At 39.7% G+C, this 56,092-nt stretch overlaps 2 protein-coding genes and 1 long non-coding RNA gene across 3 annotated transcripts; 2 read left to right on the top strand and 1 right to left on the bottom strand.

Annotated features, from left to right (window-relative positions):
- Nucleotides 1-1,648: 1,648 nt before the first annotated feature.
- Nucleotides 1,649-39,835, bottom strand: LOC133607989 (uncharacterized). Its single transcript, XR_009815473.2, has 5 exons — nt 39,794-39,835; nt 33,188-33,414; nt 32,461-32,592; nt 29,666-29,814; nt 1,649-3,262 (listed from the first exon to the last, which is right to left on the bottom strand). It is a non-coding gene; the product is annotated as an uncharacterized lncRNA (long non-coding RNA).
- Nucleotides 8,265-38,093, top strand: nherf4b (NHERF family PDZ scaffold protein 4b). Its single transcript, XM_061963093.1, has 10 exons — nt 8,265-8,365; nt 14,723-14,750; nt 14,947-15,005; nt 15,066-15,271; nt 17,067-17,265; nt 19,233-19,369; nt 29,433-29,637; nt 29,714-29,910; nt 33,208-33,501; nt 37,734-38,093. Exons 1-10 carry the CDS (start codon nt 8,353-8,355, stop codon nt 37,761-37,763), a joined length of 1,368 nt encoding a protein of 455 aa, XP_061819077.1. The 5' UTR covers nt 8,265-8,352; the 3' UTR covers nt 37,764-38,093.
- LOC133607987 (polyubiquitin-A-like) lies at nt 39,517-46,924 on the top strand. Its single transcript, XM_061963092.1, has 2 exons — nt 39,517-39,596; nt 43,169-46,924. Exon 2 carries the CDS (start codon nt 43,177-43,179, stop codon nt 46,852-46,854), a length of 3,678 nt encoding a protein of 1,225 aa, XP_061819076.1. The 5' UTR covers nt 39,517-39,596; nt 43,169-43,176; the 3' UTR covers nt 46,855-46,924.
- Nucleotides 46,925-56,092: the final 9,168 nt, after the last annotated feature.

The raw sequence follows: 56,092 nt of genomic DNA, 5'->3' as shown, positions 1-56,092 counted from the left end.
TTTATAAAAAATACAAATTGGGTTGTTACCTGTTGCTGATGTATTTTTATTTTGAAGCGGACTGTGGGTACAGGATGGGGCAGGGAAAAACCAGACGTGTTACAAGGAACTGACGTTAAGAAAATAAAGACTTACATTGTATAACAAGCATTGCAGTCTGTATGAACCCACATACAAACCCTGTTTCCATATGAGTTGGGAAATTGTGTTAGATGTAAATATAAACGGAATACAATGATTTGCAAATCATTTTCAACCCATATTCAGTTGAATATGCTACAAAGACAACATATTTGATGTTCAAACTGATTAACATTTTTTTTTTTTTGCAAATAATCATTAACTTTAGAATTTGATGCCAGCAACACATGACAAAGAAGTTGGGAAAGGTGGCAATAAATACTGATAAAGTTGAGGAATGCTCATCAAACACTTATTTGGAACATCCCACAGGTGAACAGGCAAATTGGGAACAGGTGGGTGCCATGATTGGGTATAAAAGTAGATTCCATGAAATGCTCAGTCATTCACAAACAAGGATGGGGCGAGGGTCACCACTTTGTCAACAAATGCGTGAGCAAATTGTTGAACAGTTTAAGAAAAACCTTTCTCAACCAGCTATTACAAGGAATTTAGGGATTTCACCATCTACGGTCCGTAATATCATCAAAGGGTTCAGAGAAGCTGGAGAAATCACTGCACGTAAGCAGCGAAGCCTGTGACCTTCGATCCCTCAGGGTGTACTGCATCAACAAGCGACATCAGTGTGTAAAGGATATCACCACATGGGCTCAGGAACACTTCAGAAACCCACTGTCAGTAACTACAGTTGGTCGCTACATCTGTAAGTGCAAGTTAAAACTCTCCTATGCAAGGCAAAAACCGTCTATCAACAACACCCAGAAACGCCGTCGGCTTCGCTGGGCCTGAGCTCATTTAAGATGGACTGATACAAAGTGGAAAAGTGTTCTCTGGTCTGACGAGTCCACATTTCAAATTGTTTTTGGAAACTGTGGACGTCGTGTCCTCCGGACCAAAGAGGAAAAGAACCATCCGGATTGTTATAGGCGCAGAGTTGAAAAGCCAGCATGTGTGATGGCATGGGGGTGTATTAGTGCCCAAGACATGGGTAACTTACACATCTGTGAAGGCGCCATTAATGCTGAAAGGTACATACAGGTTTTGGAGCAACATATGTTGCCATCCAAGCAACGTTACCGTGGACACCCCTGCTTATTTCAGCAAGACAATACCAAGCCACGTTTTACATCAACGTGGCTTCATAGTAAAAGAATGCGGGTACTAGACTGGCCTGCCTGTAGTCCAGACCTGTCTCCCATTGAAAATGTGTGGCGCATTATGAAGCCTAAAATACCACAACGTAGACCCCCGGACTGTTGAACAACTTAAGCTGTACATCAAGCAAGAATGGGAAAGAATTCCACCTGAGAAGCTTAAAAAATGTGTCTCCTCAGTTCCCAAACGTTTACTGAGTGTTGTTAAAAGGAAAGGCCATGTAACACAGTGGTGAACATGCCCTTTCCCAACTACTTTGGCACGTGTTGCAGCCATGAAATTCTAAGTTAATTATTATTTGCAAAAAAAAAATAAAGTTTATGAGTTTGAACATCAAATATCTTGTCTTTGTAGTGCATTCAATTGAATATGGGTTGAAAAGGATTTGCAAATCATTGTATTCCGTTTATATTTACATCTAACACAATTTCCCAACTCATATGGAAACGGGGTTTGTACAACACATACACGGCAGAAATGTAGCTAGTCATGTGTAAAAAGTGAATTAGGGTTCCTGCTTCACACAACTCTGATTACAGATGCACACATTTTGTACTCACACACAACCCTTAGAATCTGATTGCTTTATACATACACGCATCTGAATATGCACACACAAATATGATTATGCACACACATCTCTTTCACAGCAGAAACTTAGCAAAGTCACGTGTAAAATGACAGCCAGTCGAGGAAATACGGACATACATATTTTTTTTTTACCCACGAACATATCATAAAAGAGAGACAACTTAAAACATACCACCAGAAACACGTGAATTGGATTAGACGCACAGATATGAGATACGCATTTGCAAAAAATGTTGCTAAAATACCGGTAATACTTCCAACTTAAACTCCTGTCTCATCGATTGCAGAGCTCCACAATACATTAAAACCAATGTACTCAATGGCACTTTATACTCAATGTATTGAATTCTACTCAATGTATTTTTAAATCAATGTATTCAATGTACTTTAAAATCAGTGTACTTAAGTATTTTAAAATCTGCAGTAAGTAGAAGGAACACAAAAAATGTTGACTCAGTTTCTCCAATGAATGATCATCTAAGTTTAGTATACATACAGATTTACATATACAACTTGTATTTTTATTACATTTTACATTTTTCACTGAACTATGTAGAATGTTGCTATATATCACAATAGTGCAATACTGTATCACATCATGTAGTGTTGCCAATATTCAGCTGTAATAATAACATTGTATACAATGGTAACAATTGGAAAACAATAACAAACAATAAAAGGCGTACGGTGATTGGCTGGCAACTCATCCTTGATAGGCATTAAACCAGCTGAGATAGGCTCCATCTTAACTGTGACCACAAACAGAATTAAAAGTGATGTAAAAAGTGATCATTAAAAGTTACCTAGCCAAAGTTTTTTTAATCATGCAGTTCTTCTTCAGACCCCAAACTAGTTGAGAGTGGATCAGCAGTGCCCCCGCTGCTTTGTGCTTAAACATCTTTAACGATAAAAAAATCCACTAATCCGCTGTTTCAATGCTTGTGATTAACATTGTTGACAGTGGGGATAATACTTTTTTATTAATAAATGTATTGTGTTGAAATTGGAGCGTCTCAACCAAGAGAAGAATGCGGATTTATTGTACACAACTTGATGGATTATAAAAAAACGGATGAAAAAGCAGAGATGCTGTCCCCGGCCACCTCCTGTAGTTCCACAGGGGCTCGGACTGAGGCGTTCCCAGGCCAGCTGTGAGACATAGTCCCTCCAACGTGTCCTAGGTCTGCCCCAGGTACTCCTACCGGCTGGACATGCCCGAAACACCTCACCAGGTAGGCATCCAGGAGGCATCCGTAGTAGATGCCCGAGCCATCTCAGCTGGCTCCTCTCGATGTGAAAGAGCAGCGGCTCTACTCTGAGTCTCTCCTGGATGACCGAGCTCCTCAGCCTCTCTCTGAGGGTGATGCCAGACATCCTGCGGAAGAAACTAATTTATAAATAAAATAGAAATCCTGTCAATAAAGATAATGAACAGGACCGGTGACAAAGGGCACCCTCTACAGAGGGTATGTCTGTAGGATTAAGGAGATCCTCAAAGTATTCCTTCCACTGCCCAACTATATCCTCAGTAATAGTCAGCAGGTTTCCACCCCCACTATACACAGTGTGGACAGGGCACTGCTTCCCACTCCTGAGGCGTCGGATGGTTTGCCAGAATCTCTTTGAGGCCGACTGAAATCCCCAAACTCCTCCCATGCCCAAGTTTTTGCTTCCGCCACCGCCAAAACCGTGGCTCGCTTGGCTTATCGGTACCTGTCAGCTTCTTTGGGAGTCCCACAAGCGAGTCATGCTCGGTAGAAAAACCTTCTTCAGCCTGACGGCCCCCTTTACATCTGGTGTCCACCATCGGGTTCGGGGCTTGCCGTCATGACAGGCACCAACCACCTTGCAACCACAGCTCTGATCAGCAGCAGCAGCAATGGAGGTATGGAACACGGCCTATTCGGATTCAATGTCCCCCACCTCCCTCGGAATACAGTTGAAGCTCTGCCGGAGAAGATCTGGCGGATGGAAGCCTCCACCAAACGTTGCCAGCTAACCCTCACTAAACGTTTTTGTCCGGCTTCCTCCACCGCCACCTGATCCAACTCACCACCAGGTGGTGATCAGTTGACAGCTCAGCCCCTCTCTTCACCCGAGTGTTCAAGACATGCGGTCGTGTATCTGATGAAAAGACTACAAAGTCGATCATCGACCTGCGACCTAGCGTGTTCTGGTGCCATGTGCACTTGTGGGCACACTGATGTTTGAACATGGTGTTTCTAATGGACAAACTGTGGCTAGCACAGAAGTCCAATAACAGAATACCACTATGATTCAGACCGGGGAGGCCGTTCCTCCCAATCCCCTCCAGGTTTCGCTGTCTTTGCCAACTTGGGCGTTGAAGTCACCCAGTAGAACGACGAAGTCCCCAGGGGGGACGCCCTGCAGCACTCCCTCTAGGGTCCCCAAGAAGGCCAAGTACTCCGAACTGCCATTTGGCGCATACGTGCAAACCACAGTCAGAACCCGTGTCCTGGTGCCATGTGCACTTGTGGGCACACTGATGTTTGAACATGGTGTTTGTTATGGACAAACTGTGGCTAGCACAGAAGTCCAATAACAGAACACCACTATGATTCAGATCGGGGAGGCCGTTCCTCCCAATCCCCTCCAGGTTTCACTGTCTTTGCCAACTTGGGCGTTGAAGTCACCCAGTAGAACGACGAAGTCCCCAGGGGTGACGCCCTGCAGCACTCCCTCTAGGGTGCCCAAGAAGGCCGGGTACTCCGAACTGCCATTTGGCGCATAAGTGCAAACCACAGTCAGAACCCGTCCCCGGACCTGAAGGCGCATGGAAATAACCCTCTCGTTCACCTGGGATGACTTCAGCACACAGGCGCCAAGCCAGGGAGCATAATAAGCCCACACCTGTTTGCTGCCTATTCCCCGCGGCAACTCCAGCATAAAGCAAAGTCAAACCCCTCCCAAAGAGTTTGGTTCCAGTGAGTTGAGGTGAGCCCGACTGTATCTCTCGACCTCAAGCACAAGCTCAGGCTCCTTCCCCAAAGGTCTGTGACATTCCATGTCCCGAAAACCAGATTTGGCAACAGAGGACCGGTTTGCCGAGGCATTTGCCTTCGACTGCTACCTAGTCCACATAGCACCGGACTCTCATGGGTACCCCTGCAGGTGGTGGGTCTGCTGGGGGGGTGATTCCACGTCTCTCTTTCGGGCTGTGCCCGGCCGGACTCCGTGCCAGCAGGTGCTCATTGACAAGCCCCTGCCCTGGGTGTGGCTCCAGAGTGGGGCCTGTGCAAGGTGCGGTTCCTCGATTTTCTTTCCTTCATAAGAGTCTTCTGAACCGCTTTTAGTCTGACCTATCACCTCGGACCAGTTTGCCTTGGAAACCCTACCAGGCGCATGTAGTCTGGTACATAGCTCCTTGGATCATTTGGGTACTCAAACTCCTCAACCACGTTAAGGTGGCGATTCATGTAGGAGATGGTGGTGATTCAATAATATTGTGGGATATACATTTAACAGTCCCTAACTAAGCAGGATATGAACTTTAAACCTTTTTATAAAGCACAACTATGATATACTTTACACTATTTTCATATGTGCAAGTTGAAGTCAAGTGTCAAATAAATCATAAATTATTATGCTTGGACAAACAATACAAAGTCTGACTTGCTGATGACGTTACTGATTGATTCTGTTTGGGACTTTGCTCCTTGCAAACGTGGGATTTTCTTGGAAACATAGTGCCACCTTGTGGCCTCTGCTATGAAAATTAATAACAAAACTTCAGTAGATGGTAATTTTTCAGTATATTTTCTACTGTTAAATGTGATCATATTTCTGTGATCAGCAATTAATATTAATAACAAAACGAGATGATCAGTTTACAGTATATTTTGTACTGTTGAATATGATTACATTTGTGTCATCAACAATTAAAATTAATAACACAACTACAGTAGATCATTTCACACTACACTTTGTACTGTTGAATTTGATCATATTGGTGTCAAGAAGAATGAAAAGTTCATAAAAAACGTAATAAAAAATTATTTTTGACACAGAAAATTATTTATTATTTTTTACTTTACACATTTAGGACTTAAATGGCTGATAAACAAATGCATAACTACAGTATAGAATAAAAATAAACCTACTGCGAAAACAACATATTTAAAGTTACAGTAGCTGAAAACGTTTAAACAGTATAGTATATAGTACAGTACAACTTGTATGTGTAGGTGGTATACTTTTTACACAGTATTGTATGTGGTAATATTTGTTTTATACAGTATTGCATGTGGTAATAATACCTTTTATACAATATTGTTTGTGGTATAATATTTTATACAGTATTGTATGTGGTAATTTCTTAAACAATATTGTATGTAGTGTACATTTTTATACAGTATTGTATGTGGTGATTTCTCATGGTCATTCACATTGACGTCCCACTGGGGTGAGTTTTTCCTTGCCCTTATGTGGGCTCTGTACCGAGGATGTCGTTGTGGCTTGTGCAGCCCTTTGAGACACTTGTGATTTAGGGCTATATAAATAAACATTGATTGATTGATTTCTTGTACAATATTGTATGTGGTATGAATATTTTTATACAGTATTGTATGTCCATCCATCCATCTTCTTCCGCTTATCCGAGGTCGGGTCGCGGGGGCAGCAGCCTAAGTAGGGAAGCCCAGACTACCCTCTCCCCAGCCACTTCGTCCAGCTCTTCATGGGGGATCCCGAGGCGTTCCCAGGCCAGCCGGGAGACATAGTCTTCCCAACGTGTTCTGGGTCTTCCCCGTGGCCTCCTACCGGTCGGACGTGCCCGAAACACCTCCCTAGGGAGGCGTTCGGGTGGCATCCTGACCACATGCCCGAACCATCTCATCTGGCTCCTCTCGATGTGGAGGAGCAGCGGCTTTACTTTGAGCTCCCCCCGGATGACAGAGCTTCTCACCCTATCTCTAAGGGAGATCCCCGCCACCCGGCGTAGGAAGCTCATTTCGGCCGCTTGTACCCGTGATCTTGTCCTTTCGGTCATAACCCAAAGCTTATGACCATAGGTGAGGATGGGAATGTAGATGGACCGGTAAATTGAGAGCTTTGCCTTACGGCTCAGCTCCTTCTTCACCACAACGGAACGATACAGCGTCCGCATTACTGAAGACGCCGCACCGATCCGCCTGTCGATCTCACGATCCACTCTTCCCTCACTCGTGAGCAAGACTTCGAGGTACTTCAACTCCTCCACTTGGGGCATGATCTCCTCCCCAACCCGGAGATGGCACTCCACCCTTTTCCGGGCGAGAACCATGGACTCGGACTCGGACTCGAAGGTGCTGATTCCCATCCCAGTCGCTTCACACTCGGCTGCGAACCGATCCAGTGAGAGCCTAAGATCGTAGCCAGATGAAGCCATCAGGACCACATCATCTGCAAAAAGCAGAGACCGAATCCTGCAGTCACCAAACCAGATCCACTCAACGCCCTGACTGCGCCTATAAATTCTGTCCATAAAAGTTATGAACATAATCGGTGACAAAGGGCAGCCTTGGCGGAGTCCAACCCTCACTGGAAACGGGTCCGACTTACTGCCGGCAATGCGGACCAAGCTCTGACACTGATCATACAGGGAGTGGACCACCACAATCAGACAGTCCGTTACCCCATTCCCGGTGTACACGGTCGAATGCCTTCTCCAAGTCCACAAAGCACATTTAGACTGGTTGGGCAAACTCCCATGCACCCTCACGGACTGCCGAGAGTATAGAGCTGGTCCAAAGTTCCACGACCAGGACGAAAACCACACTGTTCCTCCTGAATCCGAGGTTTGACTATCCGGCGTAGCCTCCTCTCCAGTACACCTGAATAGACTTTACCGGGAAGGCTTACAGTATTGTATGTGTGTGGTAATATTTTTTTTTTTTTATCTAGTATTGTATTTGGTATATTTTTTTTTATAAAGTGTTGAATGGGGTAGTATTATAATAATATATGAGGTATAACATTTGATACATTTTGTGTCGGGGTTAATAACATTATCCTTATCTTTTTTTACTGGAAAATAAACAAATATAGTCTTATTCTTACTTGTGTAATCTTATCAGAATTGTACAAGGTCATACAGTACATATTATACGTGCAGTTATTTCTCACTTGGAAACATGAAGTTCAGATGTTCAGTGAGATCCTTATCTTTGTTTTAATATATGTTTGAATATGATGTAAGAGTATTCTGTGTTTTTCCTGTCATATCCGCACCTTGTATAGTATCTCCTTCATTGCCATGACGACGCAGATAAAATGAAATACAAGTTATTTGTAGTTAAACTTTGCCTTGTACTGTTATTCTGGGGAGGAGCCACTCTCTCATCACATTGCGTGTCCTTTACTCCCTTTAGTACATCTTTCACTGTGTACTACTACAACTATTTCTCCTCCTTCTCTTCTTCCTCCTCCTCCTCCTGCTGCTACTATTCCTACCACAACTACAGCAGCATGCCAGATACAGGTAGTACATTTCACTTATTTTATCATTGCTTTGATCTGCAAATCTAATACTATTATTTACCATTAGTGTGTATTATTTGTACGTTGTAGTTTCAGTTTTACTTACAAAGTACACTTTGATATACGCTGTAAGAAACACCGTAGAAAATGCCAGGTAGTGTGTTGTCTACTATTAACGGAATGTCTTTCTGTGTTGACTAATGTATTGTAAACAGAAGGAAAAGCGATTATTGATCCATTAAAGCACTTCAATTGTAAGAAGTTCTTCACATCCACATTTTTATGATGTACATGCTGTTACTGGAACAGCATGCACGGTAGACATTGATAAGAGATTACGGGACAACGATGACAAGGCATGTCTATCAGGCTGAGTTTGTTTGAAGCGTCTACAGTTACTATTTGAGTAATGATTGCCATTAGCAAAGGTTGAACATTTGTTTTTGTGTCCAAAAGACTTCTTCACTTGTAGATTTTAGGTGCATGATTGGGGCCGCCGCTCTCTATTGTATAAAAATGTCAATTATTATGAAATTTTACTGAAAACTTGGTCCTAGCCCATTCTTGCTCTATCACTAATTACAATAAAATGGCCAATGTCCCCAGACATGCCCACTGTCCCTTGTGGCACGCAGCGCTACTGCTGGTCCTGTAAGGACTTCCTACTGTGTCAGGAAGGTTTGCAAATGTATGTTGTAATTATGTTTGTTATTTTGCACAAAAAATATTATTGAACCATTAATATACCATGAATTAATTTTAGTTTAAAATATGCCACAAATTAAATTCAAGTTTGTTTATGGGTACCAAAAAATCTAAATACAATTCTGCTTAGGACCCCAATTTAACTAACAATGTCTACTAAGTGAAAATCATTACAAATTATTCGAAACCTGATTGTGTTCTTTGAAAGATGGAACTGGAGAGAGCGGGAGTCAGATTTATGGAGGGTCAAATAGGAAACATATATATATATATATATATATATATATATATATATATATATATATATATATATATATATATATATATATATATATATATATATATATATATATATATATATATATATATATATATATATATATATACATATACTTTAAATAATTACTTAAATGTATCATTAAATAATTTGCATTGGGAATTAAATATATACAATTATTTTTAATGTAAAATTAAAATAACTTTTCATGATTTAATTAATTATTTTATGATTATTTTTTTCTTCTAACATGTCCTGTGCAGCCACTCAGGCAAGTCATATTATTGATTAAGATGCCCATATCTGCTGTACAGATTTGCTTTAGAAAAGAGAAGTGTGGATATTTCTCTTGTTGCCTTATTTCAATCAATCAATCAATGTTTATTTATATAGCCCTAAATCACAAACGTATTTGTATTTGACTTTATTAAATGTTTAGATGTATTGGTGTTTCACGCAGCCAGACCGGAGCAGTAGGGGATAGAAAAAAGAGAAGAAGAAAAACAAGACAGGAGGGAATTGTAGGGACAAAAGGTGGACAAAACAGAGAGGGACAACAACAACAACAAAACAACAACAACAAAACAACAAAACTACATCTTCAAAACGATGTATAAAAAAGAGGACAGACAAAAAATTGTGGGAACAAGATAGGGACAAGACAGAGAGAGATAACAGCAAAATTAAAACAACAAAGGTATATCAGCAAATACGATATATACAAATATGATACCAGTAATTATAAAGAAAAATACATTACAGAAGATACTAACACAGTAATGACGATTAACATTTTTTCATTACAATTAAAATAATAATAATACCAATAGAAGTAACAATATTAATAATGAACTGCAATTACCTCTTACGTCTATTATCAATATTACGATCGCTTCAAACACAACAATACATAAATGTAATGAACAATTTGATAACAAAAGAAAGGAGAGAAGAGTGGAGGAAGAAAAAGGAGCGGACTATATTAACCTTTTAGACATTTATGGTAAAGATAGGTCAAGCTTTAGCAATGTGCCGTGCTTTATGTGATGTGGGTGTGTATTTTTGTATACTTGTATTTAAAAATGTGTTTGCTGAAGCGTGATTGTATGCAGGGCTCGAATCTAACCACGACAACTGCGGCAAAAGCCGCGACCGCCCTCGTCATTTGCCGTAAGCCCTAAAAAATTGACCAACATTGACGGCAAGAACATGCCGTTACCGCCCTTGACATTTTACTTGTTAATGGACGAGGGATGTAACGGTAAACGGTATACTGATAATTCGTGAGGAAATTCCCGATGGTTAGTAATATCATCTAATTTTTTAATTACCGAAACCCCGTCATTTATTAATGCATTTTTGGCAAGACGAAGTCAGGCGCATGCGCACTAGCATTGTTTGGCTTGACAATCATGGCGGACTAACAACACAGACTTTGCTGCTGAGATTTCCCCTCGGAGTAAACGGAGCCAAGCGCTTGGTTTAACGTCATTTTCCCTCGCTTCTCGGCGTGCGTTGAAGAGCGCACTGCTGTGTTTAGATGGAGACAGGTGTGGACAATATTGGAGACAGATGCACTTGTCACCACACTAAAAGTATACAGCAGAGAAAACTATTTGAGTTTGCTTTTATTTTCTCAATACAGCGTCCATCAGCTGCTGTGACTGAGAGTTATTGACGTGTGTTGCGATGTGTTGTGAACGTTGTCACAACTTGTTTATAAAGTCTTTACTTTGTTGACTGGGTTGTTCACTCGTCCTTTATTTAACTGCACACTGTATCAGTGATCAAATAACATCAATACTAGCTAAAATGTTTTGCCATCTCATCGAATTGAACGCTGGCTGTGAAGATTGTGTATTTGATAGCAGAGGTGCCACTCCTCCTTTATTTTTGTTGGCCAAACTTTTGCACTGAACCACTAGGAGGCGTTGGAGAAGAACAAAGCTTGTTTATCAGACTTCATCTTCATTAGCCAAACTGCTTTGAGTTTTATATTGATATCAAAAAGAAAACATCATGTTGTTTTACATTAAATGTGTTTTTTTAATGTCACAAAGGTATTACTTTAAAAACCATTCATGTGACATAGCGTGTTGTTAATGTGTTATTGTGTATAGTTAATTCCTATACGACATATTTCTGCTTACTGGATCTATCCCGATACAGCATCTACATGTACATAACTTAAAAAATAAATAAATTACAAAACAAATACCTACCTCTATCAAAATGTAAAAACAGAGGTAAAGGCATCATGTAATGACAAAAAGCTGAAAAGTTGATATTAACAATGAATTTAAATAAAAAAAAACAGTTACATACACTTGTAAAGAACATAATGTCATGGCTATCTTAAATTTCCAATCATTTCTGCGACTCTTATTTTTTTGTGATAGAGTGATTGGAGCACATACTTGTTGGTCACAATAAACATTCATAAAGTTTGGTTCTTTTATGAATTTATTATGGGTCTACTGAAAATGTGACCACATCTGCTGGGTCAAAAGTATACATACAGCAATGTTAATATTTGGTAGCCATCCACAAGCTTCTGGATGAATTTTTGACCACTCTTCTTGACAAAAATGGGTGCAGTTCAGCTAAATTTATTGGTTTTCTGACATGGACTTGTTTCTTCAGCATTGTCCACACGTTTAAGTCAGGACTTTGGGAAGGCCATTCTAAAACCTTAATTCTAGCCTGATTTAGCCATTCCTTTACCACTTTTGACGTGTGTTTGGGGTCATTGTCCTGTTGGAACACCCAAATGCTCCCAAGACCCAACCTCCGGGCTGATGATTTTAGGTTGTCCTGAAGAATTTGGAGGAAATCCTTTTTTTTCATTGTCCTATTTACTCTCTGTAAAGCACCAGTTCCACTGGCAGCAAAACAGGCCCAGAGCATAATACTACCACCACCATACTTGACCGTAGGAATGGTGGTCCTGGGATTAAAGGCCTCACCTTTTCTCCTCCAAACATATTGCTGGATATTATGGCCAAACAGCTCAATTTTTGTTTCATCTGACCACAGAACTTTCCTCCAGAAGTTCTTATATTTGTCCATGTGATGTCAAATTGCACAAATTTTATCAAAAGGAGTGGTCAAAAATTCAACCAGAAGCTTGCCAGAAGCTTGTGGATGGCTACCAAAAGCGCCTTTTTGCAGTGAAACTTGCCAAGGAACATGTAACCAAATAGTAACATCGCTGTATATATACTTTTGACCCAGCAGATTTGGTCACATTTTCAGTAGACCCATAATAAATTCATAAAACAACCAAACTTCATGAATGTTTTTTGTGACCAACAAGTATGTGCTACAATCACTATATCACAAAAAAATAAATTGCAGAAATATTTGGAAACTCAAGACAGCCATGACATTATGTTCTTTACAAGTGTATGTAAACTTTTGCCCACAACTGTATGTATGTATGTATGTAAGAATGCCTATATGTATGTGTATATGTGCGTATTCGGGGTGTAAAAAAAATAGATTTTCCAATGAATTGCGATGCTTATTTGTAACGATTCTTAATCGGCCCCAAAAATATATTTTTTTACAATTATAATAATAATGATATAAAAAAACTTATAAATTATATATATATAGAAACTATGTATATATATATATATATATATATATATATATATATATATATATATATATATATATATAGTTTCTTTAATCTGTCCTGTCCAGCCACTCAGGCAAATCATATTGTTGATGTAGGTGCCCATATTTGCTGTACAGATTTGCTTTAGACAAGAGGAAAGTACTTTTCTTGTTGCCTTATTTGTATTTGACTTTATTAAATGTTTGGGTAGTTTTATTAAACAAAACCCATCCATTCATCAATTTTTGCTACCGCTTGTCCGTATCGAAACCAGTTCTTTTAAGTAATATAGAAATTGATCAGAGCTGTTTATTTTATGGAGGAACAAAATGAATTATAGAACTGGCATCCAATGTTATTAAAAAGTATAGATTTTGAATCGAGAGTTATTTTCAATCGAGAATCACTTCTGAATCAAATCGTTACCCCCCAGAATTAAATCAAATCAAATTGTGCGATGCCCAAAGATTCACAGCACTTGTATTTATCTGCTATACCCCAAGTGGAGGAGTTCAAGTACCTCGGAGTCTTGTTCACGAGTGAGGGAAGAGTGGATCGTGAGATTGACAGGCGGATCGGTGCGGTGTCTTCAGTAATGCGGACGCTGTATCAATCCGTTGTGGTGAAGAAGGAGCTGAGCCGGAAGGCAAAGCTCTCAATTTACCGGTCGATCTACGTTCCCATCCTCACCTATGGTCATGAGCTTTGGGTTATGACCGAAAGGACAAGATCACGGGTACAAGCGGCCGAAATGAGTTTCCTCCGCCGGGTGGCGGGGCTCTCCCTTAGAGATAGGGTGAGAAGCTGTCATCCGGGGGGAGCTCAAAGTAAAGCCGCTGCTCCTCCGCATCGAGAGGAGCCAGATGAGGTGGTTCGGGCATCTGGTCAGGATGCCACCCGAGCGCCTCCCTAAGGAGGTGTTTAGGGCATGTCCGACCGGTAGGAGGCCACGAGGAAGACCCAGGACACGTTGGGAAGACTATGTCTCCCGGCTGGCCTGGGAACGCCTCGGGATCCCCCGGGAGGAGCTGGACGAGGTGGCTGGGGAGAGGGAAGTCTGGGCTTCCCTGCTTAGGCTGCTGCCCCCGCGACCCGACCTCGGATAAGCGGAAGAAGATGGATGGATGGATACTGTATATGTGTGTGCGTATTATATGTATTTAAGTTTGTATGTATAATGTGCAAATGTATGTGTGTATGTGCATATTTAAGTATGTATGTGATTATACATGTATATGTATAATTGTATGTATCTGCTTTTGCATGTATGTATGTATGTATGCTGTACTGTATGTATGTACAGTATATTTGTCTCCCAGTATGTGCGGGAGCCAAAACACAGCCACAGTCACCCGAGATGGCATGCATGAACAATATAGTAAGCCACGTCTAGAGAACTATGCTTTACAAGTGATTCCTGCCATGTTTGGAGAACAGGGTGCAGTAGAATTGATATTTTTGTGTCTAAAGTCAAACTGCGGTGAGCCTGGTTAGTGGATTATTTAATCACAAATGATTTACACGGTTCTTGGAATTCTAACCCTATCCAAGAGTGTAAGATTCAATTTTACTATGGTTGTTCATTTGAAGTTAGCGAGTACAGGTAGTACTAGCAGCAGTTGCACTCAGTAATGTAATGCTCCTCTTGAAGCCGAGTACAGTACATACTTTCACAGAGCTCTAAGTTAACAAGTGCTTGAAAACATCTGAAATGTCATTGAAAAATATTCACTTTATCTGATCTTTGTTTTTAGAACTGCTGAAAATGAAAGGTTGTACTGAGTAAGTCTTGCTTTTTTTCCGATCCTTCTTTTTCCAACTTTCTTCAAATAGAACTTGAAAGTACTGCCAGGGAAACAGATAGTACATGAATATTTTACTCTAGTCGAATTGTTTTGCTAAGCTTATTGAGCTTTTTTTATGTCATGGAACTTTACTGTACCCAAAAATAAATCAAGTGTCTATTCTTTCTGTGCAGGAAGTTTACATTTAACCCTAAAGAGGGAATCGACAACCCACTGATGGTACACACGGAAGGTAACAAGCTTCTAATGATCCAGTGGAGAAAACGCTATTACACAATCTTTTCTTTCTCAGAGTCAACCGCCAGACCTCGCCTGTGTGTGCTGAAGAAGGAGGAAGGAGAATCTTTTGGCTTTCATCTGCGCTTGGAATGGACGCAGCGTGGTCACATCATTAGAAACGTGCTTTCAGGAGGGGTGGCAGCACGTTGTGGACTACAAGATGGAGACAGGCTTCTTGAAGTCAACAACGTCTATGTTGACGACATTCCCCACCCAGAGGTAAACATTTGTTTAAATGTCAGATCATTCTCTTTTCCAGTTTAAAGGGGAACTGCACTTTTTGGGGATTTTATTGTTCACGATCATTATAAGAGACCAGAACACATGTCTTTTGTTTTTTTATGATTTTAAAGATGATAAAAAAACACCTGGAAGAGGCTGCAAATGGGAGTCACCCTTGTAGCCTTCAAAGCTCTCAAGAATAAATTAAAAACCCTCCATCAACACTGCAAGTATAAGTATATGTATATATATATATATATATATATATATATATATATATATATATATATATATATATATATATATATATATATAGTAACAGACAATATGTAATATGTACAATATTTACTGTATTTTGGTAATTTAATACATTACCGGAACTGATTTCTTCCACGCATTGATTTCCGTTCAGTGATAATAGACAATTTTTGGTCAAATGAGGATTTACAACCTTATCTTTTTGAAGCTAATTATACAGAGGATGAACTGCTGCTTATAAAAGCCAGCACAAAGAAAGGGTGAAACGTCGGAGCCGGAAGCCGAGAGACTCGAAGCTGTTGCTTCTAACTTGAAGTAATGCTATTTCGACATAAATGGAATGCTTACCCAAATAAACCGAAAAAAAAACTTCCCTGGCCACCTGGACCAAACAGACATCGAGTGAGTCACATTTTCAAGATTAATCATGATACACGCAGCACATCATGCGTATTATTACAACTACAGTACATACACAGTCTGGCTAGCTGTGTACAAAAAAAACATGAAATGTGGATTATGTGGGCTAATACTTTACAGATACTTCAATAGGATTTTTCATGTTTTTCAGTCAGTACAGATTGGTGTTCTATCGCAATGTTGTGCATTCATACTCAAACGCATTTCGTGCTTACGTAGAAGCTAGCTTGTCTCTTTTCATAGTTAGCTTTTATGACTAATAACGTAGCACGCTGATGTGTTACTACTATGCTAGATAAAGAGTTCCTCAGTGTACGCTCTTACAATAACAATGTCGCTACAGTTTGGTTATTATACAGGTTACGGGAGGTAATTGAAGTATTGTTGACGGTTTTAGAAATCATTTTCAAAGTGATTTAGAGGTCGAATAGATTGCTCCAATTAGCTGCACTGCTAGCCATCAAGAACGAGACAATTTTTACATGTTAGAATGCAAAAAACTAACAACTTGTCTTCTTGTCTCTCATGATTGTGAACAATAGGCAAAATTCCCAAACAAGTGTAGTTCCCCTTTAAAGGCTTCCATCCTACTACTGTATTTACATTACACTATGTAACTTTACAGAGTTAGTTTTTATTTGGAAAAAAAAGACTTATAAAACTATTTAATCACTGTCTGAAACGTTTCTTCTTTTAGGTCATTTCAGGTTAATTCATAATTTTTGCAAGATAGGATATTTTTACCAACTAAATTTGATGGCAATTATGAATTCAAAATGTAATTCCCTTTACACTTATTATGTTTCATCATCTCTTATTCTTTCTTTTATGGATGCACTGGCTGTACTTCTTTTGTTGCATTGTATTTGTTCTTACTTTCATTACTGCATACTATTAATGTATTGTACACACTTTATAAGTGACCAACTAGAAACACAATACTTACTGTAAAAGTAATGGTGTGTGTAAGAATAATACAGCTATGATTCTTCCTGCTCCTTTCAGACATGTTGAATAGTGTAAACATGTGACTACCGGTAGTTACTAATACCGGTACATACATTGAAAACAATAACTCATAGAGTAAATACAGTTAAGTGTGTTTGTGCATCAGGTGGCCAAGAGAATAAGGCTGAGTGGACAACAATTATGTTTGTTGGTGTTGGACGGACAAGAATATGAAAAGGCATGTGGTCATAACCTGCACCATCTTGTCAGAGCACACAAGAGCCCAGACCTCAAACCACCAAGATTGTGTCACATCGTCAAAGATCCCGCCTCAGGTCTCGGTATCAACTTCATACCTGTAGGAGGTAATACTGCATTCGTTCATGTCATTTTCCATACTTCTTATGTTTTACTACTTATATTCTAATACTTATAATCTACTACTTAAATTATACTACAAACATTGTACTTATGTTATAGTGTTTATATTTTACTACTTATAATCTACTACTTATATTCTACTTATACTATTTTACTAGTTATATTCCAGTAGTTATATTATATTACTTATATTCTACTACTTGAAGTATAACACTTATATTCTGCTAATTACATTTTACTTCTTGTATTTTATTACTTATGTTTCACTAATTATAGTCTATTACTTATATTTCAATAATTGTATTGTACTATTTATATTTTACTACATATATTCTACATCTTATAACTTACTACTTATATTATACTACTTATATTCTACTAATAATAATCGACTACTTATATTCTACTATTTATATTATACTACTTATAATCTACACGACAACCTATATTCTGTTACTTAGATTTTACTACTAATATTCTCCAATTTATATTTTGCTACAAATGGTGCAAATTGAGAATGGCCTACATAAAAACAAAAGGCTGTGGTCCACTTATACATTAAAAATGCTACAAATAATCCAGTTTACGCTAAAATAACTGAAAAATGTATCCACATCTGGGCCGCACTTCGGAGTTGGCTTATAACGGTGGTCTCCAAACTACGGCCCGCGGGCCGGATCCAGCCCGCCAGCGTCCAAAATCCAGCCCGCGGAAAGTCCCAAGTTAAAAAAATAAAACATTCAAAAAATACAATGCTTTTATTTTTTTATAAATTTTTTTTAATCTGTCCTTTGTAATTTATTTTTTACCGCTTGTTACTCTCGGTGTCTCCGAGCCGCTCACGCATATCATATTGTCTAAAAATGCATTTTCCAATCAATAACGTGACATTGAACAAGGGTCAGATATGGTGTTGATTTTTTGGGGCGAGACTTGATTCTTGAATTATTTTTAGGTATTTGAACTAAGAATGTTTAGGCCTAAATATTAATATCAGAATCCATCCAGCCATTTCCGACTGCTTGTCCGTCTTGGGGACATAGCATGTACATTTGGGTAAACCTAAAGGTCAACGAATCTTGAAACCAATCGCAGAACAGCAACAATACCTTTAACGTTTCAGAGAAAGCATGTGCCTCTTTGGTGGTAATTTATACTACAGCAGGTTATTGATCTTACATTATATTGGTCATTCACTGATAACTATCAGTATTTATAACATTAAGATAGGAGGTAAAATGTCCTACTTTATTTGACGGTCTTTGAATGCACCATAGCGAAGTTTTATACATTGTGACATCTACAGTACTTCACTTTAGTTTGGCTTTTCTCTAAGTATCGGCTCCCAAAGAAGAGTCAGCTCTCTCGGCTCACAAACAGTTCTTAATCATTTGTTACCTCATATTTTAGCCTAACTTAGTAAATACAAACAGATTGTGTGTTGGTTGGCCATTTGCATTCAGTGTTTACTAGCGTGAGGCATAACGCATAATACAGAATAATGGCAGTACTTTGACTAGTAACGCGTAATATAATTACTTACTTTTACGTGCGATACGTTTGATGTAACATGTCATGCTATTTTTGATGTGCTTCTGTCAACAAGATTATGTCAGAAGCACGGCGCTTATCTTTTTACTAGTGCAAGTAACAACTACCAGCCAAGTCCTAAAACTTTATGAAGTAGCTCTAATAACAAGTTAACACAGCTGACACAGCTGAGCTAATGCGGCTGAGCTCTCACTGAGGTCACACGTCGCTCTGCAACTGGCACCACCTTTTAAAGGCACACACTCACTGTTCCAAAAGCATTGATACGTGTTAAATATTTGAATTCAACTTGTATTTGCAGAAAAACAAACAAACAAAACACGGCAAACTAATCTACACGACCAAAAACCAGCCAGACTCTTTACAAGCTTCTGACAGGTTTGTTGGTGTTGTCTTGTAGCTGAAAAAGGTTGCTTCTCTGTGAACGTGCTTCCTGGAGGGGCAGCTGAAAAGTCTGGAGTTCAGAAGGGGGATCGCCTGCTGTGGCTAAACGGAGCAGCAGTTTCCCATCTCACACACTCTGCACTCAGCAGGATGGTAAATGTTTGACTTTATCTTCCTTTAGTATTTGGACACTAACAAAGTTTTTATAGTAAATCAAAGTATGGATTTTAACTTTATTTGGCAGTGACATAGTTTTTATAGTAAACAAATATGCTGGTGTTTGGCAGTGATATAGTTTTTATAGTAAATAAACTAGGTTGGTATTTGGCAGTGACATATATAGTTTTTATGATGTTGCTTTATTACATTACTATAATATTTTTTTAGTCACACAATGTGTTATTTATTTATAAATGGGGGTTTACTGTACATTAGTACCTCGTTACACGTGTTTAAACTGTCCGCAGTCCGTACCTCTAAAAAAAAATACTACCGATCTTTACCACAGCTACGTTCCAGTATTTAAATGCTAAAGATTGTACTCACGTGAAAGATTCCTTCAAATGGGATTCACGCTCAGGAAGACACAATTACATTTCCATACTCCTTGTTTCCCATACATAGTAGTTGCATGACTTACAGGGGGTGCATGCCTTGCCAGAACACCGCTGTAATGAACAGCTTGCTCCCAAACTGTCTATCCACAGTGTGAAGTCGTTTCTACACAAATTCAAAGTTTTTTCCAACTATATAAGGAATGGCCAAAATGCCACACACACACACACACACACACACACACACACACACACACACACACACACATACACATACACATACACATACACATACACATACACACACACACACACACTCAAGAAGCTAACTGCTAGCTTAAAAGGAAACTGCACTTTTTGGGGGGAAATTTTGCTAATGAGAGAAAAAGACAACTTTTTTTTGCATTCTAATTTGTAAAAATCGGCTTGGTATTGGTGGCTGGCAATGGAGCTAATGGAAGCAATCCATTCTGCCTCTAAATCACTTTAAAAATGCATCCAAAAAATGCCAACAGTACTTCATTTACAAACCCCGTTTCCATATGAGTTGGGAAATTGTGTTAGATGTAAATATAAACGGAATACATCCATCCATCCATCCATTTTTTACCGCGTATTCCCTTTGGAGTCGCGGGGGGCGCTGGAGCCTATCTCAGCTACAATCGGGCGGAAGGCGGTGTACACCCTGGACAAGTCGCCACCTCATCGCAGGGCCAACACAGATAGACAGACAACATTCACACTCACATTCACACACTAAGGCCAATTTAGTGTTGCCAATCAACCTATCCCCAGGTGCATGTCTTTGGAGGTGGGAGGAAGCCGGAGTACCCGGAGGGACCCCACGCAGTCACGGGGAGAACATGTATTCCGTTTATATTTACATCAAACACAATTTCCCAACTCATATGGAAACGGGGTTTGTATGTTACGTAACCTGTATAATAACTAAGCTGTTGTACGAGCAAACACTGAGGAACTCTTTTTCTAGCGTAGTAACACATAGTCTTGCAATGGCATGCTATGGCATAAGCTAACAATGGCAAGAGGTAAGCTAGCTTTTGCGTCAGCAGCCAAATCGCTTTTGAGTTTGTAATACACAACATAATGTGATAGAACACCAATCCGTACTGACTGAAAAACATGAACAATCATATTACAGTATCGGTAAAGTATAGGAACACATTTCCTGCTCAGTGGCCTAGTGGTTAGAGTGTCCGCCCTGAGATCGGAAAGTCTCTGGATACAGGAAGGCTTTTGAGGGTAAAACTCAAATGATTTAAATGGCAGCAATTAGTATAGTTTTTGCTTTTGTTTAGTTGCTGTGCACTAGACACTTTAGTGTGTTAAAAAAAATGTAGCATCTGATTTATAACAATACCAGCAAATTATATATTTAATAAAATAATATACATTTAATAATCCATTAAGCGTGTCTGTCTTCATGAATAAGCAGAATCAGGGCCGTCAGACAAGGGGGAAAGGTGATGACAATTATAAGGGCCACACAAAATGATTATGCATACACTGATATAAAACTAATATATATTCATACAAATAATGAAGTGAAGTGAAGTGAATTATATTTATATAGCGCTTTTCTCAAGTGACTCAAAGCGCTTTACATAGTGAAACCCAATATTTAAGTTACATTTTTAAACCAGTGTGGGTGGCACTGGGAGCAGGTGGGTAAAGTGTCTTGCCCAAGGACACAACGGCAGTGACTAGGATGGTGGAAGCGGGGATCGAACCGGCAACTACTGAAGTTGCTGGCAAGGCCGCTCTACCAACCGAGCTATACCGCCCCAATAATCAGAATTAAACAAAACTTCAAGCCATAAAATATTAAAATTTTAATCATTTTAATAACCTCCTTGAACCCTTTTAAAAAATGGTTTGGTCCACACTAGGGTTGCTATGATTATAAATTGCCATATAGATAATAACAATACCACACTGGTAAACGTATATGCACCTCATGATGATAAACCTTCTTTCTTTCGTGACATAGAGATCAAATTGGCAGATTATGTTGATTCTGATATTATTATGGGTGGTGGTCTAAATTTAAAAATAAATCCAAATATTGATAAAACTGGTAAGATTGTTAGACTCAGGAAATCATTTTTTTCTCTTCTGAAATTAATGCAAACTCTTAACCTAATAGATATTTGGAGAACCTTAAATCCATATGAGAAGGATTGCACTTTTTATTCAAACACACATTTTCAAGAATGTATGTTCTTTGTTCCTAGAGCAATTGTAGAAAACGTGCATGTTAAATTCACCCAATAATTATTTCTGATCATAGTCCAATTTAAATCTACGTAAGCTTTTCACCAGTGCCTTTTCAATTCAAACAATGGAAAATGTATATTTCTCTATTTGAAATTGAGGAAAATAAATTACAAATTTAAAAATGTATTTCAGATTTTATTAAAAAAATAATCAGGAATCTCTGACATCTCCACAATATGGGAAGCACTTAAAGTGCTGTGTAAGATGAGAACTTATTCGTATTGTAAGCTTTAAGAATAAAAAACAATGCGCTGAAGAAAATGAATTATTGAATGGAATCAAACACTTGTAAGACACATTGTCCAAACAATATAATCAGGAAACTTAGATCAAACTTTGCAAACAAAGAATGTACAAACCCCGTTTCCATATGAGTTGGGAAATTGTGTTAGATGTAAATATAAATGGAATACAATGATTTGCAAATCCTTTTCAACCCATATTCAATTGAATGCACTACAAAGACAAGATATTTGATGTTCAAACTCACATTTTTTTTTTTTTTTTGCAAATAATAATTAACTTAGAATTTCATGGCTGCAACACATGCCAAAGTAGTTGAGAAAGGGCATGTTCACCACTGTGTTACATGGCCTTTCCTTTTAACAACCCTCAGTAAACGTTTGGGAACTGAGGAGACACATTTTTTAAGCTTCTCAGGTGGAATTCTTTCCCATTCTTGCTTGATGTACAGCTTAAGTTGTTCAACAGTCCGGGGGTCTCCGTTGTGGTATTTTAGGCTTCATAATGCACCACACATTTTCAATGGGAGACAGGTCTGGACTACAGGCAGGCCAGTCTAGTACCCGCTCTCTTTTACGATGAAGCCACGATGATGTAACACGTGGCTTGGCATTGTCTTGCTGAAATAAGCAGGGGCATCCATGGTAACGTTGCTTGGATGGCAACATATGTTGCTCCAAAACCTATATGTACCTTTCAGCATTAATGGTGCCTTCACAGATGTGCAAGTTACCCATGTCTTGGGCACTAATACACCCCCATACCATCACAGATGCTGGTTTTTCAACTTTGCGCCTATAACAATCCGGATGGTTCTTTTCCTCTTTGGTCCGGAGGACACGACGTCCAGTTTCCAAAAACAATTTGAAATGTGGACTCGTCAGACCACAGAACACTTTTCCACTTTGTATCAGTCCATCTCAGATGAGCTCAGGCCCAGCGAAGCCGACGGAGTTTCTGGGTGTTTTTGATAAACAGTTTTCGCCTTGCATAGGAGAGTTTTAACTTGCACTTACAGATGTAGCAACCAACTGTAGTTACTGACAGTGGGTTTCTGAAGTGTTCTTGAGCCCATGTGGTGATACTTTACACACTGATGTCGCTTGTTGATGCAGTACAGCCTGAGGGATTGAAGGTCACAGGCTTAGCTGCTTACGTGCAGTGATTTCTCCAGATTCTCTGAACCCTTTGTTGATATTACGGACCGTAGATGGTGAAATACCTAAATTCCTTGCAATAGCTGGTTGAGAAAGGTTTTTCTTAAACTGTTCAACAATTTGCTCATGCATTTGTTGACAAGGTGGTGACTCTTGCCCCATCCTTGTTTGTGAATGACTGAGCATTTCATGGAATCTACTTTTATACCCAATCATGGCACCCACCTGTTCCCAATTTGCCTGTTCACCCGTGGGATGTTCCAAATAAGTGCTTGATGAGCATTCCTCAACTGTATCAGTATTTATTGCCATCTTTCCCAACTTCTTTGTCACGTGTTGCTGGCATCAAATTCTAAAGTTAATGATTATTTGCAAAAAAAAAAATGTTGATCAGTTAGAACATCAAATATGTTGTCTTTGTAGCATATTCAACTGAATATGGGTTGAAAATGATTTGCAAATCATTGTATTCCGTTTATATTTACATCTAACACAATTTCCCAACTCGTATGGAAATGGGGTTTGTAATATGATAATATAATAAAGCAGAAAGCTGAAAATAAAATGAATAGAGAAAAATGTCAGTTTCATGAATACGGCAAACAAGCTGAAAAGCTACTTGCGTTAAGATTAAAGAAGCAAATGACTAGAATTCATATATCTGATATTAAACTTTCAGATGGTAGTATTTCTGTTGAACCCAAGAAAATCAATTAAACGTTTAGAACATTTTATACTAATCTATATAAGCCTGAGAAAGATTGTAGCATAGAAGCTCTGCAGACATATTTGAACGCAATACAACTTCCCTCATTATCAGAGCATGACAAAAAAAATCACTGGAGGAACCTACACAATTAATGGAAATTCAAAAAGTTATAAATTAATTTGCAAAAAATAAATCTCCTGGCCCGGATGGCTACAACACAGAATGTTATCAAATATTCAGTGAACACTTGTCTCCTCTATTATTACAAATGTACCAATCTTCATTTAAAAATCAATAGTTTTCTCCAACCTTCAATTTTTCCCATCTCATTGATACATAAAAAGGATAAAGACCCATTGATTTCCAGTAACTAACGTCCTTTATCCCTCGCCAATATAGACAATAAAATGTTTGCAAAAATCTTAGCCACACGATTATCAAGTGTTATTGGAAAAATAATACATACTGACCAAACTGGCTTTATGGAAGGTCGACAATCTTCAGACAATACAAGGAAATTGTTTAATGTTATTTACGATGCTCAAAGTCTTCCTTATTACACAGCAATATGTCACAGCAGTATGTACTGTTGATGCGGAGAAGGCGTTCGACCGCATAAACTGGTCATTTCGGTTTTGCACATTACGTAAATTTGGATTTGGATATTATTTTATACAATGGATTAAGAGGCTTTATACAAGGCCCATGGCATCAGTCAAAACCAATAATCCTATTTCAGAACGGTTTTCATTAAAAAGAAGAGCAAAACAGGGATGTCCTGCATCTGGATCGTTATTTACTTTGATTATGGAACTTTTAGCTGCAAAAATAAAAAGTATAAATAATATTCATGGTATAAAAATTGGTTCTCAGTATAATAAGATATCGATGTATTGTGATGACATACTTCTCTACCTGTCACATGTTGACTCATCTCTTCACCATATCAATAAGGTAATCACTGAATGTGGCTGTCTATCAGGGTATGAAGTAAATTGAGAAAAATGTGAAATACTACTTACCACCTGTAAGATATTGCAAGTTCAGAACTCCAAAATAAAATGGAAAGAGGCAGAAATCATATATCTAGGACTGCATATTACATCAAACCTTTAAACAAGCAGAGATCTAAATCTTAAATATTTAAGAAATAAGATAGACTCCAAATTGGAATGCTGGTCAAGTCTCCAAATATCACTTTGGGGTCAGGAGAGCATAGTAAAAATGAGTATACTGCCAGCAGTTGATTATATATTGAAATTGATGCCTGTCCTGATTAGTAAAAGTTGGTTTAAGAAAATACATACAATGATTTCACATTTTATATGGTGTGGAAAGAAGGCGAGATGCTTATATTTAAGATTGTCTAGTCCACAAGATAAGGGAGGACTACAATTATCAAAATTTGTACATTATAATATCTCCTTTGGTTGTGAACAAGCAAGCCACTTATTTCATTCTTCTGCAGATAAGGACTGGATCAACATAGAAAAAATATGTTAATGAATTTGGACATTGATGTGGAGAGTCTATATTACATTAAAAATACCTAATGAATTGAGGCAGAGCCCAATAAAAGCCACTTTTAGCATTCCAAAACTGTGTCAGAAAATACTTGGAATCAACCCAATTACATCCTTGAATCCACCTCTTTGGTACAATCTTAATATCATTATTAATAAAAATGTGGTGAAATAGACCACATGGAAAGATAGAGGTATTACTAAACCTCATCATATTATTCATGTAAACTCCTTTAAACTGTTCAATAAATTAGTTGATCAACATAATATACCCAGAAATAATTTTTTAAATGTTATCTCTTTAAAACACGCTGTAAAGAAATGCATATTCTTTGAAAGTATGTCTTTTAATAGCCATGAACTGAAAGACGCACTTTTTAATCAAGATACAATTGAGAAATGAATTAAAAGATTTTATGGAATAATAAATGAACATCATACTAGGAATGCAAATGATGCAGGCGTTCGGAAATGGATGATCGACTTAAACATTTTAGATGAATGAGACATCTCACGGAATGATATTTGGAAAAATGCAGATAAGCCATTTAAAAGCATAAAAAATAAGCTGAGTCAATTTAAGATCTTGAATAGATTGTATTTTACATCTTCTCAGCTGTTTAAAATTGGTGCAGTACATAGCAAGTTATGTATGAAGTGTCAGGCAGCTGAGTGAACTCTTGTTCATTTATTGTGGGAATGTCAGAGAATAAAAGTTATGGTTTAAAACAACAAAATAAGCAATCCCATTCCTAAATGTAAACATCCCAATGACACTGCAAACTTGTGTTCTTTGTGATCTGCATCAATTTAGTAACATGCCATCAAAGAGTACAAATGCATTTCTATCTAAATGCATCACAACAAATAATAAGTCATATTAAAAAATGGATAGATGTTGATAGTCCAACTCATACTGACTTGTATACACAAGCTATGGAGATGATATCAGTAGAAAAAACTGCATTTAGTTTAGATAATAATGAGTCATATATTGGAATATGGGATCCATTATTTAAATGTGTTTGAACTAATAAATGAACCTAAAATATGATAATAACATTGTTCTTGTGGTAAATATTGGACACAATGTGTTGTCAAGCTTATGAGATGTGATGTAAGTGTAAGCCACTGTGACACTATTGTTCATTTTTTTATTTTTTTTTATAAATGGCTGTGATGACAATGTAAATGAGGGATTTTTAATCACTGTTATGTAGGAATTGATAATGTTGTTGATATTAATCATTTTTGCTTGACTACTTTGGATTGTTTTGTGTCATGTTTGTGTGTCCTCTCAACTACTTTGTTGATTGCTATTCTGAATGTTGCAGGGTCGGGTTTAGTTTGGAATTGTAATTGTAATATTATTGTATTACTTTGTATTACTTTGTTGGATTGATTAAAAATGTTGTATTTAAAAAAAAAAATGAAACTAATATGTGATATCAACTCACTACATGAAAAAGTGAGATATCCATACATGCATTTTCTACCGCTTGTCCCTTTCGGGGTGGCGTGGGGTGCTGAAGCCTATCTCAGCTGCACATGGGCGGAAGGCGGGGTACACCCTGGACAAGTCGCCAGCTCATCGCTGGGCCAACACCATACTTGCCAACCTTGAGACCTCCGGTTTCGGGAGGTGGGGGGGCGTGGTGGAGGGGCGTGGTTGGGGGCGTGACTAAGAGGGGAGGAGTATATTTACAGCTAGAATTCACCAAGTCAAGTATTTCATATATATATATATATATATATATATATATATATATATATATATATATATATATAGCCAAACAATAAACCCACATAAGGAACCAAGAACTCGCCCTCGATCATTCTACATTTATAACGTCATTGGGCAGGCACACCGTTTATATTGTGGGAAAGCGGACTCAGGTCCGCATGGACCTGAGTCTGCCTGAATTTCGGGAGATTTTCGGGAGATAATTTGTCCCGGGAGGTTTTCGGGAGAGGCGCTGAATTTCGGGAGTCTCCCGGGAGGGTTGGCAAGTATGGCCAACACAGATAGACAGTTACCGTATGTCGATTCTTTATGTTAGAATTTTGATGATCATGGTTAAGTTTTTTAAACCCAACATTTTCTGAGATTTTCAATTAAAGGTTTTCATAATTCAAGGTTTTCATAAGCTGTAAGCCACAATCAAATTGTGAATTTTGCCTATTGTTTAAAATCATTATGAAATACATGAGGATGAATGTTTTTTTTTTTATGCATTCTAAATATTAAACAAAAACGATAAAGTCTGCTTACAATGGAGCTTGGGAACCGCTCTATCCTGTCTAAAAAACCCTTAAAAAAACATCTAAAACACATCTATTGAGGTTTTACAATGCTGTAAGTATATATGTAATGTAGTAACGAGGACATTTATAATATCTAGGCCTGTCAAACGATTAAAATATTTAATCGCATTTTGTTCATTGTTACCTCAAAATTAATCGCGATTAATCGCAGGTAGGTATAATATTTCATCATTAATAAGTGTTTTCAGGGTGGGGACTTCATATTGCTGCATGACAATGTTTCACCTTCTTTATTAATGAATACAATGTAATATTCAGCCTGCTAATCATTTTGTAATTGAGAACTCAACCAGAACATGTTATAAAAGAATTTACACAATATTTCAGCCAGCCAGAAAAATGTCTAGGAATGAAACACGGAGACAGATGTGTGTGCACAGAGGAAATACTTGCTGGAATTGGGCCCAATGTTAGCATAAAATTGGTCATGAAAGCTAAATAGAGCGTCAGACTTTGTTTGTTTTCTTCTGGACGCTACAATACATTATATTACTTTATTTTGTTAGGTGTGGCGGCTAATATGAAGCCCGTACATTAAGGAGAAACCCTAAACATAGTTAAACCGGACAGTGGGTTTCTGAAGTGTTCCTGAGCCCATGTGGTGATATCCTTTACACACTGATGTCGCTTGTTGATGCAGTACAGCCTGAGGGATCGGAGGTCACAAGCTTAGCTGCTTACGTGCAGTGATTTCTCCAGATTCTCTGAACCCTTTGATGATATTACGGACCGTAGATGGGGAAATACCTAAATTCCTTGCAATAGCTGGTTGAGAAAGGTTTTTCTTAAACTGTTCAACAATTTGCTCATGCATTTGTTGACAAAGTGGTGACCCTCGCCCCATCCTTGTTTGTGAATGACTGAGCATTTCATGGAATCTACTTTTATACCCAATCATGGCACCCACCTTTTCCCACTTTGCCTGTTCACCTGTGGGATGTTCCAAATAAGTGTTTGATGAGCATTCCTCAACTTTATTAGTATTTATTGCCACCTTTCCCAACTTCTTTGTCACGTGTTGCTGGCATCAAATTCTAAAGTTAATGACTATTTGCAAAAAAAAAAAATGTTTATCAGTTTGAACATCAAATATGTTGTCTTTGTAGCATATTCAACTGAAAATGGGTTGAAAATTATTTGCAAATCATTGTATTCCGTTTATATTTACATTTAACACAATTTCCCAACTCATATGGAAACGGGGTTTGTAGTTTGTGAACGCTGTTTCGTGCGTGGTATTTGGATCTTAGTAGATCAGGCCCTAACTGGAATCCACAACAAAATCTTTGAAAACAAACCCACACTCAAATGTCAGTCCCTCTTTTTAAATCACAATTAGCTTCTTTGTATGTTTTGTGTCTGAAGTATGTATAAATAAACTGAAACGTGTATGTTATTTTGTTGTAGATTAAACAATGTTGCACTTCCATCACCGTCTTAGTGATGGACAGCGAGAGTGAGAAGAAGTACTCCAAGTTAAAGATGCCTATTCTTCCATGTATGGCCATTCCACATAAGCTGCCCTACAGCTCCAGAAAACTACACTTGCTTTCTGGACCCGAAGGTTACGGCTTTCTACTTCGCTTTGAGAAGGCGCCATCAGGACGCACATGTGAGGTCTTATTTCAAGTGTGCTTCACCTGAACACAGGTGTTCCATTCTTGTCTTTGTGTCTCCACCAATCACAGCTCATGTGCTGCGAAAGGTGGACGCTGGCAGCCCAGCAGAGAAGGCGGGAATGCGGGATGGCGAGGTGCTGCTGGAGGTCAACGGAGAGTCAGTGGAGTTGCTGCAACATGACGACATTGTGAAGAAAGTGAGAGAGAGTGGACAACATACCTCACTCACAACTATTACTCCTCAAGGCCAAGAGTTCTACACGCAGGTTGGTGGCTCTAGTGCTGTCAAATAATTAATTTTTGGAATCTGATTAATCACAGTTGCTACAAATGTGTGATACTTTTGTTGACAACATTGTAGGTTCCACTAGCAGTTGTTTGTTGTTGATGTATTAACGCTCTTGCTAGCGGCTGCCTCAAAAACATGTTATGCTTTTAAATGCTATTTTAGTCTTGTTGCTTCGATAAGAAAATTACTTAATGCAATATAAGCAAATTAACTTGGTTTTATCTAAAGTTAATTTTTGGACGTTATCTCAGGGCCCCCAAACGTCTCATAAAACAAAAAATAAAATTTTATTTTATTCAAAACAATAATTTGTGTATTTTGTCTTAATTTGTGATGTCATACATTCAAATGCTTAATCAGTCATGATAGTTTTAATCTAGGGATGGGTACCAAATTTGCTGCTTTCATAGGTACCGACTGAATTCCATCGGTACTATCCGGTATAGACTCATGTAAAATAAAACAATGGCATGTCGATACCTTGGTCGCACGTGACATCACGTCCGATTGCAGACTCGTCACGTCCGGTTGCAGACTATACACCGGCTCAAGGACACAATCACTAAAGCAGCACTCGGACTCAGCCAAACTCCTTCTAATGTTGCAATTTTCAACACCAACAAAGCCAGTAGGCTTGGTAGAAAACGCTCAAACGTAAGAAAAACTCCACTCTTCCAGAATGGGCTAGCTTGATGCTAATTCACATTAGCGATTTTTCATGCCGATTTCAACACCTCCACATTTTGGAACGAAAGCCTACAACTAAGATGAATGTTACAATCAAACAGCTGGTGTGTAATAAGCACAATACGAGCAGTATAAACACGTTGTTGGCCGCAACATAACACATTCAGCTTCGTGGAAAAATCTACTTCCTAGTTAGACAACATACCATAGAAAGCCTAAACAGTACTGCCATTTAAAGTCTTGGCAGTGCAACTGCATTGCAAACAAGAATTAAATGTATTAAGAAAACAAGACAACAACTGGACAGCACATATATCATATTCAGCTAATTTTTAAATGTTATATTAAAATTTTTTTATTTCATCATCAATTATATACATATATATATATATATATATATATATATATATATATATATATACATATACATATACGACAATTGTAACATCTTTATGTCAGTGATTCAAAAAACAATGAACAGTTTTATGAAAAACATTAAACAGAAACTGAAGAAAATAAACCACCTTGCCTAGCTGAATAGTAGAATATGGTCACTGATGAAACAGCGGGATCATGCACTTAAAATATTCCTCAAGACGAAATCAACGCACAATACACATAAGTTCACCTCACTAAGGAATAAAGTGACTGGATAATTCAAAACAGCAAAGGCAAATGTTTTAAGGCAATGTTAAAATTTGGACAAACATAAAGAAACTATCAGGAAATTATACTTAAATAAGAACATTAGAGGGTTGCAAATAAATGGCAGGAGCCCTAAACGTATACTATACTAACATTTGGCCACTAACTCATCATGTCCACAAATCCAACCTACAATGCCTACAGCTACTCCTTTTTCATTATGAATGAAGTTTCTCAGTTAGATGGAAATAGATTTATATGTGGGTTGAAGAACTCAAAAGTCTAGGAGACATTTTATATGGACACAATGTTTCTCAAAACTTATCACTTATTGCTCCAATCACCAGCATCATTAACAAATCTATAATTGAAGATACATTTCCAAACTCATGGAAATCTGCAGTTATTACTCCAATCTTTAAATCTTGAGTCCCTGCAACAATCAATAATTACAGACCGAAAAGCATTCTCCCTGCAGTATCCAACGTACGGTAGCTGAAAAACTGGTGGCAGAGCAGGTCATTAAACATTTGAATAATAGTCAATACAACTTAAACCCCATGCCGTTTGGCTTCAGAGAAAAAAATTCTATTGAGACGGCAATTTGTTTCTTTATGGACAATTTAAAGTCTAAAATTGATAGCATTGGTGTTATAGGAGTTAAAGAGTTGTTCTTGACTTGAAGAGGTGTTTGATGCTGTGAATCATCAAATTGTATTAACTAATTTGTCGGTAACTACATTGCAATGGATGGAATCATATATTTTGCAGAGGATACAGTTTGTTAGAGTACACAATATTACATCTGAAACTTCTGACAATACTCCTGGTGTACCTGTCATGATCCGTGGTCCGGATCATGTTTTGTTTAGTTATGTTTGGTTAGTTTTGGACTCCTTTAGTTATTGCTTGTGCACCTGTGAGTTTGTTTCGTCACCATGGTTACTTAATATTTTCACCTGCCGCTTGTGTTCCCGACTCGCACCTGTTTTCCATCACTGACACTATTTAAGCCTGCCTTTCTGTTCACTCGTCCTGTGCTCCTTGTTTGCGGTAAGCTACAATCACGTTGGTTTGTTTTCATGTTCCTGAGTCCTGTGCTAAGTTTAGCCTTAGCTTCCCGTGCGTTCGGCACACTTTTCTTTTGCTTGTTTTTCTGTTTGCCTATGATTTATGTAATTAAATCATCTCTTACCTTCACGTCTTTGTCCGGAGTGTCCGTGTTGTGCACTGAAGGAACGATCCCGCATGAATATGCAACCCCCACGTGACAGTACCTCAAGGTTCGGTTTTGGGACCGTTGTTGTACAGTCTGTACATTATTGATCTGCCAAAAAACTGTCCATTAACGTAACTTTCGAGATGTAAACTGCCAAGCTGCACATGATCTATCAGCTGCTATGTCCAAAGTGTCAAACTGGTTGAACCTCACACATCAGCATCTTAATGTGTCAAAAACTGTTGGCATGTTTTTTTAAATGAAAGCAATTGCTGACATAACTCCTGTTGTGTATAGAACAAAGCTTGAAGTTGTACATGAGTTTAAATAGCTAGGAATTACCATTCATTCACAGCTATGTTTTTTTCCTAATATTTTCGTGATCGACCGATGGGGTACCGAAGAGCAACTGGCCACACCTGGGTTGGACAGTTGCGTTGCGTTTGAGTTCTGCTGAGAAACAATTCGATTGGCAGAATGTCTATGATTGGCCAAAATGTGTGGGGAAATTGTGGGGATTGGTCCATATTAAGAGACCACACACATATTTTGCAGGAATTGGTTGAGTTTGCATGAATTGGCCCCAACATGATGAAATCCTGGAGGTACTGTTTGGTCCACACAGACGGTGTGCTGACATAAACTGGAATTAAATAACTGTATACTTTGAATGTGTGTGATGTATTGAAGCAGTGCTTCTTACCACTTGTGCTGTGGTTGCAGTTGGGTCTATCACCTCTCCTCTTCTGTGAGAATTACGTTCTTGAGATGGATGGCAGTGAAGGAGTCCAAGCAGCACAAGTTGACCAACAAGAGGATTCCGGTCTTTTGGGATTTGGTTGTGTCCCACTACCTCCTGGCGAAGAAGTAGGACCGCATGTGGGTCAGGTAGTCCTAGAGGAGCAGAACCTGGAAGATGGCATCCTTCTGCTGAAGAATGCACAACACAATCTTTCCCCAAGAGTCATGGAGAAAATAGACTACGACACAATGAAACAGGTGGACACTCACACTGAGGTAACAAAATATGTTATATTCTATAAACTGTTCAAACATGCAGTGCCTAAACGTATTTACATGATCTATTAGTGCTTACTTATATTTAAATGATTTATTAGTGTTAAAATATGTTTTATTTACATGATCTATTAGGATGGAATGATGGAACTTTAATTGTCATTGCACATAAAAAGTACAACGAATTTGCATTTTCAATAGAAGCGCGTTCAAGATCCGACATACATCATACAGGGTATAGAGAACAGGAACACTGATGAGTCGCCAGTAGGGTGGGAAAGGGTGTACGAGGGAGGAGGGTGAGTATAATAAGTTAGTTGATTAGTTAGTGCTGTTGGTGCCTAAATATATGATTTATTAGTGCTTAAAAATTATGTTTACATGATTTATTGGTGTTAAATGATCTATTGGTGCTTGCATATATTTACATGATTCATTAGTGTTACAGGGGAACTGCACTTTTTTATTTTATTTTGCCTATCATTCACAATCATTATGAAAGACATGATGACGGATGTATTTTTTTAATGCATTCTAACTCTTAAATAAATGCAATCAAAAGTCCTGTTACAATGGAGTCTATGGGAGCCGCTCTATTCTGCCTACAAAGACCTTAAAAAAAACATCCTAACATCTCCATTAAGGTTTTACTTACATGATGTAAGTATATAATATATATATATATATATATATATATATATATATATATATATATATATATATATATATATATATATATGTCATTCGTATGTCGTTCTTGCCATTCCCGGGTCTAAATTGGCTGTCAAAGTGTACCAACTTGTCGGAATACATCCTCGTCCTTTGATTATCCATGTGAGGCATGATTTATGATCTACAATAAAGTTTGACGAGCAAAGAAACGAGGAAGCAGCTGATCAATGGATCATGTCAACATAGGCACACAAGCTCATGATCACGGCACCGCTATAAATTGTTTGTCTGCTTTGGCGCTTATAATAACATTATCACTAATACCTGGTTAATATTTAAGTCCATCCCATCCATCCATTTTCTACCGCTTATGAAATGTAAATAGAGTATTGGTTAATATTTAAGTCCATCCCATCCATCCATTTTCTACCGCTTATGAAATGTAAATAGAGTATTGATGGTGCTTTTTGGATGATTTTTGAATGGTTTTATGGGCAGAATAGAGCACGTCTCATTGGCTGCGCTGTAAGAGGACTTTTATATTAACGAGTTAGAATACATTAAAAAAAATACATCCGGTGTCATGTCTTTCATAATGATTAATAGGCAACATTTCAAAAAAGTGTAGTTCCCCTTTTATATATATATATGATTTTGTAAGTAACATATTTACATGATATATTAGTGCTTATGTATTTTGTATTTACATGATCTATTATGTTTACATGTTTAAATTATTTATTAGTGTCAATGTATTATATTTACATTATATGTTAGTACCTAATTGTTATATTTAGAGAAGTGAAGTGAATTATATTCATATAGCGCTTTTCTCTAGAGACTCAAAGCGCTTTACATAGTGAAACTCATTATCTACATATTTAAGCTACATTCAAACCAGTGTCGGTGGCAGTGGAAGCAGGTGGGTAAAGTGTCCTGCCCAAGGACACAACAGCAGTGACTAGGATGGCGGAACCGGGGATCGAACCTGGAACCCTCAAGTTGCTGGCATGGCCACTCTACCAATCTATTAGTGCTTAAGTATTATATTTACATGATCTTTTTTTGCTTAAAGGGGAAGTGCACTTTTTTGGGATGTCGCCTATCTTTTACAATCATGATGAGAGACAAGAAGATGACAGATGTATTTTCTTTTTTAATGCATCCTAGCTTGTAAATAAATGTAAATAAAAGCCTGCTTACAATGGAGCAATTGGAGATCCTCGTTTCCGGCCATGAAGCTTTTCAAATAACCATCCAAAAAGCGGCAACAATACTCAATTTACATTTCGTGACCTGAAATTTAACCAAGTATTAGTGATATTGTTACTATAAGTGCTAACATAGAGAGAATCATTTTTAGCACCGCATTGTCACAGAGGGCAGAAAGCTTGTTGCTGCTATGTATATTAACATCAGTGACTGGTGAGCAGCTGCATCACCCCTTAGCTGGTGGAAGTTTATTCCAGATCATAATACCTCTCACCTGGACAATAGAAGGATGAGGACACAATCTGACAAATTTGCAAATTTTGGCATCCAATTTAGACCCGGAAATGGCAAGAAAGACACGAAAAGATGCTTGGTTCCACCCCACTTTTTTCTTTGCGAGGAAAATGAATCATTCATCATCAAAATGGGAATATAAAAACATCCTATCAGTCGGCATCATAATGACAGCAGACATTGTACAGTAAAGTTGTATTGTTTGTTGTCTCTCATGAAGTCTGCAGTGAGTAGTAATCAGTGATGTTGTCGAAAAAAAAAAAGCGAACATCGTGGTGCGTTTTTGAAATTAATGCGCCGCATATGCTTAAAATCATCAAAATAGGTAAATATCAAATATTATTATAAATGTGCCTGTTACTACACTACATTTTACAAAATGTACATAAAACCTTGATGGAAGTGTGTGGATGTTTTTAGAGCACTTTGTAAAGTAGAATAGTATAACTCCCATAGGCTGCATTTTTACATGATCTATTATTGCCAAATTATTATATGTACATGATCTATAAGTGCTTAGAGGGGAACTGCACTTTTTTTGGAATTTTGCCTATCGTTCACAATCATTTTAAGAGACAAGACAAACGTTTTTGCTTTTTATTGCATTCTAACTTGTAAAAATTGGTGTATTTTTAGTGGCTGGCAATGCAGCTAATGGAAGCAATCCATTGTTCCTCTAGATCCCTTAAAAATGCATCCAAACACCGCCAATAATACTTCATTTACGTTCTGTAACCTGTACAATAACCAAACTGTAGCGACATTCTTATTGTAAGAACAGACACTGAGGAACTGTTTATCTCGCTTAGTAACAGATCATCTTGCCCCGGCATAAGCTAGTAACGGCAAAAGGTAAGCTAGTTTTTGCGTCAACAGCTCAATCGTTTCTGAGTTTGTACTGTAATACACAACATGTGATAGGACACCAATCTGTACTGACTGAAAAACATGAAGAATCATATTCAATATGATTCTTCATGTTTTTCAGTCAGTACAGATTGTTTGTACAGCTAGCTCTACAGCGTATGTTGTAGTTGTAATAACAAGCATAGTGTACTGCATGTATCATGATCAATATTAGAGTGACTCACTCGATGGATAGTTATGCATTTGGTACAGCTGGCCGGGGACGTTTCTTTTATTTTGAGCAAGCACGCCATTTATGTTGGCGTAGCTTGGCTGCAAGTTCCAATTTGCAGCGTCAAGTCACGCCGACCTCACTCTCTCAGCTTCAGTCTGCTCCAACATTTCAACCTTCCTTCGCGCTCACTTCTATAAGCAGCAGTTCATCTTCGGTATATTCAGCTTCAAAAAGATAAGGTTGTGAATCCTCATTTGTCCAAAAATAGTTTCTATTCATTGTCTGTTACCAAGTCTGCCATGATGAAAACACACTCTCGTTTGTTTCCGGAAGCAGGAAAACATTTGTTGCCGGAAGTACGGAAACGGATATATATGCACTGAGGAAATAAGTTCCGGTAATGCATAAAATGACCAAAATACAGTAAATATTGTACATATTACATATTGTTTTGAACATGTCTGTTACTACATTACATATATATATATATATATATATATATATATATATATATATATATATACTTGCAATGTGTATATAAAACATTGATATAGAGGGTTTTGAAGTTGTTTTAGAGGGCTTTGAAGGCTGCAATGGTGACTATGATTAGCAGCATTTTGCAAGTGTTTTTTTTTAATCATCTTTAGAATCCTTTAAAAAAAAAACACATGTGTTCTTGTCTCTCGTAATGATTGTGAACGATAGGCAAAATTCTCAAAAGTGCAGTTCCCCAAATAATATTACATTTACACAATCTATCAGTGCTTATTGTTAAGTATTACATTCATAATCTATTGGTGCATAAGTATACTGAATATTATTTATTCATTATATATTGAATCGAGTACAGTTTTCGGACATAACGTATTGAGAAAATGTAAATATGTGAAATATGTGGTGTATTATATTCTAACTGTATGTATGTTAGAAATAAACTTAAACAACAATATTTACACAATCTTGTTCTCGGCAGGAAGAAGACACGGAGCTCTCACGTTTGTGACTAGATCAAAACAAACACGTTAACACTGTGATGGGACTTTTTTTTTCTTTACAACCCTCTGCATCACTTTGAAGGATGTGACATAAAAGGTACTCAGATAAAGCAGTTAGCTGCACTGTACTGTGTGTTATGAAATAGAATATCCCTGCTTTACAGTACCGTCATCTATTTTTGCTGATGTTCATCACGTACAATGTGATTGAAAGCACATTCAATCATCTCAAAATATACGTTTCCCCCCAAGACACACCTGCAGTAAATCATTAATCACACGCAGCACAAATAAGATGTTATGGGTTTTTTTTCTGGATAAACTATCAAATATCTAAACTGTGTGTCTGTTGTTGTTTTTCTCAGTTCTATTTCATTGAAAGTTTGCTTCATATGTTAACATGGAGCAGCTTTGTCTTATTGAAATTGAAGATATACATACCGCCCGAATGCAGCTGAGATAGGCTCCAGCATCCCCCACGACTCCAAAAAGGGACAAGCGGTAAAAAATGGATGGATGGATGGATGGATATTGGCTTATGTAATATAACAAATCGCCACTCATCATGTAACTATTCTACTGTGCTAAAAATAATAGTAAATAGATCATTTCAAAAAAGTATTTTGTACATGGCTTATATAACACTTATGCACCATCTGAGAATCCATTCATCCATTTGTTACCGCTTGTCCTTACAGGGTGGCGGGGGTGTTGGAGCCTATCCATCTGAGAATAAGAATAAATATTAATAAATTCATAATTTTTTACAACGTGCCGAGCAACATGGTTCAAAATTGGTTCTCGCGCTGACCTTTTTGATTGCACTAAAATCAGATGTATTTACATTATACATGTAAATAAGAGTGGATCGTGAGATGGACAGGCGGATCGGTGCGGCGTCTTCGGTAATGCGGACGCTGTATCAATCCGTTGTGGTAAAGAAGGAGCTGAGCCGTAAGGCAACGCTTTCAAAGTACCGGTCGATCTACGTTCCCATCCTCACCTGTGGTCATGAGTTTTGGGTTATGACTGGAAGGACAAGATCACGGGTACAAGCGGGCGAAATGAGTTTCCTCCGCCGGGTGGCGGGGCTCTCCCTTAGAGATAGGGTGAGAACCTCTGCCATCCGGGGGGAGCTCAAAGTAAAGCCGCTGCTCCTCCACATCGAGAGGAGCCAGATGAGGTGGTTCGGGCATCTGGTCAGGATGCCACCCGAACGCCTCCCGAGGGAGGTGTTTAGGGCACGTCCGACCGGCAGGAGGCCACGCTGAAGACCCAGGACACGTTGGGGAAGACTATGTCTCCCGGCTGGCCTGGGAACGCCTCGGGATCTCTCGGGAGGAACTGGACGAAGTGGCTGGGGAGAGGGAAGTCTGGGCTTCTCTACTTGGGCTGCTGCCCCCGCAACCCAACCTCGGATAAGCGGAAGAAAATTGATGGATGAATGGATGTAAATAAAGATATGCTATTGAGTGGAATATCCAGCAGTCTGTTAGTTTTAACCTAAATAACCAAAATACTACTTTTTTTTTTTTGCTTATGTATATTGTTAGTATATCAGCATACACCGAGAAATATTTTAGAAAAAAAACAGTGATTAAGTAATACGTGTTATATTGACTAACAAGAGTAATATGAATAAAAGCTATTTTGGGAATAATGTGTCGCTTTAATGTCTTTGGCTCAAACACGACGTGTGTGTCATACGTCACTGTGTTAGCGTTTATGACAATTATGCTGACGAACCTAATAAAACTCACACATGAACACTGCTACATTCAGACCACCGCAGAGTGGCAAATAAGACATTTTCGCCCCGGAAGCTGACACTAATACCACTTGTAAGTACTTAAGTACTATCTAGTCATTGTCATCTGGCATTTTATTCGATAATACAGAAAAATACACAATAACATAATTATATCTTCACGCAATTTTACTTATTACATAATTTAAAAACTAATGTAAGTGAATAACTTTGAGAGCAAATACGCGATATAACTATTATAATTTACAAAAATAAAAATAAAACACTTACTGATAACGATGCTATCCAAATCAGCGATGTTTATTAATGTACTTTCCAGGAAGAAAGAAAACGTGCAATATTTCTTCTTTTATGGGCTAACGTAAACTAGTATGTAAACTTTAGGGACCCCTGTCGGCCAACTGCTGAATAACACCGCAAGTGGGCTGCCATTTAAAATAGACAGTAGTAGTCTCGTAGTGAAAATACTTTGGCAAACTCTTACCATACTTAAATACCACTGTTTTATATAACGTACTAAGTAAAACTTTAATACTCAGAGGTAAATTCAAATGTAATTTCAGTAGCACATTGACAGCATAATGATGGTATATACATTACATTTTTGTACTTATATTGCATTTGTTAGTACATCTGAGCTGTGATATCCGAATTATAGGATAGGGATATTCGCTTGCTGTAAAATATGAGCAAATAAGCAAAATGTAGACATTAACAACATTTTAAACAAAGCAAGTAGCATTTTGTTTTGGACTATTCGAAAGGTGTCACATAATAAGTCACAAAAGCTGCCCAATTACACACTATGTTTGTGACCTTTAGTCCCATGACAATCTTGTTTTAATAATAGTCCAGACCACAGTGATTAAGCTTTTTTTTTTTAAGTGCTGCTCTCCAACTGTCTAGTTGAAAACATGACTAATCAAGTGTGATGATTTTATTAACTTGACAAAAAGAGGTCTGATATTTGTCTAAATATGGTATATAAATACATATTGAAAAGTTTACTATTTTTAAACTGAAGCAACATAATTTAATCATTGTATTGTCATTATCATTAATGGTTCTTGTAAAGTGGTTGTCATTAACACACAACGGGACTGTGAATGTAGTTAACTTGTACATAGATGGTAGGGATGGGCAATATGACCTAAAATCTATATTGCAGCGTCCTACGCTAACTATATATAACATATTTTTTGGTATATAAATGATAATATAATTCTTTCAAAATGGGTCATAAAGACTCTTAATTTAGCTGCTGATGTATGCAGTAACATTGTGTAATTTCCAGTTGTGTAATCTGTCTCAAAACTATTATTAATCTACTTACTGATTTACTGTTAATATGTGGTTACTTTCTGTTGCAACATGATTCTATCTACACTTCTGTTCAAATGTAATACACACTTATTATTCTGTTGTTTGGATACTTTACATTAGTTTGGGGCAATACTGCAAATTTGTGTATCGATCCAATACCAAGTAGGTACAGGGGGCAGTATTGGTAATGTGATACTGGTACTTCAAATTTTCAAGATCATTGAATAATTCAAGTTTTGATTACAATGATATTTAGACAGAAACACAGGATGGTGGTGTAACAATATCAATTAAATGTTTTATTAGTATATTGGTTCTGATTTAAATCTGTTTATTTTTTTACCTTAAAATCCTCTAGTGTCCAGTTATTTCAGTTTGACAAATGATAACAAAAATTACAAAATATGTCAAATGATCAACCTAACCACTTTATACTCTATCGTATACTGTTGATATTTTTATTGATCCGTCCACCTTTGTTTACATTTAAGAGCTCTATATTGCGGTTAGCTTGTCCTCCTACCGTGTGTAGTGTACAGCATGTTTAGCTATTTCTAGTCCTCAATTGATAGTAAAAGTTGTAAGAAACAGTTGATTTGCCGCCATGGAGGCAATGATTACTGACCTAAGAGTGTGTGACAATCATTTGTACTTTATAACTTTTAACTTTAAAAGTGGCATTGCACCTCAATGGGACATTAGCCACTAGCTAGACTGTTACATTCTCTCGAGGACGTGTTTGTTCGCTTGCCCGCTTTCAAATTTGCAGACACAGCTAAAATGTGTCCTAAACATTTATTACCACAATAAAACGATAGTATTAAAAGCTCTATCATCAGCCAAATTGATATGATTTATATCGTATATTGTCCATATTAATGGTTCTTAAACATTTTTTTACCACCTCAGAAAAAACTTTCCTCTCCAAGTGCCACCACCATGACCAACATTATAAAATACAGTAGCATAGTAGACCTGAGTGTTCCGTAAAAACAAGGAAGATTTTTTTTTTTAACAAGTACAGATAATATTTTTGGCCACTGTAATATTACACACAGTTTGAACAGTGACACTGTACATGAAGATAGGAAAAGAAAACACTGTACTTTCATCAACTGATAGTTTGGCGTACCACTAAATGGAGCTAGTGGTACACAAACCACAGTATGAGAATTACTGGTCTATATCACTTAACTCTATTAGATGACACCGTAACTCCCCCTCCAGTAAATTGAATGATGTGAACATGTTTGTTACTTTTTAATACTGCCTTGGAGACTTTGTATATATAATTGATATGCAACTATAGTTATCTGATACTTGTTCATATTAACAAACGTGCTGTTTTAGACTGCAATAATGTTAATGAAGGACACGTATTATGTATGTCTAGCATGTGTGCTATTGTGTACAGCTGTTGTGTAGCTGCTAACATTGTGTACTTACAGTGGTGTCTGGTGGGTGGCATGTGCCATCCCTAGAATCAGATAGGCCTCACCAGGTCCTACCCCACTCAGAGTTGGAACTATTTGAAGCATACAAACGTAGCGTAGTAAGACAGCGGCTGGTGTTCTGTCCACACATACCCAGCGGGGGCGGTAGTTTGCCTAATCTAGTGATGTGAAGAGATGTGCAGGGGCTTCGAGGCGTGTGTCAAGTAATGGAGGGGGTGTTTCCGCTAGGTTTGTATCATGTAGGAAAGGAGCCGGAAATGATGACTTATGAAGCGAGCATCTGCCCGGCCGTACCACATGACCTAATCGGGACGCAGCTCAGATTTTGCAGGGAGATTCAACAACACATAAACTGCCAAAGCTCCATTGAAAATTTGGGCCTATTGAGAGTCGCGGGCTGTTTGGAACCTGAAAAGAGAATAACATTTATTTTTTTTAAAGTCAATAGAATTAAAAAAAAATTAGCATGATATTAAATTTGACAGCAAAGTTAATCCAACCCGTTTACAGCACCATGAGCAGTATAAAGCAATAGTGAAACAAAACTATCAATATTTAAAATGTTGCTTCTGCAAAGCAATGGTCTTGTACCACAGTGGTCTATGCATCTATTTTTCAATCTGTATGATGTAAGATCAGATCCTGGCAGTGTCAGCTCATGGACATTGTTTGAACTTTTCTTTTTAATAAGGTAACATGTTCTGTAGGGTATTCATATACAGTAACCTTCGATATTTGTTATTTTGCTCATACCGTACCGGTATCCTATAATCAATATCAGATCAGGAAACCCCTACAGCAACTACTTCTTTGATGTGATACAAAGTGCACATGAATGCGTTACAGTAACAAACCTTTTTGTTCGCAGGTGCAAACATGCAGATCTTTGTGAAGACTCTTACTGGAAAGACGCTCACTCTCAGGGTCGAGTTCACTGACACAATTAAGAATGTGAAGACCAAAATCCATGATAATGAAGGTATTCCACCTGACCAGCAGAGACTGATCTTTGCTGGTAAGCAACTGGAGGATGATTGCACCCTCTCAGACTACAACATTCAGAAAGAGTCGACCATCCACCACGTCCTGCGCCTGAGAGGTGGCATGCAGATCTTTGTGAAGACCCTTACTGGTAAGACCATCACCCTTGAAGTTGAGACCAGTGACACCGTTGAGAATGTAAAGGCCAAAATCCAGGACAAAGAAGGGATTCCTCCTGACCAGCAAAGACTGATTTTTGCCGGAAAGCAACTTGAAGATGGTCGAACCCTGTCTGACTACAACATCCAGAAGGAAGCTACCCTTCATCTGGTCCTGCGTCTGAGAGGTGGCATGCAGATTTTTGTGAAGACCATCACTGGAAAGACCATCACCCTTGAGGTTGAGACCAGTGACACTGTTGATAATGTAAAGGCCAAAGTCCAGGACAAAGAAGGGATTCCTCCTGACCAGCAAAGACTAATCTTTGCCGGAAAGCAACTGGAGGACGGCCGAACTCTGTCTGACTACAACATCCAAAAGGAAGCTACCCTTCATCTTGTCCTGCGTCTGAGAGGTGGTATGCAGATCTTTGTAAAGACCCTTACTGATAAGACCATCACCCTTGAGGTTGAGACCAGTGACACTGTTGAGAATGTAAAAGCCAAAATCCAGGACAAAGAAGGGATTCCTCCTGACCAGCAGAGACTAATTTTTGCCGGAAAGCAACTGGAGGACGGCCGAACCCTGTCTGACTACAACATCCAAAAGGAAGCGACCCTTCATCTTGTCCTGCGTTTAAGAGGTGGTATGCAGATCTTTGTGAGGACCCTCACTGATAAGACCATCACCCTTGAGGTTGAGACCAGTGACACTGTTGAGAATGTAAAGGTCAAAATCCAGGACAAAGAAGGGATTCCTCCTGACCAGCAGAGACTGATTTTTGCCGGAAAGCAACTGGAAGATGGCCGAACCCTGTCTGACTACAACATCCAAAAGGAAGCTACCCTTCATCTTGTCTTGCGTCTGAGAGGTGGCATGCAGATCTTTGTGAAGACCCTCACTGATAAGACCATCACCCTTGAGGTTGAGACCAGTGACACTGTTGAGAATGTAAAGGCCAAAATCCAGGACAAAGAAGGGATTCCTCCTGACCAGCAGAGACTGATTTTTGCCGGAAAGCAACTGGAAGATGGCCGAACCCTGTCTGACTACAACATCCAAAAGGAAGCTACCCTTCATCTTGTCATGCGTCTAAGAGGTGGCATGCAGATTTTTGTGAAGACCCTCACTGGCAAGACCATCACCCTTGAGGTTGAGACCAGTGACACTGTAGAGAATGTAAAGTCCAAAATCCAGGACAAAGAAGGGATTCCTCCTGACCAGCAGAGACTGATTTTTGCAGGAAAGCAACTAGAAGATGGCCGAACCCTCTCCGACTACAACATCCAGAAGGAAGCTACTCTTCATCTTGTCCTGCGTCTGAGAGGTGGCATGCAGATCTTTGTGAAGACCCTCACTGGCAAGACCATCACCCTTGAGGTTGAGACCAGTGACACTGTTGAGAATGTAAAGGCCAAAATCCAGGACAAAGAAGGGATTCCTCCTGACCAGCAGAGACTAATTTTTGCCGGAAAGCAACTGGAAGATGGCCGAACCCTGTCCGACTACAACATCCAGAAGGAAGCTACTCTTCATCTTGTCCTGCGTCTGAGAGGTGGCATGCAGATCTTTGTGAAGACCCTCACTGGCAAGACCATCACCCTTGAGGTTGAGACTAGTGACACTGTAGAGAATGTAAAGTCCAAAATCCAGGACAAAGAAGGGATTCCTCCTGACCAGCAGAGACTGATTTTTGCAGGAAAGCAACTGGAAGATGGCCGAACCCTGTCTGACTACAACATCCAGAAGGAAGCTACTCTTCATCTTGTCCTGCGTCTGAGAGGTGGCATGCAGATCTTTGTGAAGACCCTCACTGGTAAGACCATCACCCTTGAGGTTGAGACCAGTGACACTGTTGAGAATGTAAAGGCCAAAATCCAGGACAAAGAAGGGATTCCTCCTGACCAGCAGAGACTGATTTTTGCCGGAAAGCAACTGGAAGATGGCCGAACCCTGTCCGACTACAACATCCAGAAGGAAGCTACCCTTCATCTTGTCCTGCGTCTGAGAGGTGGCATGCAGATCTTTGTGAAGACCCTCACTGGTAAGACCATCACCCTTGAGGTTGAGACCAGTGACACTGTTGAGAATGTAAAGGCCAAAATCCAGGACAAAGAAGGGATTCCTCCTGACCAGCAGAGACTGATTTTTGCCGGAAAGCAACTGGAAGATGGCCGAACCCTGTCTGACTACAACATCCAAAAGGAAGCTACCCTTCATCTTGTCTTGCGTCTGAGAGGTGGTATGCAGATCTTTGTGAAGACCCTCACTGATAAGACTATCACCCTTGAGGTTGAGACCAGTGACACTGTTGAGAATGTAAAGGCCAAAATCCAAGACAAAGAAGGGATTCCTCCTGACCAGCAGAGACTGATTTTTGCCGGAAAGCAACTGGAAGATGGCCGAACCCTGTCTGACTACAACATCCAGAAGGAAGCTACCCTTCATCTTGTCCTGCGTCTGAGAGGTGGCATGCAGATCTTTGTGAAGACCCTCACTGGTAAGACCATCACCCTTGAGGTTGAGACCAGTGACACCGTAGAGAATGTAAAGGCCAAAATCCAGGACAAAGAAGGGATTCCTCCAGACCAGCAAAGACTGATTTTTGCTGGAAAGCAACTTGAAGATGGTCGAACCCTCTCCGACTACAACATCCAAAAGGAAGCTACCCTTCATCTGGTCCTGCGTCTGAGAGGTGGCATGCAGATCTTTGTGAAGGCCCTCACTGGTAAGACCATAACTCTTGAGGTTGAGACCAGTGACACTGTTGAGAATGTGAAGACCAAAATTCAGGATAAAGAAGGGATTCCTCCTGACCAGCAGAGGCTTATATTTGCTGGTAAACAACTGGAAGATGGCCGTATCCTCTCTGACTACAACATCCAGAAAGAGTCCACACTTCATGTTGTCTTGCGTCTCAGAGGTGGCATGCAGATCTTTGTGAGGACCCTTACTGGCAAAACAGTTACACTTGAGGTTGAGACCAGTGACACTGTTGAGAATATAAAGGCCAAAATCCAGGACAAAGAAGGGATTCCTCCTGACCAGCAGAGACTGATTTTTGCCGGTAAGCAACTGGAAGATGGCCGAACCCTGTCTGACTACAACATCCAGAAAGAAGCTACCCTTCATCTTGTTCTGCGTCTGAGAGGTGGCATGCAGATCTTTGTGAAGACCCTTAGCGGAAAGACCATCACTCTTGAGGTTGAGACCAGTGATATCGTTGAAAATGTGAAGACCAAAATCCAAGACAAGGAAGGAATTCCTCCTGATCAGCAGAGATTAATCTTTGCTGGTAAACAACTGGAAGATGGCCGTACCTTGTCTGACTACAACATCCAAAAAGAGTCTACCCTGCATCTTGTCCTGCGTCTGAGAGGTGGCCAGTGGAGTATCTCAGGATTCTATACTTAAAACCTCTAAAGCTTATGTGTTCCCTATGACTCTTATGTGATGGAAATAAATGACAACATTTTCCAATGTGTATTTTGTTGGTGGTGTTTTATCAATAAATGGTAAAGGGAAATTGTAATCTAGATTGGCTACTGAGAATGTGAAACGATTGAGGATAATCTGGCACATTGGAAGACACTGCCCATCTCACTTATGGGAAGGGTTTCTACTGGGAAAATGATGGTCTTGCCCAGGGTTGATTATCTATTTTCAATTATTCCCACCAAACCTCAAATTTGGTTTTTAATCACTAGACTCACACATCAATCAGTTTCTTTGGAAAAGTAAACCACAAATCAACCTACAACATTATAAAAACCCAAGGAATATTGGGGTCCAAAACTCCCAAATGTTTCCAATTACTTCCTCGCAAATAAACTACAATACATATTCAAATCAATCCCAATGTATTAGATCAATTATGGTTAGATATTGAACAATTCACTCAGCCACTGGGGTGCTCCTCCCACTTATAGCACACAATGGAGGCATGGTGGGGGGACAACGCTGCCTCTATGGGGCTCAGTCCTCCTGACTTGTCATCTGCTCGTCCATCCCTCAATCTTAGCTGCATTTTAGACACTTACGGTTTGGGGGCTCGGCATGGTAGGGACCCACCATGGCCTTGATGTCCCCCAATTTTAATCGCAATATTAGTCCCCACAAGCATACATCTCCCTCACACTACAGTACACTCATCAATAGGGACTGGAGGTCAGCTGTAACTGCTGACCTAATTTTAACTACACAGTAGACACTCTGGGGACCTTTTACACTCCCACATCACATGCACGGGTGGATTGGGGTTCGGGGGTGCCATGCGCCCTTCATTGCCGCCTCGGCTGATGCATGCATGCGACTGCGGTCTGGTGGTCTTCCATTCCCGGGCAGAGACCTGGCTGAGGGTGCAAGGATTTTATTTTTATATTTTTTAATTTGTTTTAGTTTAATGTATTTTTTTGTGTGGTTGCGCACAGGTTTTGCTACCTGTTGAGTGGAGTCCCAGCTTGTCTGGTCCAGCCTTACGTTGTGGGATCTGTGTCGGTGACTTGATGCGGGGGCAGCGCAGCACTCTTGTTTGGTGTGGGTGCTGTGTCTCGGTTGTTTGGGTGGTGATGTGTTTGTGCGGGTTTGGATTGGGGAGTGGAGTCTTTTAGTGGGAGACGTGTTGATGTCTCTTGCTTGCGTTTTGGCGTTTGGGCTGACTGGCGCTGGCTGGTCTCCATGCATGTGGTTGTTGGTCGTGGTATTTTGGTCGCTTTGATTTGATCGAGTGGTGCTGGTTGTCTGGGGTATTGCAGCTGGTGTTTCTGCTGCTGTTTGTTTGTAGTGTGGGCGGCCGTGGCTGCTGGGTCCGGTGCAGTGGGTGGCCGATGTTGGGACTTGTGGCAGCGCATGCACGTGGTCATTGTTCGGGCTGATGAACTTGCCGGCTTCGTTCTCATGTTTTGTCGTGTTTGTTGGCTTGTCGGGTGTCGGCCCGGGCCTGCTCTCGCGCTCTGCCGCGCCGTCCTGCACGCCCAGTGTCATGCCGTTGTCTGGATGCGGGCTTGTTGGATGCAGGGACGGGGGGTTGAAGTGGTCTGCTGGTTCTCGGTGGACAGTGGGTGCCTGGGCTGTATCGCTGCCCTGCCGGCCTGTGTATGGATTTGTTGGTTTATATATATGTGTGTGGGTGTGTGCGTGTGTGTTAATTGTTACATTTATATATGTGTTGTATACAGGAGGGAGTAGCTGGCACAGACAAGGATGTGGTATTAACTCTAGATTTATTTATGTACATACAATAATAAACCTAGGGAAATGGAGTGTGACAAAAATCCAAGAGTGTGTGTGTGTATGACTATGTGTGGAGATTAGCTGTTGAGTGTTACCGTAATGTTGAGCAAGGGGCAAGTCCAAAAGGGGCAGGTCAGGCTCATAGATCCGTGAGAAGCAGGAAGTCAGGGGGGCTATAGAGAGGCGTCGAAGGTCCGTGTCCAAGCGGAAGGTCGAGATCCAAGAGGCAGTCAGGGAAGCAGAAAGAACACGGAGGAAGACGAGACGCACAGCTCGTCATGAGAAACGAAGGCAGACTGCAGGAAGGACGACAAGGAAGACACGAGACCAATTAAACACGACAGTGGAGGACACAGAGCGAGATTGCATAGAGCACAATGATCGCTGACGGTACTACAACAGATGATTGCGTTCTGGCGCCGGGTAGCAGGTTGAGCAGGCTTATGAAGGCAGGACCTCATTAGCACCAGGTGCGTTGAGTACTGATGGAAAGCAGCTGCTTGCTACCGCCGGAGTGACACGTGCAGGAGATGAGTGGTCGTGGGCGTGTCCCGAGATGCGCCCCGCGGGGCTCATTGAAGAGTGCGCATTGGCATGCGCCCGGGCCATAACAGTACACCCCTCAAACGGACAGATTCCGGATGTCCTATAACTCGGGCAAGAAGAACACAAAGATCAAAAGTCAAGGGAGGTGTAATGTTCTTGCATTATGGTGACTGCAGAAATAATGAGAGTTGGTTCCTTGAAGTCGTAACTTTAATAACAACGCATCGGCGGCATCACATAACTGGCATACATCCCTAGTCAAGAAGCAACTCGACTCCACATACTTCCTGTCTAACAACGGGACTTCAAAATAAAATACCTTACATTCTGGTGAACATCACAGGAGGGTAGAGGGGTGAACTGGTGGTAGGCCGCCGGCCCCAGTGTCCCCGAATCCACCGGGGACGAGTTTGGTGGCAGCGGCGAGTAGCACGACCAAGAAACGGCCACCTTCTTGGCCGTCGGGAAGGTGGACGCGAGTGGCGCCAGAACCACAGCAGCTTACGAAATCCATGTCCATTTCCTGGGCGTCGCAGCTGTTGGTCCATGCCCTGGCCACAGAGGGCGCCGTGTGCAGCCAGCCAGCTGGAGGTCGCGGACGCGACGATACTGGCGACGAGAAGGATGGCGGTGCCGTGGCAAGGTCTGCCAGAGACGAGGAAGCTGACATCGCCGGAGTCCGAGATGAGGAGAATGACGTCATTGAAGCCGCAGACGAGGAGGTCAGGGTCAGAGACGAGGCTGACAGCGTCGTCCTGCTTGTCTCTGGCTTCGACGACGTCGTCAGGGTCAGAGACGAGATAGCAGGCTGAGGAGCTGGCCATGGTGCTGAAGCATCGGTCGGTCGTTGAGCAGAAGCGGGAGCTGCAGACACTGGGACCAGTCTGGGTGCTGGTGTTGATACGGGAACCAGTCTGGGCGCTGGTACTGGTACGGGAACCAGTCTGGTTGCTGGTAATGGTATGGGAACCAGTCTGGGTGCTGGTACTGGCTCGGGGACTAGCCTTGGAGCGGGTGCTGGCTCGGGGACCATGTAGCCACCGCCTCACAGCGGCATTCAGATGTAATAACGGTACCGGTATTTTTCAAAGGTGGGGACCCGGTTGCTGGTGGGGCGGGGTCGGTCTTCCCGTCCTGCTGTGAGAAGTCTCTGGTTCCCTCGGGCGGGGCGTCCCGCCTTTCTGCCCGCGTGGGGTGTGGTCCCCTTCTTCTCCCGTGCCTTGTCCTCTGTCAGGCGCGTCTCTCTATGGCTTGCTTCTGACCCTGCCGGGCGGCACACATGGTCCGGCTCTGGGGTTCCTGTCGCTGGCTGGCCTGGCTGCATGGGGCCGGTGGTTCCTTGTTCCCTGGGCGCCGCACTAGCGGTTTTGGGTTGTGTTTTCTGGGTGGCTGGGGCTGTACTTTGGCTCCCTCACACACTGGGAGACAAATATATTGTACATACAAATGCACATACCTACTCACATACACACAATTATACATACGTATATACAAACATACATATATTCATACATACGCGCACACAAATGAACTCAAGCCCATACATAGGTACTTATACTCCCACATACATACATACAATACATTCTGTACAAATACATATACACATGCTGTACTTATACAAACTCCGTTTCCATATGAGTTGGGAAATTGTGTTAGATGTAAATATAAATGGAATACAATGATTTGCAAAAACGTTTCAACCCATACTCAGTTGAATATGCTACAAAGACAACGTATTTGATGTTCAAACTGATAAACATTTATTTTTTTTGCAAATAATCATTAACTTTAGAATTTGATGCCAGCAACACATGACAACGAAGTTGGAAAAGGTGGCAATAAATACTGATACAGTTGAGGAATGCTCATCAAACACTTATTTGGAACATCCCACAGGTGAACAGGCAAATTGGGAACAGGTGTCTGCTTTTTGTATTTCAAGTTATTACATATATGTATTGTTGCATTTGAAACAAATGTATTGTTGATAATAGAGGTAATTATTGATTATTAATTATCAATAGTGCTATTTCTATTGGTATTTGTCTTGCTCCATTTGTAGTGTAATAATCATTGTAATTTCTGTGTTATTAATATTTACTTCACTAACTGCTTCTTTGCTATCACTTATACTATCATAATTTTACATATTGTATTTGCTGATGCTGTTGTGGTTGTTATTGTTTTGTTGTGTTTGCTGTTGTCGTTGTCTGTCTTATCCCCTTCTTGTTTCAGCAGTCTTTTATTTCTCTTTCTATCCCCTCTTCCTCCGGTCTGGCTGTGCCAAATAATATAAATCTATTAAAGTCAAATACAAATAAGGCAACAAGAGAAGTATCCCACATTTCTCTTTTGTAAAGTAAATATGTACAGCAAATATGGGCATCTACATCAACAATATGATTTGCCTGAGTAGCTGGACAAAGAGAATGTGAAACGTATATTAAATGTAATTTTTTTTAATGAATTTTGTTGTTGTGTGTACTACAAACCTGCTGGGGACCACAGATTGAAATTAACCCCTGGCTACAAATGCACATTTACATTTTTATGTCCATTGATGTGCAACGTCTCATGAAACAAAGATATGGTCGGGTTCTGGAACCAAACTCATCAGGGGTTGGACCCACATAAGCCCAGCTGTGCTGCCAATGTGTTGAAGTCACCCCCAGTGAACTAAAGGGTTACTTTCCAATGCCTTTGGGTTGGAGAAAGGGTCCCGACTCGTTTGTGCATATAAGCATCAAAACGGTAGTCAGCGTACCCAAGAAAGGTTACTTTTTTATGCCTTTGTGGGTTGGAGAAAGGGTCCTGACTCGTTTGTGCATTGTGCAAAAGCACCAAAACGGTAGTCCAGTGTACACAGCTTTCTTGGGCTCATTTGTGCATTGTGCATAAGCACTAAAACTGTAGTCCAGTGTACCCAGCTTTCTTGGGATTATCGGGGTGCTGGACAGTATCTTTACTTGTGATTCCGTAGTCCTACTGGGAGATATCAATGCCAATCATGGCATCAATAATGTGACCTGGAGGAGTGAGTGGGATGAACGATCTACAAAACCCATACGGTGTTAGTGGGCTTCAGGAATAATCACAGTATAGTAGCCATAACAAACACCATGCTAGCACCAAGACACCCTAAAACGCAGTTCTATTTGTAGTATTATTTACTTTGTAGTCGAAATGTTGACTCCGAATGGGCCGTAAGAAGCAGCTGACAGGTAACGGCAGACCAAGCGTTGAGCGCCATTGGTGGTGCTCAAACCAATAACTTGGGCGCTTGAGGTGAGCCATGGAGCATGATCTTTGGTCAGCTTTGAACAAACTGATACCTCAGAAAGGGGAACCAGTGCTCTTGTCTGCAATGTACACAGTGGGGACGGATGCCTAGTGCTGACCTCAACTGAAGATATAATCGGGCGCTAGAGGGCCCCGCTCGACCCCACAAACTCACCTTCCATAGAGGAAGCAAGAGTGTTGAAAATATGGATCACTGTGGTTTTAGTTAGGCCCTGGATGTAGTGGGACACGTTTCTTAAACATTGCATGGAAATTGAAGTTGGGAACAGAACGTCTGGATGGGTGGATGAAGTGGTGGTCCCCTAGACCAGACGGTGTGCTCCAATTAGAGGGTGATCCCACTCCTCAGCCTCCTTGGAAAAGTCTATTCCAGGCAATGTCAGAATCAGTTTTATTGACCAAGCATGTTTAACATGGAAAAAATTTGACTTGGTAGACTGTGCTCTATTTGTTCGATGTAAGAAATAAAGAAAAAACGCTAGACTGTGCTCTATTTGTTCGATGTAAGAAATAAAGAAAAAACGCAACAACTACGAGAGAGTGCAGAACTGTGGCGGCCGTCCTTGGCACCATCTTAGTATGAGAAACGAGAGAAACATTACGCTATCTTGGTATAAGAAACAAAAGGGAAACACAAAGGACATACAAGAAAAGAGCACAGACTGACTGCCCCACTTCAGCAGCTGGAGAGTAAAACACAACAAAAAACCTCAAAAAATAGCAATAATACATAATGCGCAATTGTACGAATTGCGCACATACGATTGCACTATGCCTTGACAAACAGAAGAAAACTAACGTATTTCAACACACACATATAATGCTGTAGCTACTGGGGAACAGCACGGCCAGAGACAGGAACAGACCCTGCAAAGCAACTAGAGAGCTGACTCCGTCCTAAGCCACCCACCAGGCCCCGGCCAACGTCCAGTCCATGCGGATGAGCCAGTATCCATCTAGGGACATCGAAGCATCCGACACATGCCCATCCATGAACAACATGCATCTAACTCTTTATTGCTCAAACAGCACCTGTTACAAATACTTCAACCCACGATGAAAATACAAACCCTGTTTCCATATGAGTTGGGAAATTGTATTAGATGTAAATATAAACGGAATACAATGATTTGCAAATCATTTTCAACCCATATTCAGTTGAATATGCTACAAATACAAAGGTGGCAATAAATACTGATAAAGTTGAGGAATGCTCATCAAACACTTATTTGGAACATCCCACAGGTGAACAGGCAAATTGAGAACAGGTGGGTGCCATGATTGGGTATAAAAGTAGATTCCATGAAATGCTCAGTCATTCACAAACAAGGATGGGGTGAGTGTCACCACTTTGTCAACAAATGCGTGAGCAAATTGTTGAACAGTTTAAGAAAAACTTTTCTCAACCTGCTATTGCAAGGAATTTAGGGATTTCACCATCTACGGTCCGTAGTATAATCAAAGGGTTCAGAGAATCTGGAGAAATCACTGCACGTAAGCAGCTAAGCCCGTGAGCTTCGATCCTTCAGGCTGTACTGCATCAACAAGCGACATCAGTGTGTAAAGGATATCACCACATGGGCTCAGGAACACTTCAGAAACCCACTGTCAGTAACTACAGTTGGTCGCTGCATCTGTAAGTGCAAGTTAAAACTCTCCCGTGCAAGGCGAAAACCATTTATCAACAACACCCAGAAACGCAGTCGGCTTCGCTGGGCCTGAGCTCATCTAAGATGGACTGATACAAAGTGGAAAAGTGTTCTGTGGTCTGACGAGTCCACATTTCAAATTGTTTTTGGAAACTGTGGACGTCGTGTCCTCCGGACCAAAGAGGAAAAGAACCATCCGGATTGTTATAGGCGCAAAGTTGAAAAGCTAGCATCTGTGATGGTATGGTATGGGGTGTATTAGTGCCCAAGACATGGGTAACTTACACATCTGTGAAGGCGCCATTAATGCTGAAAGGTATATACAGGTTTTGGAGCAACATATGTTGCCATCCAAGCAACGTTACCATGGACGCCACTGCTTATTTCAGCAAGACAATGCCAAGCCACGTGTTACATAATAATAAATAAATGGGTTATACTTGTATCGCGCTTTTCTACCTTCAAGGTACTCAAAGCGCTTTGACAGTATTTCCACATTCACCCATTCACACACACATTCACACACTGATGGCGGGAGCTGCCATGCATGGCGCTAACCAGCAGCCATCAGGAGCAAGGGGTGAAGTGTCTCGCCCAAGGACACAACGGACGTGACTAGGATGGTAGAAGGTGGGGATTGAACCCCAGTAACCAGCAACCCTCCGATTGCTGGCACGGCCACTCTACCAACTTCGCCACGCCGTCCCTACATCAACGTGGCTTCATAGTAAAAGAGTGCGGGTACTAGACTGGCCTGCCTGTAGTCCAAACCTGTCTCCCATTGAAAATGTGTGGCGCATTATGAAGCCTAAAATACCACAACAGAGACCCCCGGACTGTTGAACAACTTAAGCTGTACATCAAGCAAGAATGGGAAAGAATTCCACCTGAGAAGCTTAAAAAATGTGTCCTCAATTCCCAAACGTTGTTGTTAAAAGGAAAGGCCATGTAACACAGTGGTGAACATGCCCTTTCCCAACTACTTTGGCATGTGTTGCAGCCATGAAATTCTAAGTTAATTATTATTTGCAAAAAAAAAAAAGTTTATGAGTTTGAACATCAAATATCTTGTCTTTGTAGTGCATTCAACTGAATATGGGTTGAAAAGGATTTGCAAATCATTGTATTCCGTTTATATTTACATCCCACACCATTTCCCAACTCATATGGAAAGGGGGTTTCTACTAAAATATGCTAGCAACAAGTTAAGGTACCATACTGTATATAGTACAATGCATTCTATTAGCAATGGGGCTCTTTTTAGATTTCAGTTTTGTCTCACAGAGCCAGCAGGTGGAGAATGTCTGCACATGTTTGTCCTCTGGTTTCTTTCACCAAGCTATTAATCTGATTAACGCTGTGAAATAACTACAGTCTGCAGTCTGTCACTGTGAATGTACCAACTCACGTTCACGTCATGTTTTTTTTTGCTGTTTGTTGTATTCATTCATTAGCCTTGCACACTTTAGTTATTTAAGTACTTTTGTATTTTTAGTAATTTGTTGATATTTATTGTTTACATTGAACAAAGAGAGCAGAGTCTACCCAGTCAAATTACTGTGTGTTAAAATATATTTGGCCATAAAGCTTATTCCGATTCTGATTGGCTTTCCACTTATGTAGTGTAGTCAAAAGTGTGTAAATCATGATAATAAGACGGATGGTTTTAATTACTTTTTGACAAAAAAAATTCTGACTTTTTGACAATGAGAAAAAATCCCGACTTTTTGACAAAAAAAATTCCCACTTTTTGACACTTAGAAAAATCCAGACTTTTTGACAAAAAAATGTCAAGACTTTTTGACCAAAAAATGTCAAGACTTTTTGACAAAAAAATGTCAAGACTTTTTGACCAAAAAATGTCAAGACTTTTTGACAAAAAAATGTCAAGACTTTTTGACAAAAAAATGTCAAAAGACTTTTTG

The sequence above is a fragment of the Nerophis lumbriciformis genome, linkage group LG09 (assembly GCF_033978685.3).
Source record: "Nerophis lumbriciformis linkage group LG09, RoL_Nlum_v2.1, whole genome shotgun sequence".
NCBI lineage: Eukaryota > Metazoa > Chordata > Actinopteri > Syngnathiformes > Syngnathidae > Nerophis > Nerophis lumbriciformis.
The sequence above is the reverse complement of the archived record's forward strand: the minus strand, read 5'-3'. Positions and strand labels throughout refer to the sequence as shown.

Coding starts and splice junctions, on each gene's coding strand:
- LOC133607987 (XM_061963092.1), top strand. CDS start 43,177: ATGCAGATCTTTGTGAAGACTCTTACTGGAAAGACGCTCACTCTCAGG.
- nherf4b (XM_061963093.1), top strand. Junction 15,272..17,066: donor ACGACATTCCCCACCCAGAG/GTAAACATTTGT, acceptor TTTGTGCATCAG/GTGGCCAAGAGAATAAGGCT. Junction 29,638..29,713: donor GGCGCCATCAGGACGCACAT/GTGAGGTCTTAT, acceptor CACCAATCACAG/CTCATGTGCTGCGAAAGGTG.